Source organism: Leopardus geoffroyi, chromosome A3 (assembly GCF_018350155.1).
Source record: "Leopardus geoffroyi isolate Oge1 chromosome A3, O.geoffroyi_Oge1_pat1.0, whole genome shotgun sequence".
Taxonomy (NCBI): Eukaryota; Metazoa; Chordata; class Mammalia; order Carnivora; family Felidae; genus Leopardus; species Leopardus geoffroyi.
In genome coordinates, this window is record NC_059336.1 from 29,241,792 (window position 1) to 29,312,097 (window position 70,306).

Genomic DNA, 70,306 nt, shown 5'->3' on the forward strand with positions numbered 1-70,306 from the left:
CTCTCTCTCTCTCTCTCAAAAAATAAATAAATAAATAAATAAATAAATAAATAAATAAATAAACATTAAAAAAAAAAAATGCTGTTGCTCCCAGTCTAACTCCTCCGGGGCTGGGGGTCTCTTAGCACCGACGACCCACTTCACGCGAGCAGGCATTGGACGAGAAGAGCACACCATGAGTTACAAAGGACATTTACGCGTCCACTCTTCCTTCAAGATTTTAGTTTGTTTGGGCGGGAGGTGGCAAACTTGGGCAGAAACCTATGAAGGTCAAGGCTCTGAGATTCCTCTTGGGAATGGCCTCGCCCTTCTGTTCAGCCCGAGTTCCTGAGACCATCATCCCCGGTACCAGGAACAGTCTCCTGAATGACGGACGCAGGCTTCACTGAACCGGCTTCACTGACAGCCTCTGCTGTCGGACAAGCCTGGATTCGGATCCTGGCGCTGCTGCTGGTGAGCCGTGTGACCCTGATACGTTACGTAGCTTTTCCCAGCCTCTGGTTTCTTATCTGTGCAGTGGAATAGGACTGTCTCCCTCACAGGCTTGTCACGAGGCTTGGAAGTTAACTGCTGTGGAACCCCTTAGCTCGGGGCTCAGGACACGGCGGCTGGCTACGGGGACTGGTATACTCCCCTCCTAAAGAGGCATCACCGAGGCATCTAGATTGTGTTTTGTCAGTGCCCGCTGAACGGCACAGGCCAGGTCCGAGAGGCTCGGAGGTGGGGAAGTCGAGGCATCTTGTCATTTGCAGAGGGCTTTTAGTATGTCCTGTCACCATTCCTCTGACTGCTCTAAAGGGTGAGGGGGTGCAGGCCTCATTACATTTTTCAAAGGAGAAACCTCAGGCTCCGGGAATTTAAGCCATTTGCCCAAGGTCGGTGTGATTATAAAAATACGCGCTTGCGATGAGGGAAAACGGGTCTCAGACTTCGACGTAGATTTGCTTGTTTCATTGCAAACCCTCTTTCCACAACACGCTGGCTGGGTCAGGAGGAGGGGAGGGGCTCGCTACGGGCCTTGGTAATGATGAGACCTGGAGACAGAAGGAACGGGGAAGGTGTTCCAAGCAAGGGCGTTTTAGTATCGAGGCAGGGACAGTCAGGTTGGATTCGAGGAAACATGATGAGATGTGCTTTCTTAAAATTTTTTTTTTTTCAACGTTTATTTATTTTTGGGACAGAGAGAGACAGAGCAAGAACGGGGGAGGGGCAGAGAGAGAGAGGGAGACACAGAATCGGAAACAGGCTCCAGGCTCCGAGCCATCAGCCCAGAGCCAGACGCGGGGCTCGAACTCACGGACCGCGAGATCGTGACCTGGCTGAAGTCGGACGCTTAACCGACTGCGCCACCCAGGCGCCCCAGATGTGCTTTCTTGAATAGGAGGAAACAATGGAATTAAGGTTGAACATACACTGGAGGGCCTTGAATGCCAGACTAAGGAAAGTGGGCTGCGTTCCCTGGAAAGCCATTGAAGCTTTCAGAGGAGGGGACCCACGTGATCTCGCCAAGATGGGGAGGGGTCTTTCAATCATGACTCATGAGAAATGGTCGAAGGAATTGATGCCTAACCTGGAAAAGAGAAAACTCGTGGCGTGGCGGCGGGGGCGGTGGGGGGGGGGGGGTGGTCGTAAAAATCCGTTTGCCAGATTTGGAGGAGAACAGGGTCATTGCTGGGTGAAGGGAGAACAGACAGTTCACGTGGGTTCAATGAGGGATTGGAGGGGGACCGAAGCAGCAGGGTAGATGCTTTAGGGAGACCAATTCTCAGCTCAAAGGAGGGAGAACTTTCTGGTCCTTTCAGTGCTCTTGAACCCCAGTTTACCTACAGTTCATGGCACGCCCCTGGCCCCGGGGTGCGCTGGGGATGGGGCAGTGATGGATACGGACAGCTCCTGCCCTGTCCTGCCCTGCCTTCATGGAGCCCCTGTGAAGATACACCTTGAACAAAAGCGCCCCAGAAATGGATGTTACAGCCGGAGCTGCCTCGCGTGAGTTTAGGCTGCTTTGACAGGTGCAAGCCCCCCACCACCCCCGTCACGGGCGTTTTCAAGAGAAATTTGTCAGGAAAGGGGATGCTTGTGCTCAGAGAAAGCCTGGGCCACTGACCTCCCCATAAGACTCTATGCCTCTCTCCGCAGGTTGCAAAATCTCCGGCAACCCTAAATCCCATAATTGGAGGGAGAGAGACAAAAAAAAAAAAAAAAGGCAAATGATGAATTAACGTTGCCTTTTTTTACAAAGCCCAGACTCGCACATTCATCTTAACCGAGGCCACGGTGCGGAGTGTGGCCGAGCAGGAATTTCATCCTGCGTGTCGCTGGGTGACTCCACCTACGAGCTGAAAGTCATTTAGCTAGAATTGTGACATAAACATGCAAATTATGGCCTGCCTGCAGGTCGGGGCTGTGTCTAGAACCGTGGTGCAATCTCCCAGCACCTGACATTAAGCCGACTCCGGGCAGACTCTGGTGGCACCGGCAGAGCCCTGCCCCTGGCTAGCAGGCTGCAGGGGAGCGGGCTGGGGCGGCAGGGAGGGGAGGAAGGAAGCCAGCCTGATGTCTGCACCACCCCACCCTGTCTACGGAGGAGCGTCGTATGTCATATCCACGATTGCATCGCGTTGAGCCTGGCTACAACCCTGGGAAGTGTGTAGGTAGGCCAACGAGGAAACTGAGGCTCCGAGAAGTCAAAGAATCCTACCAAGGTCACACGGTGGGCCAGCCACAGAGCCCGGCTTTCCGTCAGGGTCTTCTGGGTCTGACCTGGGCGTCTTTCTACCACACCCGGGTTAAGACTGATCAGCCACAGACCCTTCCAAGGGAAGACCAAGCAGGCGTGGCTGTCCATGCTTGGTGGGTCCCAGTGAAGTATCTGCACCACTCAGGACTGGGGGTTCTGTAAGGATAATCAGAATACTAATAACGTCGATACTAACGGATGGCATTGGGCTATGCCAGACAGACATGGGCTAAGTGCTTCATTTCCTATTTGCTTTGATTCTCGCTCTATTTCAACCTGTCAACTTCACTAACGAGGAGACCGAGGCTCGGAGAGGTGAGGTGACTTGGCAGAAACAGAATTTGGGCCCCTGTCTCTGTTACCTCCGGGTTCCTCTCCAAGGGCAGCACCGCCTCCCGGTCACCTCTGCAGGTGGCCCTGCTAGGTCACTGAAAGGGTGGGGGAAGAAAAATGTCCTCTGCCCCTCGACGTTCATTCTGGCTGGTCTATGAATGAAGCCGATAGGAGCCAGATTAGCAGGAGGAGATCGAATTTAATTACGTACATGCGGGGAATCCACATAAACGTGAGCGATTCCCGAGACCGTCAGGCAAGATGAGGTATCTGTGCCATCTTGGACTAAGGGGCATGGGGTAGGGGTCTGGGGCCTCCGAGCGAAGGAAGGCAGTGCCCCCCTGGAAGAACGGGAAGGGCCAAGGTTTGTTGGGTCACCGAGGAACAATGGGACAAAGGGAGGATTTGGATCAGACAGGCCTTGCTGGGCTCCTCCCTATCCACCAAGCCAAGTTCATGTCACGCTGCTATTATCTATGGTGATGGCACCCTTCCTGGAGCCGTTCCTTTGTAAAAAAACCATTTTAGGCCACTGGGGAGGCGGGAGGCCAACGTTTCTCCCTGACCTTGATTGTTTTCAGCTTGAAAAAAATCCACGTGCCCAGAGTAGCGCATCTTAGGGCGACTCACGCTGAACCCCTACGGTTCCGGCCTCGGAAACTTCCCCGGAAGTTTCCCATATTAAAAGATGAGCCCGGGACTGTGGAGCGAGAAAAACGGGCTAGTAGCGGAGTGGCGAGGGAGCTGCAAAGGGAGGGAAGACACAGATTCTAAGGAGGACAAGCCGGAAAGAACAAGGGGAAACACGTGTGCCCGCAGCCTCTTAAAGCGGCTCCCAGTCCCAGGAGTGGGGCTGTCCATAGTGGGGACAGGTGTGGCCACCTGGCCCAGGGGATGGGCGGTCTGCACTCCACCTGTTGACAGAGAGAAGCTGATAGAGGACACAGACTGAAAAGGCGCCCATGGAGGAAACTGGGAGACAGGACGTAGAACCGGTAGAGACACGTGCTCTCCAGCCGGCTCTCCGATTCATAAATGCGGGAAAGTATGAACAAGGAGAATTTGGTTTTGTCGTTGCTGTCGGGTCGCGGCGTGAATGTAGGGTGCTTTTTGGTTGCTTGCCGGCTGGTTTAGAGGGGGGGATAAGCTGTCTGCTTCGTGATGCTGCTGGCTTCTGGCGCCTGGGAATTGGCCCTGGAAATCCTCACTTTAAGGTCAGCTGTAGGGCTTGTCGCCGATGGTCTTGAGAGCAATGAGCTGGGTCTGCTTTGGTGTGGTTTGCATGAATCCAGGAGGATTTGTTCTTTTATTTTGATCACGGTGTAGGTGGTTAGCTTTACCTCGTAAGGTCTTCCCCAGCGAGGTGACAGCTCATGTTTTTTTCTAAAGACCTTCTTCTAGGGGCGCCTGGGTGGCTCTGTCGGTTGAGCGTCCGACTTCGGCTCAGGTCATGATCTCACGGTCCGTGTGTTCGAGCCCCGCGTCGGGCTCTGTGCTGACAGCTCAGAGCCTGGAGCCTGTTTCAGATTCTGTGTCTCCATCCCTCTCTGAACCTCCCCCGTTCATGCTCTCTCTCTCTGTCTCAAAAATCAATAAAAGTTAAAAAAAAATTAAAAAAATAAAAAATAAAGACCTTCTTCTAAAGGCCAGGAGACTGGGATGGTAGGGCTTGTCCAATATTCTGGACCTTTATAAGACGCAAGGGCACTGCTTCTGGACATCAAAGCCCCGTTTCTTGACAGAGTTTTCCTACACTCCATTTTCTGTCTAGACTGCTACTGTCCCCTTGCCCTGATGATCGAGGGTGATGCAGGGTATGGAATTTTAATGAGTACCCCCGAGTTTTTGCAAGTCAGTGGTTCATCTCTGCCGTAAAATGAGTTTCCCGGTCCGATTCAATCCATAAAGGGATGCCAAAATGAGAAAAAAAAAAAAAATCTCAGTTATTAATGTCCTTGCCACTGCTGTGGCATGGGCTCATCTAGTTGGATAGCATCAATCCATCCACCAAACATGCAGACAATAACCAGTGAGAACAGCCCGAGGCCAAGGGCAAATGTACAAAATCCATCTGAAGTACAGGAAAGGGCAGGGTGGGCCTAGGAGGACTTCCTGGGATGGGGGTGGGGTGCATCACTTCCTTCCAGAAATTTGGTGAGATTCACAAGGAGTACACAGGGAAATCATTTGCTCAGAAATGTTGTCGATATCAGGGCAATACCAATTGACTCTTAGTTCCTTCACGATCCCCTGTCTGCACATATGTCCCATTTGGTGCAAGAAAAGTACAAGCCAAAGGATTAAAAAAAAAAAAAAAAAAGGTAGGGGGCTCTAGGAGGTCCGTTTGGCCTGACAAATATACAATTCATCTGGTAATTGTTTGGCACTCTTTGTACACGACTGTCTTTTTCAGATGGTGGGGCCTCTGCCTGAGAGTTAATAACATCCGTCAAGGATAAAGGCAGGTTTAAAAATTGGGTGGAGAGAGGTGTCTGAGAGATCCTCTTGTGGCCTCGAGACCATTTTGATACTCGTAAGGCAATCAAGGGGAAGAGAGTGGGCTCTCCGTGATCGGGGGATAGTAAGGTAGCTGGATTTCAAGTGTTAACAACCATGTAAGATGATGGAAGCGTTGGTCAAGAGCTTGTTCACAAGTGGTCTGTCGCTGTGTAGAGGGGTGCTGGGTCTTATGAACTTGGAAGAGAGCAGACACCGCGTGGGGAACACGGAGGGGAATGTGGGAGCCTAACGTAAGAGCGTTGGCTTTGTCGATCCGAACGCTGCCGCTGATGTAGACGTGGGGCCACACCTGATGCCACAAGGTCTAACTGGCATGAGCAACATACTACGAAATGTATCTGAGAGGCAAAAGATCGTCCTAAAATGCCTGCAGCAATCCCATGATTTTTATGGCAGTATAGATAAAAAGGTTGGTTAAATTCGGTAAGCCAAGAGCTGGGGGTGCTGACGATGTTAATTTCAAGGCCTCAGAGGAGGTTAATGTCTCTGAGGGCCAGGGAACGTGCTCTGAGGGAACACGTCTGGGAAAAGGGGACACAAGATTAGCAAGGGTTGCAAAATTAGGGATGCATGGGTAGCCTTAGCCAGCTGCCTCTAAAAAATTACTCTTTCGTTTGGGGAAGAATTTTGGACAAAATTGACTCAAGGCATTTTAGGGTGAGCTTTTAAATGCCCTGGGATCATCTCATGTCCTAAGCAGATAATAGTTGTTTGCCCCCATTGAAGTTGGAGCTGGACGCCCTCTGGCCTCATTCAGCTAGTGCCTTTAGGAGAATGAGGGTCTGTAAGAGCTTAGTTTGATTACGAAGCAAAAGATCCGTCAACATATTGAACCAGCGGTGGAGCCTCTGGTAAAGGTCACAGAAGCTAAGTCTGCTTTAAGTACGCGGAAGACATTGAGGGAGACTCCCAGTGTTCCTGAAGTTCACGAGTCAGTACTAAATTGTGTCCCTCTGTGAGTGTGGAAAGAAATTGTGAGTCGGGGTGCAATGAGATCGAAAGGAAAGCTGAGCAGCGATCAGTCACTATAAACCAGGTGGCCTCAGCATCAGCGGGAATCGAGGTAAGAATAATAGCCGGACTGGGGACTGAAGGTGCAGAAGTACAAAGGCTTATGGCCCTTCGATCTTGCACCAAAAGACAGATCTGGTTCCAGTCTGCATCAGATGTACCTTCTTTCTTTACGGGCAAGCCTGGAGTGTTACAGGGTGAAGGTAAAGAAAAGCATGCCCTCCTGCAAGAGAAAGTCTAGCAGAGATTCAACTCCTCACTCGGCGTGGTCGGAGAGAGCATTCAGGCGTCCCTTGCTTTTCCAAAAATTCGCATCACACTACTTGGCTTTTACGAAAGACCCACACTGGTCCCTGTTTTCGCTAACTGCAAGAAATCCCAAGAGGATTTTTGTTTTTTACGGGAAAAGGCAAAAAGCGTTTGTCTCGTAGTGAGCCCTTATAGAGAGAGGCTGCACACACCCCGAGCACCCTGAGTGCCCACCCCCCCAAGCTCCTTCCCCGGGAACTACCCTCAGCATCTCAGCGTCAAAACACCAAGAGCTTCCACGTGTCTGTGAGCATCTGTGCTTTGTCTTGATGTATTTTGTGCATCGGTTAGCAAGATGTGTCTTGAGGTATCCGCAGAGCCTAAGAGAGGTTAATTTTGAATCTTGGCTGATGCGAGATTTCATAGGGGTGCTCTGCCTATGTATAGGGAGGGAAACCCGTACTCAGCTACTGCTAGAACCTGTTTATTCCTTCCCCAAATTAATGCCATGCATGCAGGCTCAGCACTCAATCCAACCCCGTGTGCATGTGTAGCCCAGGAACCAATTGGGACATCTTAAAAAAAAATTTTTTTTTAATGTTTACTTATTTTTGAGAGAGACAGAGACAGAATGTGAGCAGGGGAAGGGCAGAGAGAAAGGGAGACAGAATCCGGAGCAGGCTCCAGGCTCCGAGCTGTCAGCAGAGAGCCCCACGCGGGGCTCGAACTCACAAACCGTGAGATCATGACCTGAGTCGAAGTTGGATGCTTAACCGACTGAGGCACTCAGGTGCCCCTAACTGGAACATCTTTTAAAGACATCTTCTTCAAAGGTGCCTGGGTGGCTCAGTCATTTAAGTGTCTGACTTTTAATCTTGGCTCAGGTCTTAATCTCAGGGTGGTGAGTTCGAGCCCTGCATTGGGCTGCACTCCGGGCGTGGAACCTACTTTAAAAAAAAAAAAAATTAAATAAATAAAGACTTCCTCTTCAGAGGAATTAAAACCAAAATGAGTTTCTAGCAAGGGAAGTAAGAGATTTGGGGCTAGGCCTGAAGGAAGGGAGATAAAAATGCCCTTTTCACTGCATTTTATAGTGGCATTAAATCTACATAACATATTTCTACCTAAAAGACTTGCTGGTGAGCAGTTTGAAACTAGAAAGGTGTTGGGCACCTGGGTGGCTCAGTTAAGCATCTGACTTTGGCTCAGGTCATGACCTCATGGTTCACGAGTTTGAGCCCTGCTTTGGGTGAGCCCCGCTTTTCTCTTTCTCTCTCTCTCTCTCTCTGTGTGCATTGTGGGATTCTCTTCCTCTCTTCTCTCTCTCTCTCTGCCCCTCGCTCACTTGCGCCCTCTCTCTCTCAAAAAAGAAAAGAAAAGAAAACTAAAGAAAAGACAAGAGAAGAGAAGGAAAAAAAAGAAAAAGATATTGGGGAGGGCTGGGACGTGTGCAGTGAAAGGCTGCCCAGACTCTCCGACAGCCTGAATGGGATCCGAGGGGACAGGTGGGGAAAATTCTTTGAGCCGATAGTGGAGAAAATCACACAGTGTCATTTAAGAAATGTTCCCCATCCTCTATTTTCGGCTTAATAGTGGGTTCTGGGGTGTGGCTAGGTTCAGCTGACCCGTCATTTGAGGGGGAACTGTCCCTCAAGAGGAGATAAATGAACTTTCTGACGGTGATGGGGTTTAGGGAAATTGCTTCTTAAACTTTTCTTTTTCTTTTTTCTTTCTTAAATGTTTATTTAGTTACTTTGAAAGCGAGAGCAGGGGGAGGGGCAGAGAGAGAGGGAGGGAGAGAGAATCCCAAGCAGGCTCTGTGCTGTCGGCCCAGAGCCTGACACGGGGCTCGATCTCACGAACCATGACATCATGACCTGAGCCAAAATCACGAATCAGATGCTTCACCGACTGAGCCACCCAGGTGCCCCAAGCTTTCCTTTTTCTGAACCACGGCACAATTTTTCTTTTAACGTTCTAGATTCTTACAGTATCTGCAATTGCCTGGAGGCAAACAGGGAACGGGTTTTGCATTCTGTCAGAGTCACGCTCTTGCCTTTCCAAAGATTCAGACTCAAAGATTCTTGCAAAAGCAAGAATCGTTGCTTTAAAGTCTTTTTTTTTTTTTTTTTTCCTTGCCCCCTGGAAGCCGGCTCGGTTGGGCAAAAAGGAGGTCTTGGAACCCCAGTCTCTTGCACTTCTGGTTAGCGCACCTCCAGATGGCAGGGACCGAAGAGAGTACCCTCCCTGGGCTTAAAGTTAAGCTCTCAGTTAAGAACACAGAACAAGATGAAAGCAAATCCTTCCCCAGTTTTTTATATATGCACATTCACAGCTTTAGCTAAGCCCTGGTTCTCTCCGAACCATACTGATACCTCAGAGGGGTGGGGGACAGTGTGTTGTCCAGCGTGCCTGGTTGGACAGAAGTTTCCTTGAGGTCAGCAGGGGATCTAGTGCCCATCTGGCCTATTCTGTGGCCCACTTATTCTAACCCGGGAGTCTCTGGGCAAGGGGGCTAGTGCTCTAACAGCTCTCAAGTGCCCCACCCACGCCCACCAATTTTGTGACTTTTGGCTTCCAAGATGTCCCTTGGCGACAGCTTTTTTTTTTTAATTTAAATTTAAATTTTATTTTACATTTTATTTTATTTTTGAAAGAGAGAGAGAGAGAGAGAGACAGAGTGTGAGCAGGGGAAGGCCAGAGAGAGAGGGAGAGAGAGGGAGACACAGAATCCGAAGCAGGCTCCAGGTTCCGAGCTGTCAGCACAGAGCCCGACGCGGGGCTCGAACCCACGAACTGTGAGATCACAACCTGAGCTGAAGTCGGGCGCTTAACTGGCTGAGCCACCCAGGCGCCCCTTAGCAACAGCTTTTGCCTCGTGGGCATAGTGACCCACAGCAAGCTTGTCTAAACAGACACTGGTCTGGGAGAACCATGAACTCAGCAGTCTGTGAGGCCGACTCCATCAGTAGGCCTATAGGACCTATAGGACCTACGCTTGTGTTCGTACCCTTCTTATGACAAATGACACAGAAGACACAGAAAAACGGTGACTATCTCTGAGAGGAAGTGGGTCAGTAAAACCCAAGAGCGCTCTATGAAATTTACCAGAGTCATTAAAACCGAGGAACGACTTCTTCATGTTGTTTCCCTGCTCATTTCAATTTAGAGACAGAGAGAAAGGACTCCCCACTTTTGCTCCACCAGACGCCGCAGAGAGAGATTTCGGGCTGCTGCCCTGGTAAGAATTCTTACCTCTGCTGGCTGTTTGTCCTAGGATCTCTCCTCTGTAGCGTCTCCAGCCAGGACAGTCTACCCTGCTAGCCGCGCCAACTATTGAGGAGGAAAAGTCTTCCTCTACTCCTCAAGGTTCTTCTGGCCGGTCTAAGAATTAACTTGATATGTGGGGCGCCTGGGTGGCTCCGTCGGTTAAGCGTCCGGCTTCGGCTCAGGTCATGATCTCACGGTCTGTGAGTTCGAGCCCCGCGTCGGGCTCTCTGCTGACAGCTCGGAGCCTGGAACCTGTTTCGGATTCTGTGTCTCCCTCTCTCTCTGCCCCTCCCCCGTTCATGCTCTGTCTCTCTCTGTCTCAAAAATAAATAAACGTTAAAAAAAAAGTTAAAGAAAAAAAAGAATTAACTTGATACGAGACAGATTAGCAGGAGGAGATCGAATTTAATTGCATACATGCGGGGAATCCACATAAACGTGAGCGATTCCCGAGACCGTCAGGCAAGATGAGGTATCTGTGCCATCTTGGACTAAGGGGCATGGGGTAGGGGTCCGGGGCCTCCGAGCGAAGGAAGGCAGTGCCCCCCTGGAGGAACGGGAAGGGCCAAGGTTTGGTGAGCAGGTCGCTGCTGGGCCACCCAGGAACAACGGGACAAAGGGAGGATTTGGATCAGACAGGCCTTGCTGGGCTCCTCCCTATCCACCAAGCCAAGTTCATGTCACTCTGCCATTATCTGTGGTGACGGCTCCCTTCCTGGAGGAGGTCCTCTATAAAAAACCATTTTAGGCAACTGGGGAGGCGGGAGGTCAACGTTTCTTCCTGAGTCTTGTGGGCCTTGACTGCTGTCAGCTCGAAAAAAATCCACATGCCCAAAGTAGCGCATCTTAGGGCATCAGACCCATTCAGCCGAAATGATGCACGAAGTTCTTAGGGTCTCGAGTCACAGCCAGTGGGGGCCAAGACCCCCACTCAAACCTCCTCGTCAGGGTCCAGCACTCTTTGTCATCCACCCCTCTGTTCTCTTCTTGGTCATTTGCCAGAGCCAAGGGGGGGGGGGGTCACATTCTGCCTGTCATGGGTGTGATGGCACCTCGCTTGGCCAGCGGACTTCAAACAGGCTCTGGAGTTGTTCACATATGGGTGTGAATCTCCCGGTTTGCAGAGACTCAAGTTAACCCCGTTTCTCCCGCTGTGAGATAGCAATGATAGTACCTATGTCATAGGATTGCTATCAAGATGAGAAAAGGTAACAGATATGAGATGTTTGATCTGCCCACGGCGAGCACTAATTTGACGGTGGTTAATATTTCCATGTTTGGGGCCCCTGGGTGGCTCAGCCGGTTACGATCTGACTCCCGATTTCGACTCAGGTCGCGATCTCAAAGTTCATGAGCTCGAGCCCTGAGTCGGGCTCTGCGCTGACAGCACGGATCCTGCTTGGGATTCTGTCTCCCTCTCTCTCTGCCCCTACCCGCCCCCCTCCAAAATAAGTAAATAAACTTTCAACACTTCCGCGTTTACGGTGATTGATTGATTCACTTATCCAAAAATACGCGTGCCAAGCCCGACGCTAGGCTCTGAGAAGATGCGAGTAACACACAGCCTGTGTTTCCCAGAGCTCAGTCTAGGGATGGGGGCAGACGTAAACAGGTGATCTGGCGTGGTGACATGCATCGGTAAACGAGGTCCCAAAGTGTGCACGGCGCGAAATGCCCGTGGGAGCTGAGAGGATGGACAGAGGATTCTGAGTTCTCTTTTCCAACCCACGTGTCTATTCCGTCTCAGCTTTCTCAAGGCCCAGCCTGCCCACCTTGTCCCTAGAGACTGAATCTTGTCTTTGTGGTGCTAGGTCTCCATTCCCCCTCCACCTCTGGGGGAGGCCTTGAATCGTCTCTGCTCTGTCATGAATCTTTGAAGCATTATGCTACGTTTTTTTTTTTTTTTTTTTTTTTAGCGTTTATTTGGTTGTTTATTTATTCAGTTCGTTGTTTTTGAGAGAGAGAGAGCAAGCCGGAGGAGGGCAGACAGAGAGAGGGAGAGAGAGAATCGCAAGCAGGCTCCTCGCTCTCGGCGCAGGGCCCGAAGCCGAGCTCGAACCCACGAACTGTGAGGTCGTGACCTGAGCCCAAAATCACGTGTCGGATGCTTCACGGACTAAGCCACCCCAGCGCTCTGGCATTATGATGTTTTTAAACTCCTTTGTCGATCACAGGAAACCTTGGTGCTTGTAAATACCCACAAGAGGGGTTTTGGGGAAAATACGTAAATGACAAACAAGCACACACAAAAGGTAGACTGAGTCCCCCCCACCCCCATGCCCCCCTCCACCTTTTTTAAACCGGTGTGGAGCCTGGGCCCAGAGACAGACCATGCAGGACCTACCCTCCCTCTTTTTTTTTTTTTAATTTTTTTTTTTTCAACGTTTATTTATTTTTGGGACAGAGAGAGACAGAGCATGAACGGGGGAGGGGCAGAGAGAGAGGGAGACACAGAATCGGAAACAGGCTCCAGGCTCCGAGCCATCAGCCCAGAGCCCGACGCGGGGCTCGAACTCACGGGCCGCGAGATCGTGACCCGGACTGAAGTTGGACGCTTAACCGACTGAGCCACCCAGGCGCCCCCCCCTTTTTTTTTCTTTTTTTTTTATGATGTTTTAAAACTCCTTTGTCGATCACAGGAAACCTTCGTGCTTGTAAATTCCCACAAGAGGGGTTTTGGGGAAAATACGTAAATGACAAACAAGCACACACAAAAGGTAGACTGTCTGAGTCCCTCCGACCCCCATGCCCCCCTCCACCTTTTTTAAACCGGTGTGGAGCCTGGGCCCAGAGACAGACCATGCAGGACCTACCCTCCCTCTTACAGAGAGCACGCGGCAGAAGTGGCATGAAACCGTGTCACGACTACGCGTTCTGTCGCTGTCCCTGCTGCTTCCTTAGAAAGAGCAGTTTCCAGGGCGCCCGGGTGGCTCTGTCGGTTAAGCGTCCGACTTTGGCTCAGGTCACGATCTCACGGTCCGTGAGTTCGAGCCCCGCGTCGGGCTCTGGGCTGACCGCTCAGAGCCTGGAGCCTGTTTCCGATTCTGTGTCTCCCTCTCTCTCTGCCCCTCCCCCGTTCATGCTCTGTCTCTCTCTGTCTCAAAAATAAATAAGCGTTAAAAAAAATTTTTTTTTAAAAGAAAGAGCAGTTTCCCTTCAAGTTGGTTTCGTCCATTACGGTCCACGTCCATGCAGTTCACATTGCACCACCTCATTTGATTGTTTCCACCACTTAGGGAGCAGAGAAGGGTGCACACGATCACCCCCTGGCCGCGGATGGTGGGGCTTCCGGGGCTTTGAGGTTCCGTGATGGCCCCGGGGCCCTGCCGGCCTCAGAACCTACCGCGTCGAGCTCCAAATCAAAGCTCTTTCTGCTGCAACTCTGAGCAAGCAGGCTGTGACGAGCGTCTCCTGCCTCTTGTGCAAGGAGAAGACACCAGCACCGTGTACCCTGAGAAGGACCAAGCCGTTTTCTGCTTCTGGGTTCTGTAGAAACATTTCTTTGACCTCCCGGAGGACTTCTTAGCACCAACTCTGGACAAGGTACCTGGAGAAAAGCATGACATCATTTCCTAAACCCTACAATCCAGGAAGTTTGTCTTAGGGGGAAAAAAAAATCATAAAAGTGAACGCCTGGTGTTTCTTATCTCCCCTCTTCTCCCTAAGCTGGTCTTGCACAAGCAGGATGACCTTCCATTGGGTGACAAGTATGTCGTAAGTGAAACGTTTACACGCACGACAGGAATGACCTGGTGCCTCGCCCACCTCATTAGAATTCTAATTGGATGTGTAGGAGAGGCTGCTATAAATGGTAAGGAGATCCCCAGCTGTCTCCCCACACCTTCTGTCCGTCTGTCCGCGCCATTCCCAGAGAAGAGGCAGAGGAAGGCGAACATGACGGGTGAGTGCATGGCATCTACTCTACAGGTCCTTGCTGGAAGCTTCTCCTGGACCAGGCTGAGAGGCCAGTGTTCAGCTCGGGACAGCTGCCCCAGGGGCTCTGAAGGCTAGATCTTAGTATTTAAGGAGGGCATTCAAAGGCGCCTCTTTCTCAGCGGCTGCCTAGTCCCTCCAGCGTGGTTCCAGGGGTAGAACATGCTTGGAATGTAGTCCAGAGTAATGGGCCGTGTATCCAACCCAGCTGGACCTCACATCCCTCGGACAGATGGACGAGTCTCGCCCCTTTCAAGCCGGCTGAGACCTGCTTCCCGTATTTCTCAGTGCGGTTTTCCCAGCTGTCAGTCATGTCGGCAAAGAAAAGCACATCTCAGAGCTCCAAGGGAGAGAGAGAGAGAGAGAGTGATGGCGTGTAAGTTGATTTAAAAAAAAAAAAAAAAAAAATCATTAGCGCGGCTGGAATGTTCCTAAGTAAACCACACATCCGGAAGCACCGCAGGCTCTTTTTAGAAAGGGACTTGATGAGCTGAAACTTCCCCGGGGCGGAAGGAGCAGGTGTACCACAGGCCGTCCCTGCGAGCAGCACCGGGGAAGGAGGTGAAAAGGAGCTCCAGAAAGTACAGGTTTTTTAGTTCTGCGGTCGCCGGTCGCCGGTGGAGGCTCTGGGCTCTTGTGAGCACCCCTGCCAGGCAGCGTGCTAATTATGGCCTGTCATGGGTGCTCAGCCTAGTGGGTTGCCAGAGACGCCAAACCCAAACAGGCATGAGTCAAACCTGTAAAATATCGCGAGTGGGGGTTAGGACCTGGGGAAGGTTTGCCAAAGAAATCGCTCAGCACGATGCAAACGGCGAAGGCCGGTTACTTCGGAATCCCAAAGAGCAGGACGGCGGTGGGGGGCTGCAAACGCGAACCCCCCCTGTCCCCCACGGTCCCCCGTTTCCTCCTGTGCACGTGCAGCATTGCTGGGTTGCCGAGAAGAGCCCTGGATCCTGTAGATGTTAGCACGAGGGGATGTCAGGGTCCCCTGGGCCGACTCCCTCCCTCTAGGCGGACTGTCGGGGCCGCACAGAAAGTTGGTAGCAGAAGCCAGACTGCCCTTTCCACTCTGTCCTGTTACCAGAGCTGAGCTCCTAGATGAGCCGTGTGTGACCTCTGTGACGTGGAAAAGCGGTACCGAACTTGAACTCTCCTCCCCAGCTGCTTTTGTGTTCCTTAACGTCACCGAGCCTCAGGTTTCCGTTTGCAAGAGGAAAGGCCTGGAGTAAATAGACTCCAGGCTCCTTCTAGTAGGAAATGCTGTGCCATGAGAGGAAAACCAGGGGCGGGGAGCACGGGCCCCAGGGCCTAGTGTACCCCCCCCAATAGCTCTGCAGGTCCTGCAAGCCCCGTCCCTCCAAACCTGCCCGCCGTGAGGCCGCTCCACACGTGTGGGCCCAGCGTGTCAGTGCCTGTGACTCGTGGAGACGCTGAGCTCTAAGAGCTCAGCATCTAAATCGACCAGAGATGTGCTAAGGTCACAACAGAAGGGAGACAATAGCCGGTTGGGGCGGGGGGGGAAATCAATTTTTTAAAAAGGCAGGGGAGAGACAGGTGAATTATCTTCACTCCCTTCGACGTGTCACATTGTCACACAGGCAGTTCCTAGCTCAGCGTTTAGTCCCCTAGCCAGGCGGTGCTCAGAAAGTGTTTTCCGAATGAATGAATTTTACCTGTTGGGCACCTCGGGAAAGGAGCCAAGCGGAGGTGCAGACGGGGACAAAGACAAATGAACTGTGGTCTCTGCCTTCCGTGAGCTCTCAGCCTGACAGCGCTTGGAAACACCAGTTGGTAGGCAAGTGACCCGCAAGGTGGACTGTCACGAGGCTGCATTGCGAATCGGACCCCCGTGCTGTGGGGGCCGAGGAGGGGAGGAGATTAACTCAGCCAGGGATGGCGCCGGGGGAGCGAAGCAGACGGCATTTGGTCACAAGGAGTCGGGCACGGCGAGGAGTTTCGCGGGGTGAGGAGTGTTCTGGGCACAGGGAACAGGAAAAGAAATGTGGGTGGGCCGGCAGGCGTGACCCAGGGGACCGGCAGGGTCCCACGTGTGCTGGTTTGAAAGGACTCTGTGTCCCGTTCCTAACTTAAGGTTCTAGTTGGAATCTGCAGGGGCTCAGAGAGAGCAGCCTGGGCTGCGGTGGGGGCCACGGTGGCAGAGGAAGGCGTGGCTGGCAGCGGTGGGGGGGGTGTCCTGGGCCTGCTGCCCACTGGGGACATTGGGCCCACCTGGAGGGGAAGCCTTGTTCCCTCTCCCCCAGAGCCACTTGGGGGCCCGGGGTCAGAGGCAGAGTCCTCAGGGTACAAGCCTGTGGGAGGCCAGGACCGACCTTCTGGGGACTAAACCCTCCGTCCCCCTGGGGCCGTCAGCTTTCTTGCCAAGTGCTTTACTGGGCAGACCACTACCTTCCGGGCCTCGTTCCCGATGTGCAAAGGACCCGTGCCATTCTGGGCTGTGGGTCTGCCGCAAAGCATTTTTCCCCGGAGCTGGGACACCGGCGGCTCTTTCTGCTGTAGACGCAGTCGGGCATTCCTGCTGGGGTCCTGCCTCCGTCTGCAGACCCGGAAGCGTCCAGGACTCTCCTCGCAGGGGCTCTCGCTTTGTGTTTCAGCCCCTGGGACCAGAGCAACATCTAGGCTCTCTCTGCAGGCCGAGCCGCCCTGTAAGGCTCAGGGGCTCAGGGTTGCAGCCCTCAGGCTCAGCTTGTGGAGGAGGACAGCTGCCCCCTGCCTGCCTCAGGCCCAGCGGCTTCCTCTCACCTGGGGTCGCCGCTGCTGTCCCCCTGCCCTCGTGGGACCCAGACCTGCCAGCGGCTGTATCCCCTTGCAACGCAGGCTGCCCGTTTCCACTTTTGCTACCCAAGATTGTACGGGGAGGTCGAATCGCCGAAGGGTGACAGGCTCACATCCAGACAGGGGCCCTGGGTTGCGTCTCAGCTCTGTCTCTGCCAGCTGAGTGACCTTGGGCAGCTGACTTAACCGTGTATCTCAGCTGTCTCCTCTCTGAAATGGGGCTCTTTCAGGGGTGCCTGGGTGGCTCAGTTGGCTAAACGTCTAACTCCAGCTCGGGTCATGATCTCGTGGTTTGTGGGTTCGAGCCCCGCGTGGGGCTCTGTGCTGACAGCTCAGAGCCTGGAGCCTGTTTCAGGTTCTGTGTCTCCCTCTCTCTCTGCCCCTCCCCCACTCGTGCTCAATGTCTCTCTCTCTCTCTCTCTCTCTCTCTCAAAAATAAACACTAAAAAAATTTTTTTAATGGGTCTCTTTTAATATCCCCTTTCTAGATGCTCAGGCCGCATGGCTCATTATTAGTTGGGAACTTTTTTTCCTGAGACTAGTTCCTCCTTGCCTTAGGGTCTGAAGACAGACGCTATGAGATGAAGTCCCTTTTTTTAATCGAGGAGTTTTTCCAAGGAACCTCTCCCACTAAGACCCCCATCCCCGACCCCCTCACCAGCCCCTTCTCAAGTCCCCAGTTCTTGTCTTTGTGTCGTTTTTATTCACCTCATATAACTTCTCAGTCTGTCTCCACCCTGCTGGGCTGTGCTCCACGGATGGGGCAATCCCTCTCCCCAGGGCCCACATGCCGGCCTGGGGTGTGAGCTGAAGGCAGGAAATTCTTTTCCCTATCACCTCGGAGCGGAGGGAACAAGGCCCCAGGGTTTTTGGTAGGGGCTGAGGGATGGGTTCAGAAGGTGTCTGGCCTTCCCTGCTCTTAGCCTTAGCTTCCTCCCCCTGTAAAAAGGAGGCAGCGATTTCCCCCCTCCTGCTTCCCAGAGCTGACGTGTGGCTCCGGTGAGGCACTTGGTTGTGAGAGTCCTCCGATGGACGTCCAATGACGCACAGGCCTACGGGAGTGATTCTCAGTCCTGCTGGCGTGTTAGAATCACCAGCAGGGTTTAATACAGCAAAAAACAACCAACAAAACCCACCAAGGCTGACCCTAACCGTGAGATCCTAATTTAGTTGGTCTAGGAAGGGGCTCAGGCCAATAAGACTCTCCAGGCCATTTTTATGTGCGGCCAGGCCGGAGACCCACGGGGCCAAGGGGTTCTCACCTGTCTTTGGAAGTGAAGGGGCCAAGGAGTCCTTCCTCCTCCCCATGCCCCTGACCATGTAATGTCAAGGCAGGGAGTAGGCCAAGGGGGGGCCCCTTCTCTCTGGCAGCTTCCTGACACCGTGCCGAAGTTGTTGGTGGCAGCTAGGAGTCATGTGTGGTCAGGCAGAACTTGGCTTCCAGTCTGGGCTTGGGTCCAGGAGCTGCCTGAGCACGTGCTACTTGGCAGATGACGTCAGCCAACTGGATTTTCAAATCTCTCATCCGCGAGATGGGCATAACGACATCGTAGGGGTTTTGTAACTATCGAAGGACGTAACGCAGGTAAAAAATGCACGGTGCCTGGTGCATCCAAGGCCCTCGATGGCAGCCCATGAGAAAGCTCAAGCCCTCTTCTATCCTGTGTTGCTATTGCCATTATGTGTGGGAAGGAGCCCAAGGGATTTGTCCCTCTGCCCCGCCCCCGCTGGGGCCCAGGTGTTAGTGAAGGGCACACGTTAGATCCCAATAATAACCCTACAAGGGAGGATGTTCAGGTGTCACTGTCCCTTCTACAGATGGAGATGTAGGGAGCTTGCCCAAGGCCCTCCAGACTGCCAGTGCAGGGCTCATGCCCCAGCACCCCAGGGAGCTTCACCAGCCCCTTGTTCAGCTGCCTGCAGAACCCCGTCTTCCCCACCAGCTGGGTGCCAAGGGACAGTACCCACCCCCCACCCATGCTGCACGGGGATTGAACTTGTCCGAACGTGGTGGGGGTGGGGGAGAACGAAGGGAAATGGGCCAGGCTCAAGAGACCTGAGATCTGAGAGGAAAGCCCTGTGTGCCCAGGGCCAGTGGGAGACTGGCCAGGAACTAGGGGGTGTTCCAGGTGCCCAGAGGGGAGTGACAGGGAGAAGAGGGAGAACTGGGAGTGGTTCACAGCCCCTCAGTGACCAGGATTATTTCAGACCTGGTTTCTGAGCCAAGCTCTGCTTCTAAACTACCCTATAACCCTCTGGGGGCCTCAGTGTTCTTCCTGTAAGACGGGAATATGGGATTACATCACTGTTTTTCAAGCTGCCTGTTGTCACTCATTAGAAGACTGTAAAATCAGCTTAGTGGATTATGACCAGCCATCCAAAAAAAAAAAAAGAAAAAAAGGAAGAAGTAGAAGAGAAAATATTGGTACATTGTACATAGTAAAGGTTAGTATTGTTTTGTGAAACTTAGTTGTAGACCCATGTATCTAAACACTCTAAAATTTGCTTTCTTTGTCTCTCTCTCTTTCTTTCTTTCTTCCTTCCTTTCTTTCTTTTGTTTCTTCCTTTCTTTCTTCCTTTCTTTTCTTTCTTATTTCCTTCTTTCTTTTCTTTTCTTCTTTCCTTCCTTCCTTTTCTTTCTTTCTTTTCTTTTCTTTCTTCCTTCCTTTCTTTTCTTTCTTTTTCTTCCTTCCTTCCTTTCTTTTCTTTTCTTTCTTTCTTCCTTCCTTTTTTTCTTTCTTTCTTTTCTTCCTTCCTTCCTTTTCTTTCTTTTCTTTCTTTCTTCCTTCCTTCCTTTTCTTTTCTTTCTTTCTTCCTTCCTTCCTTTCTTTCTTTCTTCCTTCCTTTCTTTTCTTTCTTTCTTTTCTTCCTTCCTTCCTTTTCTTTCTTTTCTTTCTTTCTTCCTTCATTCCTTCCTTTCTTTTCTTTTCTTCCTTCCTTCCTTCCTTTCTTTCTTTCTTCCTTCCTTTCTTTTCTTTCTTTCTTTTCTTCCTTCCTTCCTTTTCTTTCTTTTCTTTCTTTCTTCCTTCATTCCTTCCTTTCTTTTCTTTTCTTCCTTCCTTCCTTCCTTTCTTTCTTTCTTCCTTCCTTTCTTTTCTTTCTTTCTTTTCTTCCTTCCTTCCTTTTCTTTTCTTTCTTTCTTCCTTCATTCCTTCCTTTCTTTTCTTTTCTTTTCTTTCTTCCTTCCTTCCTTTCTTTTCTTTCTTTCTTTTCTTCCTTCCTTCCTTTTCTTTCTTTCTTCCTTTCTTTCTTTCTTTCTTTCTTTCTTCCTTTCTTTCTTTTCTTTCTTCCTTTCTTTTCTTTCTTATTTCCTTCCTTCGTTTATTTTCTTTCTTTCTTTCTTTCTTTCTTTCTTTCTTTCTTTCTTTCTTCTTTTCTTTCTTTTCTTCCTTCCTTTCTTTCTTTTCTTTTCTTTCTTCCTTCCTTCCTTTCTTTCTTTCTTTCTTTTCTTTCTTCCTTCTTTTCTTTTCTTTCTTTCTTTTTTTCCTCCTTCCTTTCTGTTCTTTCTTTCTTCCTTCCTTCCTTCCTTTCTTTTCTTTCTTTCTTCCTTCCTTCCTTTTCCTTCATTCCTTCCTTCCTACCTTCCTTCCTTCCTTTGAGAGAGAGAGAGAGAGAGAGAGAGAGCATGAGTGAGTGGGGTAGGAGCAGAGAGAGAGAGAATCCCAACCAGGCTCCACTCGGCTCAGAGCCCGACTCAGGGCTCAAACTCATGAACTGTGAGATCATGACCTGCGCCAAAATCAAGAGGTGAACACTTAACCAACTGAGCCACCCAGGCACCCCACACTCTGGAAAATGTACTTCTTAATGTGGTCTCTAACAAAATGCTTGAAGACACTCAGCTAGACGGTGTTTAGTTTATCTATCAACCTAATTAGGTCTAGAAATCTGTATGATAAAAATCTGTCTTGTCTAGAGACGGGACCTGGGCAGGTGGGGAAGACCTAACCACTTGAGTATCAATTATGTCCTGTTGGATCACTTACCAGCAACTGCGTGGTGTGGCCCCCCCAGGAATAGGAAGTAAGAACCCCAGCCACAGAGCTGGCAACCTCTGCTGCTGTCCTGTCTGCGGTGGGTGATTCAATTACAGAGCCAGGCTGATCGAGACGGAGACAGCTGACTGGTGGCACAGTCTGGAATCTGTTCTGTGCGTCTCATGCTATCCCTGCCAAAGGTAGACCACAGAATGAGTGGGTGGGAGTCACATTTCAGGTGCATGCGATTAGGTTTGGTAATGAGTAACACCGAGTTCCCAAAGAGCAATGGCTTAGAGACACAAGACAGGAGTTTACTTCTTCCTTCAACAATTGGTCTTGATGTAGGCAGTTCTGGGTGCGGAAGGCAGGCGCACAGATCCCCAGGGGCCCGGGGCTCTGGAGGTAAGCAGATTAAGGGCATTTGTCAACTATTTTTATTTGTTTTCATTTTTTTGGTTGATTTCTTTATTTTGAGAGAGAGAGAGAGAGAGAGAGAGAGCATGCAAGTGAGGAAGGGGCAGAGAGAGAGAGAAGGAGGGAGAGAGAGAGAGGATCCCAAGCGGGCTCCACACCACCAGTGCAGAGCCCGACGCGGGGCTCCAACTCACGAACTGCGAGATCCTGACCTGAGCCAGAATCAGACGTTTCACCGACTGAGCCACCCGGGGTTGCCCCTGCCAACTGCTTTTAAAAAGAGGTTTCCTCAAAGGAACTGAAAACAGGTATTCAAACAAATGCTTGCATATGAACGTGCATAGCAGCACTATCCAGAAGAGCCAAAAGGCAGAAAGAACCCAAGTGTCCCTCAACTGATGAGCGGCTGAACGAAATATGGTATAGCCGTAGCATGCAGCCAGAGGCAGGAATGAACTCCCCCAAAACGCCATCACATGGATGAACCTTGAAAACGTAACGCTAAGCGAAAGAAACCCACCCTAAAGACCACCCCTCTGTGTGGTTCCTTTTATACGAAATGTCCAGAAGAGGCCGGTCCATGGGGAACGGAAAGCAGGTTAGTGGTCGCCAAGGGGGAATGGGGATTGATGAGCGGTTCTGAAACCGGATAGTGGTGATGGTTTCACAACATGGCAAACATACCCAACGCCTCCAAAGTGTCCACTTTAAAACGGCCAAAGTGGTCAATTTCATGTTCTGTGAATTTTAGCTCAATGAAAAAAAAAAAAAAAAAAAAAAAAAAGAGGTGTCCTGGCAGTTAACCTATAGAACTTCTGCCTACGGGTCATTGGCCAGAATTCATTCACGTGACTACTCTTCCCCATCCCCGCCCCCGCCCCCGGCTGCAGGGGGGCCCAGGAAATGTAGTGCCCAGTTATATGGGGGACTTAATTACCAAGAAAGAAGGGGCGAGGAAATATCGGGAGGGACACTTAGTAATCTCTGCCCCATTGAGACTGCTGGTGGCAATGCTATTCTCAGGAGAAAGAGCTGGAGACGTGGCCCCAGGCCTGACACGAGAGGCGACCAGAACTCAGGGAGGTGGCATGGGCCCAGGAGAACACGGGAATGAGAATCCGGAGTGTCCCATTGCGGGCATGCCACCTTCCGGGCCTCCCTGTGCTCGCATCCGGAATAAGGACGTGAGCACATGATCCGTCTCCAAGGTTCCTTTCCCTCTGATGTTTTTTTAAGAGTGTGTGTTAATGAGTCCACTGTCGGAGTCACATCACACAACTCTCCCTTCCACCCTTTGTTCTGTCCAGACTGGTGCAGAAAACTGCCCTGAGGCTTGTAAACCTGAGAAGAACTTTACGCGGTTGTGTCCCTCCCCCACTCCCTGCCCTTCCCCTCCCTTCCCCTCCCTTCCCCTCCGGCAGAGGGGGCTGTGATTAGGGGGACATGACGGGGTGGAGGGGGGAGGGAAATGAGGAAATCCACAGTCAGGATGACCAGATCCTCGATTTGGGGGCTGGCAGAGCCAGTCCTAGGGTTCAGAGGCAGGACAATTTCTGAAGGTGGCAGCCAGTGGAAAGAGAAAGGTTCCAGAAACCACACCGGAGGCTTCACGAGCAGGCACTCGAGCTGCCCTGTCCACTCCAGCTGCCCTGTCCACTCCGGGCAGCAGGGACAGGCTGCTCCCGTTTTATGCACCTACCCCCCCATCCCCCCCACCCCCCCCACCCCTCCCCCCCACCTCCCCGTGCAGAGCGAATGCTGTTTGGGAACACATTTCCCTTCCCTGCCCTGCTCACTCTCCCTTCTTTGTCGGAATGAACATGCCCACGGAGAGGAAAATGCATGGTGAGGTCCACTCACCCCCTGGGTAACTTCTGGACTGAAGGTCCTGCACGGGTCCCCCTTCCAGGCAGGGACCCGGGGGCTGCCGGCAACAGGACGGTGCCAGGAAGACCTGAGTTCAGAACCTGGCTTTGCCAGTTACTAGGCCTACAGACCCCAACTCAGAAGTTTATCCCCCTGAGCGTCAGTTTCCAACGCGTATGAGGATTCCACCCACGATGTCGGCCATGTGCTCTGTGTATTGTTAACAGCAGTTGGCGTATGCAGGAGACCGAGGCCACATGTGAGCCCCGCTCTCCTCACCTCCCCGCTCAGAGAGGCCCCGGTGCATCCCGTAGGCACCCTGCTGCGGAGTTTGGCTCCTTTGTGCCGGAGCTCACGCTTGGTGTCGGGAGATGCAGAGAAGGACATGGGGGTTTAAACCCTGAGCTGGTGGGAAGATCCCTCCCTGGACCCGCTGTCTTCGGCTCACACCAGCCCGGACAGCCTGCATTTCACTTGGGAGTGTCTTTGATGAGCCTGTACCCACCTCCCCAGCTGCTTGGGCCGGAGCCCCTGGCCCCAGGCCTGCCTTGGAGGCCCACCCTCTCCCGCCTCCCCTTCCTCTTGTGCGCAGCGCCTCTGCGCTAGCCAAACGACACCCCTGCTTGCCCTGCCTTCGGATTCCCTTCCCGTGCTTAATGTAATGTCCTGCAAATACTAGGTACTCTAGATGTGTTTGGTGAGTGGATGCCCCCTACGCACCTTTCCTTATGGACTAAATTTTGAGCTGTAGTCATCATGGCCACTGCGTGACTAGTTTTTTTATTTGTTCAGTTATTCCTTCATCCATTGGTTTATCTACTCGTCCTAACACCACCAAGCAAGGCGCCAGGCATCAGAACGGGAAGACCAAGAAGGCACATTCTGGGTGGCTCAGCTGGTCAAGCATCTGACTTCAGCACAGGTCACGATCTCACGGGTTCTTGGGTTCGAGCCCCGAGTCAGGCTCTGCGCCGACAGCTCGGAGCCGGGAGCCTGCTTCGGATGGGTCTCCCTCTCTCTCTGCCTCTCCCCTGCTCACGAGCTCTCTCTCTCTCAACAATAAATAAACATTTAAAAAAAAAAAAAAAGAAGGCATATTCTGATGGAGAGAGACAGACACATATAAAAAAAAATAGTTGTGCCCGGCACGTCTATGGGAATGCGTCACCACACTCCCATCATAAAGCCAGAAAAACGGTTTGGTTTGCAGAGGAATGGATCACAAAACATCTCAAGTTCTTGCTTGAAGGAATAAACTTTCTCAGAAGGTTTATGCAGGTGACACTCCTTGTACATCATGGCGTGGGTCATAAACCCTCCTCAGTTTAGTTCCACAATCACATAAGAAGGGGTTAGAGGGCGCCTGGGTGGCTCAGTCGGTTGGGCATCCGACCTCGGCTCAGGTCATGATCTCGCGGTCCGTGGGTTCGAGCTCCGCATCGGGCTCTGTGCTGACAGCTCAGAGCCTGGAGCCGGCTTCGGATTCTGTGTCCCCCCTCTCTCTCTGCCCCTCCCCTGCTCATCCGCTCTGTCTCGTTCTCTCTCTCAAAGATAAGTAAACATTAAAAACAATTTTTTTTAAAAAAGAAGGCGTCCGAGATGTTTGTCCTCAGCATCTTATCCAGAGAACTCCTGGAGCTTTGACTTGTTGCTATCTATCACTGTTTCCGGTGAGCATTTGAAAGTCCCCTCCGGACCAGTGATCACCCCATCTCTAGGCCTAGAAGTGCTCCTTAGAGCACGAAGGAGTCCTGCTGTCCTCCTCAGCCAGCAGCAGAGACCCAGGCCGACATCTGGGTGCTGCACATCTAGGGAAAGCAAGAAATACACGGGTCAGTATCTGCTGGATGTTGGAGAGCGAAAAGGCACTTGGTATCTGGGACGGCGCGAAGGGGAAAAAAAGCAAAGCAAGGCAAACCAGCGTGACGGATTTGAGAGACAGCGCCCCCTCCCGGTCCTGCGTGAGCCCCCCCACCCCCAAAGCAATGACGCTCCCGCGACAGAGTGTGATTACCCAGGGCTGGTTACCTGGTTCTCCTGGCTGGTTGGGTGAAGCTATGCTGAACGCGTGGCCTGTTCTTTCAGGGTCGAGTGACGGTTGGTCGAGTGGAAGGGAGGATATTCTCAAGCCTTGTGGGTAGCGTGTGCAGAGAGGCTCAGCTGCCTGAAGGGACAGAAGAGGGAAAAGGGTGTGAAGGGCTCACCTCCCTCCATCAAGGTCTTTGAATTTTAATGGGGTGCTTCCTAGAAGTTGGACTCTTCCCCAACCGGCCCCACCCAAAAGCTTGTCCTTGTGGTAACGTACGCCTTTCCCCACGCCACCTTCCCTCGCCTTCCAGGACCTTAGGTCCCCTCTTCTGTCTTCCAGCTTTAGAACCCCAGAGTATCAACTGGCAGGTGACCTCCAACCGGCAGGCGCATCGCACAGACAGGTTCTCCGGCCAGCAGCTCACCGTGCGCAGAGGCCAACCCTTCAGCTTCTCCATGATCTTGAACCGAAGTCTTGACAGTGGAGACAGTCTGGGCTTCATAGCCTCCACAGGTACCTGCTCCCCGCTCCCACACGCCCTTGGGGCTGTGTTTCCAAGGGTTCGGTGGTGTCACACTGGGCCACTAGGCTCTGGGTCCTAACCCTGCTCTGCCATTGATACTTGGTGTGACCTTGGGCAAGCCTCTGCCGGTCTTCGAGCCCAAGAGTCCTATTCTTCAAATCAAGAGAGATTTGGCCTCCCTGCTCTCTGTCGTTGCTTTCGGCGCTCTTCTGTGGTGCTTCAGGGGATGACGTCCCCCTCCAAAGCGCCCCTGTGGTTAGGTTGGAATCTGATCGCTCCCCACTGTCTGGCCAGCACTCTTTGGTTTTCATTGCCCTCTGTCTTCTTCTACAGGGCCCTACCCCTCAGAGTCGGCCAGGACAAAGGCTGTGTTTCCGCTCTCCAGTGGGATAAGCCGTGGTGGCTGGAGCGCACAGCTCGTGTCCAACAAGGACGATGTTCTGACCATCTCCATCTCCAGTCCTGCCAACGCGCCCATCGGATGGTACACGCTGAGCACCCAGATCTCCTCGCAGGGCAGTGACTTCGTTCAGAAACTTGGGACGTTCATACTGCTCTTTAACCCCTGGGTGCAAGGTAGGCATCCAACGAGCCACACGCCTAGCCATCAGCTAAGCAACACCGAAGGAAAGGAGATGGGGGGATGATTTTTATAGGCTCAAGTTTGAGTAGCAGGAGTGCGTGGGATATGGAAATAGCATAGAAGCCAGAAGTCAGAAGTCACGGATTTTCATCCCAGCTCCGCCACCTAATCAGCTCTGTAAGTCTGGGCAGTGGCTTTATCCTTCTGAGCCTCAAATTCCTTACCATTACGTGGAAATCCTGCTGTCGCCTCCGGGGCTACTGTGGGGACCCCATGAGCTTTTACAAAGCGCGTCACGTGGTGTAACTATAAAAAACAATGGCCACAGTATAATTCTACTCATTTCCTGCCTTCCAGGTCATTTCAGGTTCTCTTACAAGTTTATAGTTCCCACAATATGAGTTGGAAACATTAGAGCTCACAGGCTTCGTTCCTCGGTGGAGGTTGGGGGACGGGCTGCAGGTGTGGCCTGCTCCAGCCACCAGACCGGCCCTCAGGAATGGGAGAACGGGTCTCCATAGTCCTCTGTAGGAGTCTAGTTCCTGGGATGTGACTTTTGTATCAAACAGAGGATGGTGTCTTTATGAGCAACCACGCGGAGAGAGAGGAGTACGTTCAGGAAGATGCCGGCATCATCTATGTGGGGAGCACAAATCGAATTGGCATGGTCGGCTGGAACTTCGGGCAGGTAAAAGGGTCTTAAGAAGCTCTGTGGCAGTCCCAGCGGAGAGGCGGAAGTTCCCAAACCCGCCTACCTGCCTGCCCTGCTAGTCATACAGGTACTCGTTCAGAAGACATTTATTGACCAGCCGCTGTGTGCCAGGCCCCAGCCGCACACTCGAGACACGGAAGGTGGAGAAAAGCACATTTTCTGTCTCTCTGAGGGGGACACAGTCTAGGGGGGCAAAACGAATATACAGCTAAATCAATACCTTGAGGAATTATTGGTGTCATGACAGACGAATGAGGATAAGACCTAGTAGGGATGCTCGGGTTAACCACAGACTTTCTGTTGATCGTAATTCCGCGTAAGAATATGACGAAACTTCCCTCGTGTGAGCATTTGGCCTCTCAAAGCCGTAGCCTCTTGGTCCTTCGTTACTGTGACCCCCCCCCAACCCCCCCCCAATCTGAGTCCACAGAGTTCTCAGCTGTGCTCAGCCTAGTTAGATGTTGGCCCTTTGGGTCGAATTGCATCGGAAGGAAGACAAAAGGGGGAAAAAATGTATAAGGGCATACAGCGTACCCAGGGGTGGAAGGCAGGCTGATTTTGACGGCATGGTCTGGAAAAACCTCTCTGAGGAAGGAACTTTTAATGAGAAACCCGAGAAAGGGAAGGGAGCGAGATAGATATCTTGGAGAAACACATTAGAGGCGAAAGAACAGCACACACAAAGCGCCTAAGGCAGGAGAGAGCGTGGCCTTCTCTGTTTGAGAAGCAGTGACAACAAATAAGTCTTATTTGGGGAACACGGCTTCAAAATCTTTTAGTGAGATATTTTATCTTGATAACTAGTTCCCCGGAGTCTAAAGACTATGCTCAAAATCATCGTCAGGGCCAGATGGAAACTTTGGGATGGGCTTGGCCCGATCCCCTGTCGTACAGATGGGGAAATCGAGGCCCAGGCAGGCTAAGTGATTTGCTCCCCGGGCCATGACAGTGAGGGGTCTCGTCCCCTCTCGGGACCTCGGCACGGGACCTCGTGCATGGCGAGGGCTCCGGACGAGTTTGCAGGTTAGAGGCTGGGCGAGGTGGCTGCTCCTAGAGAGCTCCGTGTCCCAGAGGCCACGGAGTGAAAGGGCCCGAGTCATTCGTGTGGTTCCCACCGGTATGTAGCTCCCGTACCCTTCAATAGTGAACGCTGCTTGTCATTTGTCTCATCGTAACGGGTGGTCCCCTTTGGAACAGTTTGAAGAAGGCATCCTGGACATTTGCCTCTCAATCCTGGATCACAGCCTGAATTTCCGTCGGGACCCTGCTACCGATGTGGCCCGCAGAAGCGACCCCAAATACGTCGGCCGAGTGCTGAGTGCCATGGTGAGTGACAGGAGAACCGTAATAACTCGTGGCTCCCATAGATCAAACCCAACTATGGGTTAGGCACCTGCGTCCTTTACACCTGTCATCTTATTGAAGACTCACAAAATCTAGTTGGTGGCTATAACCATCCCATTTGGCACATATGGAGGTGAGGCTCCTCTAAATTAAAGATACGTGGTGAGTGGATGGCCGAGGCAGAAACTGGCCGGGCCCCAAGGCCCTTTCCGTTGTATCCTGAGGCCTTTCTCCGATGATAAGGGCACTTGCCTTTTTGCTGTCCCCCACGCTAAGTAGGGTGCACAACTGAATCTTTGCTCCATCACCGGGCCCCCTAGGGGGGAAAAGGTGAGTTCCCAAGTGAGTCCGGGGTATCAACCCGCCTCTGCTGTGCTCCATCCCGTGCAGCAGAGTGCTCAAATGTCAGACTGGAAAGGCAGCAGGCCCACCCGCTCTTTATCTAGATGGGGAAACCCAAGTGGGAACCGCAGTGGGAACCCATGGGGGAACCGAAGTGACTTGCTCACAGCACACAGCCTGAGTCAAACCAGAGCAAGTCTGCAAGCTGCCTGCCCATGGCCTCTGGCATTCACTCAGTTCTTGCACGTGGAAGACCTGTGCCCCCTCCCCAAACACACACACACACACACACACACACACACACAGGCTGGATCCTGGAGGGCTCGCTCTCTCTCAGGTACTGGCTGTGTAGAGAAAGCCTCCATTAGAAAGGGTCCAAACATGGTGTCATGTTGCCAGTTAAAAAGCTGAAAGTTGGGGGGCGCCTGGGTGGCGCAGTCGGTTAAGCGTCCGACTTCAGCCAGGTCACGATCTCGCGGTCCGTGAGTTCGAGCCCCGCGTTGGGCTCTGGGCTGATGGCTCAGAGCCTGGAGCCTGTTTCCGATTCTGTGTCTCCCTCTCTCTCTGCCCCTCCCCCGTTCATGCTCTGTCTCTCTCTGTCCCAAAAATAAATAAACGTTGAAAAAAAAAAAATTAAAAAAAAAAAAAAAAAAAAAAGCTGAAAGTTGGGATGCCTGGGCGGCATCCGACTTCGGCTCAGGTCACGATCTCACGGTCCGTGAGTTCGAGCCCCATGTCGGACGCAGTGCTCACAGCGCGGAGCCTGGAGCCTGCTTCAGATTCTGTGTCTCCCTCTCTCTCTCTCTCTCTTTCTCAAAAATAAACATTAAAAAAAATTTTTTTTTAAAAGCTGAAAGCTAAAGAGTTCTTGAACGTTAATCCTCTGAAACTAATTGCCCAGAAGGTGTCCCCCTTTCTGGTTGTTGTTAATGGACGAGGCATTCCTGGTCTCTACTTTTGAGTTGGAGCCTGAGTTAATGAGCTGGTTACGTCGTTAGAAATTGGAACCATCTCCTGACTGCTTACTAACCAAAGGGCTTCCTGCAAGGGCATGGAGTCTAAAACGGAGCCTTGCAGGAAAGGAGAGGGGAGGCCCAGGGAGTATGGAGGCGGTGGGCTAGAACCAGGGAAGTGGGGCCTGGGCTGAGCCTTGAAAAGGCCCGGGAGGGGTGGGATGGAGCTGAGGCCCAGGTTAAGGGAGGCTGATCCTCACAGGCCCAGGAGAGGGTGGGTGAGGCCAGCCGGCTCTGGCAGCTGCTGACTCACTCTGACCCTGGGGACAAAGCACCGTATCTCAGTGCCAAGTTCCTCAGCTACACCTCCCTGCTGCTCTCTCCAGACCTCCTGGTCGGGCTGGGCTTTGAGCTAATTATGGCCTGCGCAGTGCTTTGAGATGCTCTGCTTTCAGCTGGAGATGACCCTGCTGATTAGCACTCCGGTGGCTGTGGCGGGGGTACCTGTGACTCAGGAGATGGGCTGGGCCGTGCAATCTTCCATCTTGGAGGAGGCCCGTCTTGCCTGATTCCACGATTATAGCCCAGGCCTTCCCGGAAGCTGGGCAGAAAAGCACATCCCTCATACGGAGGGGCTGCGGGAGGCTGGGTGAAGATCCTTCTGGGTCCAGACTATCTGTTCTCACCGGTCTTGCCACTCGCGGAGCCCCACAAAGAGAGGGAGCAGGCCTCGCAGCCTCGATGGTTGGGTTAAATGCCTGTCAAAGTTTCGTAAACTTCGAACACTTGGGCCGCTAGAAGTCATTTGTTTCTAACTTTCCCTGTAGGGGAAGGAAGGTGAAGAACCAAGGCCCAGAGAGGTTGAATGGCCTGCCCATAGTCACCCAGCTGACAAGTGGCAAAGTTGGCCTTATAACTTGGTCTCTCCTTTCTTTCTTTTAACTTTTCTGTCACGGAAAAGCCCAGACCTTCGCAAAAGTAGAGGAAAGAGTAAACTGAACTCCCGTGGACCCACCCCCAGCTTCAGTAGTTACTCTACCCAAGGCCAGTCTTGTGTCATCTCTGACCCCCTCCTTTGCAGATTGTTTGATCATTTCATTCGTAAAGACTTGAATATGTGTCTCTAAAAGACAATGGAACTCCGGTCTCTTGATTCCTAATCGGGTGCCCTGTTCACATTGTATCTTGCTTGTTACTTCCCCAAGAATCACGTCTTAAGTTGAATGAATGAATGAATGAATGAAGTGAATGAATGAAAAGCAATATTCCGTCTTTATGCGTTCCAAGAAGAAGTTGGCTGCTTCATAGACTTCCAAGTCAGACATCAACGACAGTCCCTGAGTTCTGGCAGGCTGGGGTACTGACTCTGCCTTGCCACTGAAAAGCCGTGGAGCCTCAGTTGGCCATGTGAGTCCGCTCACAGGATTGATAGATGGGTCATGGGCCATCGATCATGGCCCAAAGCACTTTTAAATTGCTAAACTGTTCCGTGCCCCTAGAGGATCGCTATTACAATGATCATCCCTAAATCAGCCAGAAAGACACAGAGAAACCACTAGACCATCTCCCCGGTTTCCTTCCTCATCTCCCCGCCTTGTCCCCTGAACTCTACGCTGATTCATGTGGGGTTTTTCCTGCCCAGGTCAACGGCAATGATGACAACGGTGTGATCTCTGGGAATTGGAGCGGCAGCTACACGGGTGGCCGGGACCCACGGAACTGGAATGGCAGTGTGGAGATCCTCAAGGAGTGGAAAAGGTCTGGCTTCAGGCCAGTCCGATATGGCCAGTGCTGGGTCTTTGCTGGGACCCTCAACACAGGTACTCTGCATCGGTGGGCCGCAGTAGGGGGCCCCAGGAGGGTCATTTCCACAGCAGCCTGGGTCCTCATACGGCCCCCTTGACTTGCAGTGCTGCGGTCTTTCGGGATTCCCTCCCGGGTGGTCACCAACTTCAACTCGGCTCATGACACAGACCGAAACCTCAGTGTGGACGTGTACTATGACGCCTATGGGAGACCCATGGACAAGGGCAGTGATAGCGTGTGGTGAGTAGTTGACCCTTTCTGAGCACCAGCCCTGAGCAGCTTCTGGGACCCAGCTCCCAACAGGAGCTGGGAGGCAAGTTAACGCATCGACACAAGCTTTAGAATGGAAACGTGGGCAGTGCTGATTAGACGTCTAGGAAGATCCAAAACACCCCTTCCCAGGGTCCTGGGAAGTCTGGCGGTCCACCCCCCTGCCTTCAGATGAAGGCTCTGCTACCAGCGAAAGCCAATGGCTCACGGGCTGTGCGCAATCGCCCTGAATTTACAGGGCCCATTATGCCCTCTGTACTTCAGAACGGTAAATGCTGAAACTATTGATTTTCCACTGATAAATATAAATTTACCTTATTTCAGGCGACCCGTATGACTTAGGGGCTTTCTTAAAGGAAAGCAACACATTTTCTCTTACGCATATGTACTTTTCGTGTACCTAGATCGATACGATCAAAAGCTAGTTTATTCTGGATTCCAGCTGAACATAAGAAGTAATTGAACATATACATTTCTAACCGTATATATGGCCTGTGCACGTGTATCTATACATACACATACACATGTAATGTATAATAGATGACCCCCGGAGGCAGGCTATATAAAACTTATAGACATAGACCTATGACGTCATACGGCAATATATAGACATGCAATAAATATTATTACAGCTATCTGAGATTGTGCAGTAAGCCAAGTTATTACCAAATGGCAACTGAAAATAATTATGTCTATATCTGTACGTACACGTAGATATCTCTGTGCCGATATATGCAAAGAACTACAGGCCCATGTCAATAATCTACTGTTTTAATCCATTTCAAAGGCTATCCCCCCCCGCCCACACACACACACAATCACTCACACGCATACGTGTGGCTAGATAACCTGATGCCATCTATTTCCAGACGTTCAATTCTGAGACAGTCTTATTAAATATTCCCTGTTACTTAATATTCTCAAGAAGAGGGAGGTCCAGCTTTTCTGAAATGCGCTTAGTGTAACCGGTTGAATGAGTCAAAGGGGACTAAATACTAATGGGAAAAGTTGTTCAGACAAATCAACAACAACCCCCACACCAACAATGGAACCGGGTAATATCAATATCCCCTCGCCTCGGAAGGAGAGGAAGGCTTATGTAGCTCACCCAAGGTCACGTGGATTCCAGGGAGTAATGAGGGAGAGAAAGCTCATTTCAGGATGTTCTTTCTTGATCTGGGCACGTACAACTTCCTCTCTAATGGCATTGCTGCTTTAGCAAGATTCTGTTTTCCAGCTTCTCGTAAGTGGGTACCTTTTCTTCTCCCTGGTTTCTTCTCCCTGGTTTTCTTCTCCTTTTTGTTGTTGTGTCCAAAATCCCACTGCAACCTGTTTTCATCGCTGGGGCAATGTCATTCCTGGCCTTGGTTTCCTTCACAAGAGTTGATGCTCGGCCCAATACCATTTGGGAGGGGAGGTCCCATTGGGCACAACCCTTCTGTCATTGTCCTACATGCTAGGAACCTCAGAGGGACCAGAGAGCTCGAGACTCGGTCCCTCTGCTGCTGTCAGAAGACAGGGAAGGGGCAAGCCATTAGTCGAGACCGTTTAGCGACACAGGATGGTGTGTGGTATGCCAGGGAAACACATCAGACGGCAAGCACCGTGGGAGCTCGGGAAAGGAGGCCTCAAGGAAGGCTTCCTGAGAACAGAAATGTGGGGCCTTTAAGCTGAATTTGGAATTAGGATCCAGCTCTCTTGGTTACTGGTTCACACTACCACACCACATTAGCTTTATAATTCATTCCAAATGCGACCATCTTAGGACAAGCATGGGCCCCTGGAGGCATTCCAGGGTATCTCTGCTGTCTTTCTTTTGGCGGGGGGGGGCCTTGTTGGAGGGTGTCAGGCCCCAAAAGCTCTGATTCTTGCTGGGGGTCTCCTCACCCCTCACCCCTCACCCTCTCACCCCCCACCAGCTTCTTCTGAAGTGTCCTCAGAAAGCAGTGGCAACCAGGGGTCCCTCCCCACCCCACTCCCTACCGGTAGCAGGTGGGGAGGCAGCACTGGTTGATAGAAGGACAGGGAGGCCTGAGTCTTGGTTCCAGCCCCACCACCATCTTGCCCGAGGACTTTCGGTAAGCTACCTCATCTTTCTGGTTCCACGCTTATCCATCAGTGACATACGAGGGTTGGCCCCAGACTAACGCTCCCTTAAGACTCTCACCGGCTTTCGTGGTTTCGATTCCCTGCAACTGCGGCTCACCCCACTTTTTGTCTGAGAGCTCCCCTTCCCAAGGGACCCGTGCTGTCGCTTCTGTGCAGATGCCGGCGGTGGGGGGGCGGGGCGGGGGCAGAGAAAGCACAAGGCGTCCTCCGCCTGGAGGGACTTCGCTAACCTCTTAGTAGAAGGATAGTCTGGGTTTGGACAGAATAAACCTTGATCCGAATCTCTGCGGGTTGCAAATGTTGAAAGCCTGGAGAACCTTGCCCAGATCTGCCTCGGGTAATAAATAGAAGGTAGGGATCAAGTGAGGTGAAATGGCCAATAGTGCCTAATAATGACAGCAGCGACGAATAGCCTGTTGAGCAATCGCTGCTTACCGGACACTTCTCTTGGGGCCCACGCGGGGTCTTCAGGAACAATGAGGTAGGGCGGTATCGTCATCACCCCCATTCTGTAGTCAAGGAAACTCAGACACAGAGTCACACCCCCCCCCCCCCCCCCCAGGGCACACAACCAGCAAACGGTGGAGGTGGGATTCGGAACCCAGGCAACTTGGTACCAGAGACATGCCAGAGAACATTGTTATTATTCCTGATTAATGTTACCTTGAGCAATCGAACCCTGCTGACTCTGAGATTTTCCCGGTTTGGCTGGATGCCAAGCAGGGCTGCGGTGAGGTTGGGTGCCGTCCAACCCGTGCAGATGGAGGGGCCGGGTTCTTTGATTCACACTTAGGTGGCAGATGGCCCTTCTCTGGGAGACTGAACGCTCTCTCTCTCGGGGCACCTGGGTGACTCAGTCAGCTAAGTGTCTGACTCTCGATCTTGGCTCAGGTCAGGATCTCGCCGTTCGGTTGGTGAGATCGAGCCCTGAGTCGGGCTCGGCGCTGATAACCAGGGGCCTGCTTGAGATTCTTTCCCTCTCTCTCTGCCCCTCTCCCGCTGGTGCGCGCTCTCTCCCTCTCTCTCTCTGTCTCAAAATTAAAAAATAAACATCTTTTAAAAAGACTAAACGCTATCTCATGGGCTCAGTGAGGGGAAATGGCTTGCCCGAAGTCAAACTGTGAATTCGGGTCCAAGTGAGGGGTGGAACACAGATCCCTGTCAACCTGACTCTCCCGAGTCAGAGAACCTTAGGAGACTGGAAGGATCTTGGGGAGGGACCTGCTGATTCCGTACATGAGAAAACAAAGGCCCGGAGAGAAGTAAGAGAGACCTTCAGGCTCTCTAAATTAAAGTGTATGACTTTACATAGGTTCCTTAAGTTTTTTGTGCCTCAGTTTCCCATCTGCAAAACAAAGGGCTAGGCCGGGGGAACCTCAGCAATTTCTTCCAGATCTTTCTTCAAATCACATTAACTGCATCCAGTGGGGTAGGTTTTCTTCCAAGCCATGCTGCTCATGCCAGTGGTTCGGCTTAAGAGGGACAGGGTTCTGGAGTATTCGCTTCTCGAGAATCAGGCTCCTCTGGCGGTGGGGGCAGGGAGCTTAGTTTGAGACGCTTCTTTCATTCGGTTCCTTTCCGAGCCACTGCAGAGGAGGCCTGTGGGGCCTTGTTCTGTCACTGAACGCTAAGCAAAAGATTTGGAACAAGTACGGCCAAGGTTATCGTTCCCTTGACATCTCTGGCCTGTTTTCTTAATTCGCCTGACTCGATTCCCCAATTTCTGGAGTCACAGACCTGACTCTGCTTGCAGACTTTATATAGCTCTGAGATAGAAGGCACGTGGGGCCCGCCCTGCCCGGTCACAGGGAGGTAGAGTTGCCCAGTTCTGGGGCAGAGCTGTTGGCAACCACACCTCAGCCTGTTCGCTGGCTCGTGATGCAATCTCTCCATGGCTACCGGCCTCCACTAACACGCGGCCGCCCCAACGCGCCTCGCTCACACTTGCGGCGAGGCAACCAAGGCTCCCAGAATGGCCCGGGCCCCAGAAAACACGATGAAGTGCGTACCCCGTGCCAGGCCCTGCCCGGGGCCCAGGGCCCCAAGAGGAGCGAGACGCAGGCACTGGGCCAGAGGAGCTCGCGGCTGCGTAAGGAGACTGGCAGGTGTGGAGGAGAAAAGGCCAAAAAACCGAATCCTGCGGGAGATTCAGAGATAGCCCAGACGTGCGGCCGGCACTGGCTCCCCGCATCAGGAAAAGACTTTTTGGAGGAGGTTGTGTCTGGACTGCTTTGAGGACAAATGGGAGTCTACCAGGGGAAGGGAGAGGGCTTTGGGGGTTCCTTTCTAGATGGGGTCTCCTGACCCCATGAATTCAGCAGAGGGCAGATGCCGTCTCTAAGGCAATGGTTTACAAACTTCCAAGATTATATTAGAACCGACTTAGGTGGGGGGTGGGGGTAGATAGGGGAATTCGCATCTTTTCGTAAATGCCTCAGGTGGTTCTAACACCTGCAGTGTGTCCTTTTCTTGAGCACCCCCCCCCATCCTCCTCCTGAAACCCCTCGAGAGACAGGCACATGCATCCCAAATAATCGTGCGTAAAGTCCTGGCTTCCAAATGAGGGAGAGACCAGGATGTAATCTGTTATCTGCTCTTAAATTCCCGCCCTGCAAATAAATATTAAAATCCAGCGACTTATCAATTTTTGATACAAACCCGCCCTTCCCCTAGGGTTCTCTGCCAGGAAGTAGACGAACGAGAAACTTGGTGTTCCTACTGCTTTCCTATCCCTGTCCCGTCCCTTGATCACCTCACACCCCCTGCTTTCTCCCGGGCGAACTCTCACTGATCTTGGAGGCCCCATTCCAAAAGACTTGTGGATCTTCCTAGCAATCCTTTCTATGATGACCCTTTCCCCGCCCCCAGTTACAGGCAGTTTCAGAATAAAGAAATGCGAGCCATCTGTAGTCCCATTGTTCACATACTTTGAGTAGTTGATCGTTTTCCAGCCAATCTTTCCTCCATCAGTTGTTTATGGAATTGGGATTACACGTTTTACGAGGCAGGGTACAAGACAGAGCGTATCACAGATGCATCCTCCTTTTTTCCGCACCTGGAAACGAACCTCGCTGTTTTGTTTGTTTTCTATTTTATTTTATTGGTTTACATTTATTTACTTTTGATAGGAAGAGAGAGACAGAGCACTAGTGGGGGAGGGGCAGAGAGAGAGGGAGACACAGAATCCGAAGCAGGCTCCAGGCTCTGAGCTGTCAGCACAGAGCCCGACGCGGGGCTCGAACTCACGAACCGTGAGATCATGACCTGAGCCGAAGTCGGATGCTCAACCGCCGGAGCCACCCAGACGCCCCCTGTTTGTTTGTTTTAAAGTCCTGTGCTTTCGCCCAAACATTATATGATGAGCATTTTCCCTATGTCTTTAAATAATCTCCAAAAATAAGGTTTTGAGTGTGTCAAATTCCACTGTATGGTTGAACCATTATTTCTTTTCCTACCTTTGTTATTACTATCATCCCTATTCCCTAGGTTACCTATCTATTTCCCTGTTATAAATAACACAGTAATGGACGTTCTCAGATATAAATCTTGAGCACAATCTGTGATTAGTCCTGTAAGAAAGATTCCTAGACATGGCATGTCCTGGATTAAAGGGAAGGAACATTTTTAAGGCTTCTGACGTCTACTACTGTTGCCTTCCAGAAAGATTGTGATGACCTATGGTCACTGCAGTCGTGAATAAGAGTGTTGTTTTTCTTCACTCGTATCCTTGCTTCGTATTATTCTTACTCATCTGTTTATTCACCTCTTATGGCCTTATCCCCTTCTGCCTTGTGTTGGAGCTGACTTTTATATCTCCCCTTGTTCCTTGCAGGACTAGCACGGTCAGGTGGCACCCCGTAAGTACTGACGGGGTGCTTCTAACTCCTCCGGTAGCTGCCTAGCATACACAGATTCCCGTCTGGCCCCACAGGAAGCCTCTTCCAAACATGCAACATGAAAACAAATTTTTCCTGATTATAAAATAACAAAGAAGTAAATAAGTAATGCGCAAAATTAGTTCCCAAAGAAAAACACTAATAACATTTTGAGATGGATTCTCCCAGACCCTTCGTCCTGTTTCTATTCACACACATTAGATGGATGTGTGGTGGTTTTCATGACCCAAATAGGATCAAGTTAAACTGTCTATTTTATAATTTTTTACATCTTTCTATGTCAATCAATAAAAATTTAAATTTGTTTATGTTTCATTTTATATTTGAGAGAGAGAGAGCTGGGGAGAGGCAGAGAGAGAGGGAGACGCAGAATCCAAAGCAGGGTCGAGGCTCTGAGCTGTCAGCACAGAGCCTGAAGCGGGGCTCGAACCCACGGACCATGAGATCGTGACCTGAGCTGAAGTCAGGCACTAAACCGACTGAGCCACTCAGGTGCCCCTTTTTCTTTTCTCTTGGCTTTTCTTTTCTTCTCTTCTCTTTTCTTTTCTCTTTCTTTTCTTTTTGTTGCATTTTCTTTTCTTAAAATTTTTTAACAAGTAAAAATTTAGAGAGACAGATAGGATCGTGTGGTGGTTAAAAATCAGGGACCATGCACCATTTCTTACTTGATATATTTGAGACATCTTTCCACGTAAATGCTAGCTTGATTTTGCTCATTCTTTTGGACGGTTTTCTGATATTCTGGTGCATGGCTGTGCCGCAACGTCTCTGGCAATTTCCCTCCTGACGAATTTCTCCTCCATTGTTTTTGCTATTGCAAACAATGCCACGGTGAGCGCCTTTCCACGTGTACCTATGTGAGCCCGTGTGAATTATTTTATAGAAGAAATCCCTAGAAGTGGAATTACCAGCTCAGTGGGTGTGTAGAGTTTTAAAGGTTTTTCGTACCCATTACCCAATGGCCCTCCATACATGTCACCCCAATTTAAACTCCCACCAGTGAGCCCTGACAGTGCCTGTGTTCCTACATCTGGAAACAAGCATCACACAACCACATGCATCATCCTGGGCCTTTGTCTTTTTCCTTGCATGGGTGTGATGGTATCTCTTTGTCACTTTAATTTTCTTTCCATGGTCATGGGATTAAACATACGCTAGGGTAATCATATGTTCAGTGATCGTTTGTATTTCTTTTTTTTAAATATGTTTACTTGACAGTTTTTGGTTTTTTTTTTTTAATTTTTAAGTTTTTATTTTTTTATTTTTGAGAGAGAGCACATGAGCAGGGTAAGGTCGGGGGTGGGGGAGGGGACAGAGGATCTGAAGCGGGCTCTTCGAGGACAGCAGAGGGCCCGATGTTGGGCTCAGACTCACGAACTGAGATCGTGTCCTGAGCTGAAACCAAGAGTTGGACGCTTAACCAACTGAGCCACCCAGGTGCCCTAATCGTTTGTATTTCTTACCAAAATTGCCTGCTCATTGTCTTTTCTTGGTGTGTTTGACCCGTCCTCTTGTGTTTTTCTTACTGATGTATAAGTACTTCATAATATTAATTATAGTAAATCTCTGTCTATGTATATGTTATATATTTTTTCCCTATTTTATTGATCTTTTTTCAACCACTTTTCTCTTTCTTCTTCAGCTTGGACAATCTCCACTGGTCCATCTTCCAGTTTACAGAACTTTCCCTCTGTCCTCTCAATTCCACAAATAAGCTCATCCATTGAATGGTTTAATTTAAGATATTCGTCTTTTTTCCGTTGAGAATTTCCATTTGGTTCTTTTTTTTTTTTTTTTTTTTTCTTTCAAATAGTTTCTCTTGCTCGGCTAAAAGTTCTCTTTTCACTTGCTATTGCCGTATTTCCCCGTATTTCACTGAGCCTCGTCCCGAGAGCTGCTTTAAAGTCCTTGTCCAATAATTCCCACATCTATATTGGTTTAAGGTTACTCTCTGTTGTTGCCTTTTCCCTTGAAGAATGGGTCATGTTTTTCTGGTTCTTCCTATGTTGAGTCATCTGGGACTGCATCCCGGGCATTGAGTATGTCTGGATTCTGTTATTTTATTTCAGCAGCCTGCCTGGGCTGGGTCCAAACTGCAAACCTCGTCTCACCCTATGGCAGGAAACAACTCGAATCTCGGCTCACTTCTTTTATCTTTAGCCGACTGCTTGCTGTCTGCTGTATACATGCATGGGTCAGAGTCGCCCAGAGGCTTGGGCAGAGTTTACATACAAATCTGGGATTTTCTTTCTCTGACTCCTTCCCTCCAGGGCTTCCCCCTCACTGTCTAGTGGCCCTGGTTGACCCAGGCTGCTTCTTGGCTCCTCGGGTCAGAAACATGTGGGCTACCCGTTGAAGTTTTTACTGCCCCGCACCTCGCCCCAGATGTGGTTTTAGGGCAAAGTCACCAAACGTGCAATTTGCCCCATGCTGGTTCTTTCCTCCAAGTTCAAACTCCTTTCCAAAATCCTTCTGTTTTGTTCACGCTCAGGTAGTTGTCTAGTTTTTTTGGTTTTTATTGTCTTTTTGGTTTTTTTTTGGGGGGGGGGGGCTTGTTTTGTTTTGCTTTCCTTTTCCGAGTTTATTGTTACCTGCGGAAGGGACCACGTACAAGGAGCTTCCTCTTCCATACGGGAAATGGAACTACACTTTGCTTGCTTGGCTGGTATATGCAAGTTTAATATCTTTGCCTAGTCAAAGGTATCGATCTTTCTCCTTTATGGTTTCTGAGTGGGCACTCGGCTTTAAACTCTCTCCACCTCACGAGTATAAAACGCTGTGTTTCCAAGTCGAATGGAAGTTGGATTCGTGTCCGACGTGCAGTTTCTTCTAGTTGGATCAAAGCTGCCAAAGCCAAGGCTAATGTAGTTGCAGTGGGCGTAGAGAGGACAGGAGAGGGCAGAACCACCAGGTGGGATGACGGAGACATCGGCTAATTGGCCATCCCTGGAGACGCGACTGAGCCCCGCAGATTGGGAGACGAGGCGACGCGGTTGACGAAGAACATCTTTGCGCTGGCGTGTGTCATTCTTCAGCCAGACCTCAGCCCAGAAGCACGTGGCTCTTAGCCAGACCTGTCACTCTTGCTGTAGCCCCATTTATTTTCAGCTGGCGTGAGATACAGACGTGTTTCCCAGCAGGACGCGCGGGAAAAAAGCTGTGTGGGTTTCCCTGCTTGGATGCTCGCTCCCACCGGGGGCCATTCTGCTCCTCAGAAAGGCAGTAGAGCATCGTGGTCGAGGACCCAGGTTTGGGGGTTAGGGGTGCCTGGATCCAAACTCTGACCGTACCGTTGGAAGCTGCTTAACTTCCCCGAGCCTCAGTTTCTCCTTCTTATGAGATCGGCATCAAGGCACTGTTTCCTAGCGCTGTGAGGACTTAGGTGCTCGGCGAGGTTTAGCACAGTAGCCGGCGCAGGGGAAACTCGCTCGGTGACTAAGGGGCGCCACACTGTCAGGCAGAGGCGTGGTATTTTGCCGCCTCCTGCTGCGTGGCCTTTGGCCAGCTCTGCAATCTGTGGTTCTGTCCGCAGGAATTTCCACGTCTGGAACGAAGGCTGGTTTGTGCGGACTGACCTGGGCCCCTCGTACAGTGGATGGCAGGTCCTGGACGCCACCCCCCAGGAGAGGAGCCAAGGTAACCCTCCAGCAGCCCTGCTTACCGCCCCCTCCTCTGGGTTTCGCCCTGTGTCCCGGCCTCTCAATTCTGCGCAGCGGTGGACGCGGCTCAGGAAAGTCACCCCAAGGCTCGATGGAAGGAAAGGAAGGCTTGATGGAACGAAGACAAAATATTTTCAGCATAGATTTCCCATCCTAATTTTCCTTGGCTCAGGCTGCTACTTGGACGAGTGGCTTCCCTGCGCCCACGCGACTGTTGTCACTGCTGTGGAGGCCCTGGCACGTGCCAGGCGACAAGGGGAAGACGCCACGCTCTGCCAACAGGGATTTCCCCACACTGCCTTGAGGAGCCTGTCCCTCCCAGCACAGAAACCTTCCGGTCCCCTGTTGCCCAGGGATTTCGCCCAGAGTCCCCCGCTCAGCTGGAGACCTCCGTGATCAGGGCCCCCAGAGCCTCTGTCCCCTCCACGGTGCCCCTCTGCCAAGCCAAGCTCTCCTCATGCAGGCTGGCCCCCTCCCTGTCCCGGTGCCCAGGGCTTCGGCTCCCACTTCCGGCCTCTCCCTTTGCGGCTTGGACCCCAGACTCTCCAGGAAGTTTTCTTCTTCCCGCTTGTGACCCGCGGGCCGTGTGTCGCGGGCTACGTTCATGTTGAGTGTCACATGACACTGTATCCTGTGTATCCACATCTACACCAGTCTCTACCTATCTGATCCACCTCGGCCAAGTGCGGGAGGAGCAAGGGGACAGGCAGGGCTTGGGAGCTCAGAGGAGCAAGACCCCTGCGGGCTGGGTTTAGGGTATTCTTCTGGGAATAGGGGGTGAGGATTTGGGAAGGTAGAAAAAGGCACAAGACGGCAAGATTTTCCTCTTTAGGAGACAGCCCCCGGGGCGGCCAGCGGGTTGCGGGACTGGCCAGTCTTCCGGAGAAGTGCCGTCTGAGCGGGGTGTCACCGCGGCAGATAACACCACCCCCGGGAGGGCCCGTGCCGAGGGCCAAAGGAGTGGGGCAGGCAGCCGGGGCCGAAGGAGTCTCAGGGGGTAGAGGCAGAGAAGCTGCGTCGCCGTGGGCGGCCTCCCCGGGGTGGGCTCTCGCCCGCCTGGCCTGGCTTTGGCACGCATCCAATCTCTACGCCTGGGCCACCAGGGGTGTTCCAGTGCGGCCCCGCTTCGGTGACCGCCGTACGAGAGGGTGACGTGAACCTGGACTTCGACATGCCCTTCGTCTTCGCGGAGGTGAACGCCGACCGCATCACCTGGATCCACGACGCCCGCAACAACACCCAGAAGCAGAATTCCACGGACGCCCGCAGCATCGGCAGGTACATCAGCACCAAGGCCGTGGGCAGCAACTCTCGCATGGACATCACGGAGAAGTACAAGTATCCAGAAGGTAGGAAGGGGGCACGGCCCCTGGGGGCGGCGGCGCCCAGGGCTGGGCGGTGGGAAGACGGCTTTGAGGGCGGAGGAGGGAGAGAATTCCTCCTCCTCCTCCTCCTCCTCCTCCTCCTGTGCTCTCAGCCCGTTCGGCCTGAATGGGAGGACTGCTCCCTGGCGCCTAACGCCCAGTTCCTCCGACTGTTTCCAGTGGGGACGGAACCATCACAGGCAGACGCGGCACCCGTGGAATGTTGCCGCGGGGCCTGGCAGCTGGCAGTGCGGCTCCTCTCCGGCCGCGTCCCTTTCCCACAACTGGGGTGACAGCCCTGCGATGGGACATCACGGGGAGAAACACGACTCCCGTGGGAGGCTGCCCCGGGGGCTTTAGGAGAAATTGCTAGCCTCCAAGAAACACAGGCGGGAAACACTGTCCGGACTCCGAAATGGGCAAAGCCCCCGAAGATGTGGGTCCCTGCCTCGGGGCTCCCCTAAAGGGACCCAGAGCACGCCCTGGAGTGAAGCCCAAACCCTCACAAATGCTGGCTGTTGGTGTCGGCTGCAACTGACAAAAGAGGAAAGCTGAGCACGGGAGACGGGGTCTGACTCCCAAGTCTGGTGGTGGAAGGTGGGGAACCTGCCCGAGTAGTGGTATTTATGGGCATTTGGAAGCATGGGCCTAGGGTAATGAGATCGGTAGCCTCAGTTTGGTCCCCAAGCTGCCTCTGCAGGCCATCCCCAGGGCTGGGACCAGACAGCCCTTCTCTCAGTCAATAAACATGGACTGAGACCCAGCTGGTGCCTGCTGCGTGATCAGCTCCGGGGAGGCAATGAGCGACACAGCGGACGGGGGCCCTGCCCTCCCTGAGCTCACAGGCCAGGGGGAAGGGAGATGCCGAAGCATTTTCTTTTTCTTTTTTTTTTTTTTTTTAATTTTTTTTTTTTCAACGTTTATTGATTTCTGGGACAGAGAGAGACAGAGCATGAACGGGGGAGGGGCAGAGAGAGAGGGAGACACAGAATCGGAAACAGGCTCCAGGCTCTGAGCCATCAGCCCAGAGCCCGATGCGGGGCTTGAACTCACGGACCGCGAGATAGTGACCTGGCTGAAGTCGGACGCTTAACCGACTGCGCCACCCAGGCGCCCCTGCCGAAGCATTTTCAACACTGTCATGACATAGAAACAAGGGTAGGGGCCGGGGGGCAGGAGGTCGGTTCCCGTCATACATCTATAACCAGGAGACCTCACGCAGGAGTCTTAGGATCTCTGATCCCCGGCTCCCTCCCCGGTAACATGAGAACAGCAATGCCTGTCTTCAGTAGGATTTCAATGAGCTTGTGCAGGGGCGCCCGGGTGGCTCCGTCGGTTGAGCGTCCGACTTCGGCTCAGGTCACGATCTCGCGGTTTGTGAGTCCGAGCCCCGCGTCGGGCTCTGGGCTGACGGCTCGGAGCCTGGAGCCTGCTTCGGATTCTGTGTCTCCTCCTCTCTCTGCCCCTCCCCTGCTCATGCTCTGTCTCTCTGTCTCCCAATAATAAATAAACGTTAAAAAATAAATAAATGAGTAAATGAGCTTGTGCACAGGAAGGGCCAAGAGCAGTGCCTGGCACAGTGAGGATGTATTAAATAGTGGTGATTTTTATCAACTTGGACTTCCGTCGCTGCACTGAAATGACGACCTCCCAAGGTGCCTTTTGAAGGGTACTGCTCCCTTGGACACATGTCCCGTGGATTTCCTTACCTTGCTATCACACCTTGGTTCTGCTTACTGAGGGGCTCTGCCTGTCCCAGCCAAACCTCCTCACCAATGGAGAAGGGCTGGGCCGTGGCCAGGTTGGGGTGAGTCCATGCAGGACAGTGCCCCAGCCTCTGCGTGACAGCAGAGCTGATGACTGTTGTCCCCGGTTCTCCTTACCTAATGATGCCGGCCGGCCTGTCTCCGAGGGCCCCAGGGAGGAAAAGCTCATAAAATGGGTTGCTAGGCATTTGCGCAACGTCAACACGAAGGGAGAAGACAGTAGCAGGAAGCTGAGTCTTGAGTAAGCTCAGCAGGTGACCTATATAGGTATCTGGGCTCTGCGCCTCGTTGCGCAAACACACCTGCTTTGAGGTCCTGGGGACAGAAGGCTCAGCTCCCTGCACAGACACCAGCCCTGGGTGTGGACTTACAACTCTGCTAGAAGATGGGAAGGCACCACAAAGAACCCAGCCCACCAGGAGCTTTCAGCTTGGGTAATCTGGCTGCCTGTCTCTTTTTCAGTAGGATGTTCGGGGGGAACCTCGGACTACGGGTATAGACACGTGGGGACTGGCCCTCTTCTCTGCTTCTAACCCCGTGATTAGACCAGTTGCTTGGATCGGTCGCGTCTTCTCTTAAGGCCTTCCTTTTAACACGATGGCCTTGGATGGGTTGGCCTCTGAGGTCTCAGCCAGTTGTTACATGTAACTTACGGGAAAGGCCTCGCTAAGTTGTAAAGTGCTTACGATAAGTCATCTGGTGTCTTAAAAATGTCACAAGTTGGTTGGGGAAGACGGGGGCCGTTAAGTGTGGTCTGCAGATACAAACATGGGAATCCTTCCTTGTGTATGTCTGTCCACATTCCTGGAGGGTCAGTGCACCTTCCCCTTGATCTTGGGTCTATCTTCAGGTCAAGGCAGGGAGCCTTATGTGAACTGCATGGCCACCACTGGCCCAGAGGCGTGGAGGTGGCTACTCACCTTAATGCCCAAGAGCCACGACCTTGAGGGTCACCATGGCCATTCTCCAGGGGCCATCTCTACCGTCACATTTAGCAGTGTTCACAATCTGAGTCAGAGTCAGAAAATCCACCCTTGGGGTTTTAAAACCTGGACTCTCTCGACAATTTAAACTAGTCATAACGCGGAACCAAACCAACCACGGGAAGTTCTTCTTTGACATGGACAGAAGTGCCACTCTTTGACCCCAGAGTACCTCTAGAAACGAAGCAGAATAACACGGTGAAGTGGTTTGGAGAAAAAAAAAAAAAAAATTTTTTTAATGAAGCCAATTCTAAATCATAACCTTTTTTCCCCTCTTTTTGCTTATGAACTCACTCTAACCTTTTTTGACTCCGTTTTTCTTACTTTTTCTGTTTTAAAAGCTCCTTTCTTCATTTCGAGTGAGAGAGCGCGAGAGCGAGCGTGAGAGGGGAAGGGGCAGAGAGAGAGGATCCCGAGCAGGCTCTGTGCTGTCCTTGCAGAGCCTGGCGTGTGGCTCGAACTCACGAGCCTTGAGATCATGACCTGAGCCAAAATCAAGAGTCGGACGCTTAACCAACTGAGCCACACGAGTGTCCCCGTCACTTATTTTTAAAGTACCTGCTTGTTCTCGCCAGGGACGTTTTATCCAAACGTAAATAAATAAAACAAAGAAAAGGGGCACGAAATCTACACTGATTAAGCTGAACAAACTATCAAGCCAGATGGTAACTTGGTGCAAGTGTTGCTAAAGCTTTCCTCACTGGAAGGTAAAGCACCACAGACTGGTGGGTCTGTGAGCCTCGCGTTAAGGAGGATGAAATGGAGGCCCCGAGAGCGTGGCCACTTGCTTCGATGAGAATCGTGGCTCAGTGGGCAAAGCCAATTAGTCCCAGGCTGCCTTTCCAGGTAGAGCGCTGTCCTTTGTCCAGGCTCCACCCCCTCCCTGAGATGTTTCCCGCTTTTCCAACCACACAGGTTCCAGCCAGGAAAGACAAGTGTTTGAGAAGGCTTTGGGGAAACTTAAACCCCGAATGGCTTTTGGTGCCACGTCTGCGAGACGCTTGGAAAGAGAGGGGAGGGAGCCCAGCATCTCTGGGAAGTTCAAGGTCACTGGCATCCTGGAGGTGGGCAAAGAAGTCAACATGGCCCTGATACTCAAAAACCTGACGAGCGACATGAAGACGGTGACCGTGAACATGACGGCCTGGACCATCGTCTACAACGGCACACTGGTACACGAAGTGTGGAAGGACTCTGTCACAATATCCCTGGATCCCGAAGAAGGTAACTCGCCCTGTGGTTTGTGGGGACGCCATGCATCCAAGGCGGCTCGTGTTCTTTTGGGGTTGGAGGGTTCCTGTTGGAACGGATTCAGCTGACTAAGAGAGGAGCAGCCCATGGTCGCTGTGGTTAAGCCTTGGGTTTTGAAGTTTTGAAAGCTGTGACAGTGAGAACAGTGCAGGTCAGGGCGGTGCCGACCCAAATCCTTCTACACCCCGGGGTGGGGGGGGGGGGAAGGAAGGAGGCTTTGGCAGTTAATAGCCACACCGCGACGTCCCTCGCAGGTACACGCACTTCGCTCAGCGTGCAGAGAGCTTCTTCACATCCTCTCTCATTTGAACTTCTGAAACGGGCAGATTTCAGTGTCCCCTTTTCCAGAGGCAGAAACTGAGGCTTGGAGACATCGTGACCTTGCTTTAAGAGCTCACGTGTCACAGCTAGCGGCAGTACGGGGGGGCTCAGCCCTGGGCGTCCTGATGCTAAATCCAGGCCCACCCCCCATTTTCTAGATTATATGTCTGCCTACCCCTCCCACATGCCTCACCCCCACCCCGACCCCACAACGAACCACTTTTCAGATTTGCCCCCGGACGGGTCGCAATACAGAGCAGGGTCTTAAACCCTCGTCCAATGTTCCTTCCCACACCGCAGCCACGGGGGAAGCTTCCCGATTTCCCTCGGCAGTGATGGGTGTTCTTGGAGGCCAGAGAATCTGGGAGGAGCAGAAACTCCCCGGTCCTGGGTAGCGCAGATGGGAAAGGAGCGAGGCAGAGCAGAAAAAGGCCCGGCGCTCTGAGAGGATTAGAATGCAGGCGTGCCCACGTTGGCAAAATCCGCCAAGCTGTTATGAAAAGTTGGGACTTACAAAGCAGATTAACAAGGGTGGGGTGGCTATTTGCTTCCCATAATAAAAACTGATTAATTATACAGCCCATCTTGAAAGAAGAGCTCTGTCTGTAGGGGCACTGAGATGTGTTACACCTGTCAGGAGGCTGCAGCCCTAGCAACCTGTCTTCTGGCAGAATTTCAGCAGAAATCTTCCCCCCTCCAGAAGCAACTGCCGGGCTGCTGTCTCCCTTCAAAGCTCTAGGGGAGAGCTATTTTTGTGGACCAGAAAGAATTCACGTGAAAGGGCTGAAACAACAACCACTCACTCTCCACATCCATCTGTACAGTCGAGGCAGGCCTCGTACATTCCTCCAGTGTGAACAGCCGAGGCAGCTTCCCTCTCAAAGAGCATAGGGGTGCCGGGGCACTCCGGGCCACCCAGCATGACCCCTGGGAGAGAGGCGGGAATGGCCTGGACCACAGAGGAGGGAGAGGGGCCCTGAGACTTGGGAAAAGCCAGGTGAATGGACAGAAGCTGGGGGAGGCATTTCTACCCGAAGGAACCTTGTGGTTTGGCCACCATGAGTCTGTGTTGTCAAAGGGACAATGAGAATCACTGAGGGCTGTTTCAAGGGGGGAGGTGAGTTGGGCTCAGTGATGCAGGGCCAGACTGACGCATCAGAACGTTATTTCTTTTCTTTTCTTTTCTGTTTAATTTATCGTCAAGTTAGCTAACATGCAGTGTATGCAGTGTGCCCTTGGCTTTGGGAGTGGATTCCCATGATTCATCACTTCCATACAATACCCAGTGCCCATCCCAACAAGCGCCCTCCTCAATGCCCATCCCCCATTTCCCCCCCCCATATCAACCCTCACTTTGTTCTGTGTTTGAGAGTCTCTTATGGTTTGCCTTCCTCTCTGTTTTTACCTCATTTTTCCTATTCTTTCCCCCTTATGATCATCTGTTCGTTTCTGAGCCAGCAAGGAGCTTTTTGAAGTGGCATGGGAGAGGAGGAACATGATTTTGGAGGGGGAGGGTGGGGGGAGCGCTTCCGAAGCCGCGTCCGCCTGGTGTGTGGGGGGGGACTCGGAAGCAGGAGAGACCAGCGGTGGCGAGGTGGCTCGGGGGGGCCTGTCGCCATAGAATCCCAGGCTATTCGATTTCTTCAGCCGATCCCTGGCTTCCCTTCCTAGTTAAGATTTTGTTGTCATCGCCATTGTCGTCATCGTTAGGCAATCGGCTAACATTTGTATTCTTCCCTGCCCTCTGACATGTTCCAGGAAGGGAAGTGTCTCCAGCCCATCCAACCCATCCTCCTGGGAAGCTGCCCAGCCAGCCGGAGTCCTGGTCCCTCCCCAGCCTCGGCTCTAGAGGCTGCACAGAACAGGGGCCTGTTTCCCACCGGGCCCAGCAGGGAGGGCTCAGTCAAGCCCCGGGCTGCAGACATTTCCGGCCGGCTCCCGCAGCCTTGGCTTGGTAGCATCAGCTCTGAAGGTTCCAGAAGTCCACCCCACTCTCTCTCACTCTGTCCTCCCCGGCTTCTCCTTCCAGAAATACAGCATCCCGTGAAGATTACATATGCTCAGTACGAGAAGTACCTGAAGGCAGACAACATGATCCGGACCACCGCTGTGTGCCAGGTCTCCGACGAGGCAGAGGTGGTGGTAGAAAGGGACATCATCCTGGACAACCCCAGCCTGACCCTGGAGGTAAGGGGGGCGGCGGTGAATGGGCACCTCCCCAGCCAGCCCAGCCCTACCAATACCCCCAAACCGCAAAGCAGCTCCTTCCCCGCTGAGAGGGTCAGGGACCTAGGTCCAGCCTCCGCCAAGTGGATGGCCCAGAGCTCCCGCTCAGACCGGAATCCTTGTTTCTGGTAATAAACAAGCACCTTTGCCCCCTGGGCTTCTTCGGATCAGGTTCCAGATGCACTGGGGGCATCAGCTGAGAAGCCGCTGGAGGGGTTCCTCAGCTCTGAGCACCTGCCGTGTTCCAGGCGGGGCCAGGCTCGAGAATCACAGAGACTCACAAGGCGTAGGTCTAGCCCACAGTCTAGCCGCTGGCCACGTTTGCAGAGCATCGTCTAGACTGTGCTTCAGAGTGGGCAGTGGTCCCCCACCTCAGAAGGGCAGCCCGTGTCCTGGCCAGGGAGTTTAGGGGAAAGCAGAGAGGGGCAGCCGTTCAGCCCTTGGGCCTGACCTTGTATCCAGGCCCCACCATTTACCAGCAGCCACCCCGAGTTAAGTCCCTTGATCTCTGTGGCTCCATTGTTCTATGTCATCTCGATAATAAAATACCTCCCTTGCAGGGGCCATTTCCCCAGACAAGCATTTCCTGACGCGCCCCCTCCCTGCCCCGCCAAATAAGGCTCGGTCTCCAGTTATACGTCCCCGAGAGCCTTCTGTGCTCTTACTTTATGGCATCTGTTCTAGTTGAAGTTATACCTGTATTTGTGCACTTTGATCTTGGCTCCGTTCTCCTACCCGTCTGTAAACTCCACCCGGGGAGGCGCTGCCCCTGCTCTGGGCCCATCACTGGCTCCCCTGCTGCCACATCTTAGAAGCTAATCAGATTTTGTAAAATAATCATGAGCAGAGCAGGGCACTTGGCTTCCGGCTTGCCTTCTTCCCCACCCGCGCGTCCTCGTCGTCAGCCGGTGCTTGTCCCCTGTGTGCCAAAGCCTCTCCTGCTTCCCAAGGCATTTCCAAGAACCGTGCATCCTCTCCGTGGACGTGATGGACAGCCGAAGCTGGGAGGGGACGCTGGGTAGCAGCTGGTTCAGTTATGAAAACATTGTGTTAAAATGATCAGTGTTTAAGTGAAGGTAATTTTCCCCCCATTATACTCCTTTATCCAGTATCGTCAAATATTCTTATAGCTTTATCTTTTTTTAAATTTTTTAATGTTTATTTATTTTTTTCATTTTTAAAGCTCATTTATTTTTGAGAGACAGAGAGGCAGAGCATGAGCAGGGGAGAGGCAGACAGAGAAAGAGAGAGAAACAGAATCGGAAGCAGGCGCCAGAGCCTGGGCCGTCAGCACAGAGCCCAACGTGGGGCTCGAACTTAAGAACCGTGAGATCATGACCTGAGCCAAAGTCAGACACTCAACCACCGGAGCCACCCAGGCGCCCCTGTAGCTTTATCCTTTCTCTTTTATTCAACACTGTTGTGCAACACTGTTGCTTTTGGATTTCCATATCGAGTGGCCTTTGTCTTTGAAGAGACTATAATATCTTTAGAAAGGAGGTCAGAATACAAATAGGCTGGAAATGTGCCACCAAGAACTCTCTTACTTAATCTTTCAAAAGGGCATCTGCTCTCTCTTCTTTCGGACATCTCTGTGCGAATTTGCTCCTAACAATCTCACCTTGACATCAACCTGCAGAGCACCACGCATTCTTACCTTGATTTGAAAGAATCCGTGCACAGCTCACTCAGAGCAGGGTGCGGATTTTTAAACCCGTGAGGGTAATCTGTATGAAAAGGTAACCATTCGGATGAAGTCCCGTTCTCTAATCCAGCACGGATTCGCAGCAAGCATTGAGGACGTTATACTGTGGAATCAGACCACGAAATCTGAACTTTGTCCCAAAGGGTGATGATGTCCCTCACATTGGCCCGTGAACCACTGATAATCAGATTCAGATTTCTGGGGGCTCTTATCCTCCCTTTTGGGTGCACATACAGATTTGGGTCAACGGGATGGGGTGGTAAGCAGCAATAAGGCAAGAAGAACAAATGACATGAAAACCAAATATCAGTGCGAACACGACGTCAGTGTTTACGTATCGTATCCATGAGCTCATCAGGCTCCTTCTTTGGAAGGCAGGGAGGCACAGAAGCACAGCTCTCTCTTCGACAGCAAACAAATAGTCCAGGTTGCTTTCCTGATGGGAACCCGAGGCTTCTCTGGCCAAGGACAGTGCGGGGCGGGAGCCCCGTCCAGACCACACATGACACACAGGGAAAACTTGGGCTCCAGAAGTTTCAGAGGACATCGATAGGCCGGGGTGTCATCAGAGAGTGGCCTGAATTGAGGGGCCCAATGCCATGTCCTGTGGAGAGGAGCATGAGGCTCTGAGTGGGGGTCTGAGTGGGCTCGGGCCTCCCAGGGAGGGGGCTTCCAGGCTGGAAGGGAAGAAAAAGACCGATGAGTGGGAGCCTCAAAGAAAATACTGCTTTTCTTTATCTTTTCTTTTTTTTTTAATTTTTTTAATGTTTATTTATTTTTTGAGAGGGAGAGAGAGAGACAGAGTGTGAGAGGGGGAGGGGCACAGAGAGAGAGGGAGACACAGAATCCAAGGCAGCCTCCAGGCTCTGAGCTGGAGCTCAGCACAGAGCCCCACGCGGGGCTCGAACTCACGCACAAGTCGGGGAGGGGCAGAGAGCGCGGGGGAGAGAAGCCCAAGCAGGCTCCATACCGTCAGCGCGGAACCCGACGTGGGGCTTGAACTCACGAACTGTGAGATCGCGACCGGAGCTGAAGCCAAGACTGGGGGACGCTTAACCGACCGAGTCACCCAGGCGCCCCAGGAAAGTTCTAGGTTCAGAATGAAACAGTCCCCCGCCCTCTGAGCTGCCCACGTGGAACGGGGCCGTCCTGGGAAGCAGGGCTGCCCTTCCCAGCGCGACCAGGAAGAGGAGCAGAGAAGACAAGTGCTCTCAGTCACTACAATGTGCCGCCTCTCCCTCTGAGCCTGGGGTCCCGTCAGAAGCACGGGGCCTGGCAGCAGTCTCCCAGGAAACCCCTGCAGGGGTGTCTGCCCATCACTGAGCTGTCCACCCAGCCTGCGTGGGCTCTCACCAAGTGGCAGGTGAGGCTAGCAGCCCATGTCCTGACTCCGGCAACCCTTCTCCTCGTAGGTGCTGGACCAGGCCCGGGTGCAGCAGCCCGTGAACGTCCAGATGCTCTTCTCCAACCCGCTGGATGAGCCCGTGAAGGACTGCGTGCTGATGGTGGAGGGCAGCGGCCTGCTGCTGGGAAGCCTCAGGATTGAGTGAGTCCCGGACCTGAGGGGCCAGTGTGGGGCGGTGGGAGGGGGTCGGAGGCGGCCTCCCCGCAGCCCCTGGGAGAGTCCGCACGCGGGCACGCACGTTTGCATCTGGTGTGGGGGTTGACCAGACTTGAACTCCCGGGAAGTCCAGATCACCGGCGCTTGGAGCCGGTCCTCAGGGCTTTCTGTATGTGGGAGATCATGGGGCTCCCTCCCTCCCCGGCTGAGGGGCCCCAAGCTAGCAGGGGGTGGGGCATGACTCAGGGAGGGAGCCAGAGGGAGCCCCACCAGCGCAGGACTTGAGGCTGCAGGGGGCCCCTCTAGCCCGAGGTCCGAGAACCTCGCCATCAACCGTGACGGTGCACTTCCCCACCAGCGTGCCGACCCTGCGCCCCAAGGAGCGGTCCCGGGTGCGTTTTGAGATCCTGCCCACCCGGAGTGGCACCAAGCAGCTGCTCGCTGACTTCTCCTGCAACAAATTCCCTGCGATCAAGGCCATGCTGTCCATCGACGTGGCCGAATGAAGGGCGCGAGGGGGCCCCATACAAACTTGGGTAACACGGGGCAGGCGGCGCTCGCCTGTGGAGTGAGCCCTCCCGCCCATGATGTCCAGCCTGGGAAATCCACAACGTCCCCCGAGCCGGCCCGGACGGGACCCCCAGCCTCCGGCACACGCACGCCCCCGCGCCCCCCCCCCCCCCCTTTCCCGGGCTGGGCTGACTACCTCCCGCCCTGAGACGCATTCACTTTTGCACGTTCCCATGAGCCCCGTGGCCCTGCTCGGCCCTCAAGGCCAGCAATGCTGCAGGACAGAGTGGCATCTGACCCAGCGACTCTGAATGGCTGTGGGAGAAGAGACGGTGCGGACGGTTTGCTGATTCCAAGCCTATGCAGTTGGGACATTCCCGCTCCTCCCTCGCGCCACCGCGGGAGGCACTGTCCCGCACTCACACTGTCGTGGCACTCACATCTTTACACTCAAAATAAAAGTTAAAAAGAACACAATCAGCACGGGCTGTACTAGACTGCTGCTTTGCCTAAGGTGGTGGAGGAGGAAGGGGGGCGGCGGCCATGTTCTTTTGGAGAAGGGATGACCCAAGGACATCTTGTTCCCCACATGCCAGTGTCCAAAGGGAGTGTGGGCTTGTGTGGGACAGATCACTGTTTATTCACTGTTCAGTGAATAAACTTTCTAATAGGATGTCCAAAAATAGACGAGGTTGCCCGGAGAGGGAGCCCCTTGTCCCAGGCAGGCTTTGCGCTGGGCCGAGTGGGAAGGGACCTCAAAGTCCTCCCTGGAACCCTTTTGCAGAGGAGACTCCCGGAGAGGCCCAGCCTCTGCTCACACCGGGCTCTTCCCTCCTCAAAGCCGCACCTCTCCTCCTGCAGCCAGGAGGCCACAGCACTGCTAACTCAGCCGGAACCTTCTCTGCCTTCGCACATGCTTTGGTGGTTCCTCGGTCTCCCTGCCCCTCGAAACGACCCCAAGCAGAGCCCATAGCTTCCCGGTCCCTTGTGCTGACAGATTCCGTTTTGGCAATCGTACCGTGCTCTCTTGAGTCGGCCAGTCCGGGCTAAACAGAAGCTTCTGCCTCAACGTCCAGCTCAAAGCGTCTGCCTTCTGCTCAGCAGGCCCGACCTACTCCTCCTTCCTTCCCCCTTCCCCTCGGATGGCTTGATCCACTGATGTCGGCCAGCGTGTGAAGGCAGGCTTTCGCCACTACTTGTTCCATAATGGGGGCAACATGGCCCTTAGTTTCAGCCCCCAGAGATTCACCCCACTACCTCTAACTGTACCGGAAGGTCCTGTGCTTTTTCCTGAGCCCACTTGCCCTTAGTGGGGTCCCCTGGCCCATGGGACGCTCGCAACCTCCTTGATCCACCAAAAGGGGTGAGCTGGCTGGCCCCAGCTGCCTCTCTCCTCCTCCTGCCACTCAAGCCGCTCCGGGCTCAGCTTCCCACCTCCACGGTTTTCTGGAGGCAGCTGGCACCAGCACTTGGGCCCAACTCTGCTCCCAACATCAAGGAACCATCACCAGACCCCGGCTCCCGTGTCTAAACGCAGCAGAGGCTTCCCCTGCGGAGCGAGGGGCTTGTCTCTCTTCCCGAAAGTTCTGCCACCCTCTCCAAGCGTTCTGGGGGCCTTGGCCCTGCACTAGGCCTGAAGATGGGGTGTTCCGTTCCTCCTCAGAAATTCTGCAGCAGTCCCCAGTGAGGTAGGAGAGGGTGAAATCAACAGACACCTACTCCGGTCTCTGAGAGAAAGAAGGAAATCCGTATCTTGCCATCCCTGGGAGGCCTGCCCCAGACCTTACTTTCCACTAACAGCCATCTTATCAGCAAGCATTTCCGGAGGGACTTTGTGCCAGGCTTTCTGCTGGGGATGGGGTCAAGAGAGCTTAAAAATCAACCACAGCATGATCCCTATCCTTGGGTTTCTCCTGGAGTGACACTCCTAAGGTGTGACATTAAAAATCCATCTGGAGGGGCGCCTGGGTGGCTCAGTCGGTTAAGCACTGACTTCAGCTCAGGTCATGATCTCACGGTTCGTGAGTTCGAGCCCCGCGTCGGGCTCTGTGCTGACAGCTCAGAGCCTGGAGCCTGCTTTGCATTCTGTGTCTCCCTCTCTCTGCCCCTCCCCTGCTCATGCTCTGTCTCTCTCTCTGCCAAAAATAAATAAACATTAAAAAAAAATTTTTTTTAAACAGGGAGGGGGACAAAACACAAGAGACTCATAAATTTGGAGAACAAACTGAGGGTTTCAGGAGGGGTTGTAGGAGGGGGGATGGGCTACATGGGTAAGGGGCACTAAGGCATCTACTCCCAAAATCATTGTTGCACTAGATGCTAACTAATTTGGATGTACATTTAAAAAAATAAAAAATAAAATAAAATAAAAACAAAAAAAAGAAAAAAATATAAGTTTTTATTTACCTTCACCTATTCCTTCTCCAGTGCTTTTCCTTTCTTTATGTAGAGCTGAGTGCTTGAACTAGATCATTTTTTCCTCTCTCCAACGAGCTGCTTTTAGCATTTCTTGCAAGGTAACAAATTCCCTCATTTCTGTTTGTCTGAGAAAGTCGTTATTTCTCCTCACTTTTGAAGGATAATTTCACAGTTCTAGGTTGATGGATTTTTTTTTCTCTTGACACTTTAAATATTTAGCTCCACTCTCTTCTTGTTTGCACGTTTTCTGAGAAATCAGACGTAATTTTTATGTTTGCTCCTATATAGAGAAGGTGGATTTTTTTTGTTTTGTTTTGTTTTGTTTTGTTTTGTTTTGTTTTGTTTTTGTTTTTCTGCCCCACCTCTGGCTTTTTTCAGGATTTTTTTCTCTCTCTTTGATTTTCTGCAGTTTGAGAATGATATATGTAGATGTAGGGTTGGGGGGGGGGTTGTTTGTTTTTGTTTTTGTTTTTTTGTGGGTTTTTTTTTTTTTTTTTTTTTGGCATTTATCCTATCTGGTGTTCTCCATGCTTCCTGGCTCATAGTTTGGGGTCTGACATTAATTTGGGGGAAATTCTCAGTCATTATTGTTTCAAGTATCTCTTCTATTCCATTCTCTCTTTCTTTTCCTTCTGGTGTTCCCATTACATGGATGTTACATCATATATAGTTGTCCCCGAGTTCTGGCATATTCTGTTCTTCTTTTTTTCTTTTTTCTTTTTTTTTTTTTCCAGCCCTTCTTTCTTTCTGCTTTTTCTCTTTGCTTTTCAGTTTTGGAGGTTTCTATTGAGAGATATCAAGCTCAGAAGTTGTCTCCTCAGCAGTGTCCAGTCTACTAATAAGCCCATCAGAGACATTTTTTTAAAGTTTATTTTAGCTATTTTTTGAGAGAAAGAGAGAGAGAGAGGAGGAGGAGCGAGCAGGGGAGGGGCAGAGAGAGAGGGAGACAGAATCCAAAGCAGGCTCCAGGCTCTGAGCTGTCAGCACAGAGCCTGATGTGGGGCTTGAACCCACAAACCGTGAGATCATGATCAAAGCCAAAGTCAGATGCTTAACTGACTGAGCCACCCAGGGGCCCCCCATCAAAGACATTCTTAATTTCTGTTATAGTGTTTCTGATCTCTTGCATTTCTCTTTTTATTTTTTCTTAGGATTTCCAGCTCTCTGCTTACATTGTTCGTCCGTTCCTACATGCTGTCTACTTTATCCATTAGTGCTCTGAGAGTATTAACAGTTGTCTTAAATTCTTGGTCTGATCATGCCAACATCCCTGCTATATCTAAGTCTGGTTTTGATGCTTGCACTGTCTCTTTAAACTGTGTTTTTGCCTTTTAGTATGCCTTGTAAATTTGTTTCTTGAGAGCAAGACAGGATGCACTGGGTAAGATGAACTACTGTAAATAAGCTTTAGTGATGTGGTCATCAGGTGTGGGAGGAGGGGAAGCATTCTATAGTTCTATGGTCAGGTCTGTTTTGTAGTGTGTCTGTGCCTCTGACCTGTGAAATTTACAGAGGCTTCTCAGTCCCTGCCCCTCCTCCATAGGGGGTTGGGACTGAAAGGCGGGGGTGTGTTCGAGTTGTGTATTTCCCTTCTCCCACATGGAAGGCTAGAAGAGGCTGAAATTGGGTATTTCCTTTCCTCGGGGTCAGTTAGGCATTGACAAAAGCCCAGCTCTGGTTAGTTTCTCCTGGGGGCCGACCTTGCTAAGAAGAACAGAATGTTCTGGCATATTTCAAAATAGTTTCTTTTCCCTTCCCCCTCCTGAAGCCTGAGGAGATTTTTCTCTGATCTTCACTGTGAGAGTCTGGTAGCTTCCTGGGGGGTAAAGCTCACAGAGGTGTTGAGTGCCCTCTAGGATGGGGCCCCTAGGGGATTTTAACTCTCAGACTTGTCCACACCGAGCCTCTAGCCATTCATCAATAACCATTCAGGTTTCCCTACCCCGGCACTGGCCTCTACAGAAGATGCTATTCGTGGGTTTCTGCTCCTGTAAATTATGATTCTCTATTCGCCTGTCAGTGTCTCCAATTTCGGGGAGTGGTTTGCACCGTGAAAGATTGGTTTGTTCAGCTTTTTACTCGTTAGGATGGAGTGGCGACTTTGAAGCTTCGTTTGTGCCAGACCAGAAGCTGGAAGCCGGAAGCCTGTTCTAAGCGTCTCATAGGTATTTGTTGATCTACTCTTTCCAATAATCCTTTGAGGAAAGGGCTAATAATATTGCCGTCACTTTACAGATCTGAGAACCGAGACTTAGCCAGTGAATTGGGTCACCGGAGAGTTAGCAAAGGCAGCGCTGGTACCCAGGCAGGCTGGCTCCAGTGCCTTGCCTCGGTGTTATGCACAAATTCTAAAAAGGTATCCAGTGATGAATTCTATCCCAGGTTTGCAAAGAGATGGGGCTAAAGGATGCAGAAACTTAAGGACGTGTGTCTGTGCAGTGGCACCCAGCCCCAGAGAGCCACTCTTGGATGCCTCCTCCCAGCCTACTTTCCTGTGACTGCTTGGCTCCTGGCTCTCGCATTCCCAACCTAAGGAGGTGCCATAAGCAAGGGACCTTAGAGTCCTTCTTCCCAGAAGCAGCCTCCTCATCTGCCCTGCTTCTGGCTCTCGACCCCTCCTCCTCCCAATCTTGATCATACGTGCCTCAGAAGCCAGCCTCAAACACCTGGATTCCACCAGCATCTCCCGGAGCCTGCCCAGTGGGAGAGGTTCCCTCGTTATGTTGTTTTTCCCCCTGGCAACCTTCAAAAAGGGGACTGTATTTACCCACTGTTGGACCAACGGGGAAGCAGAGGCTTAGAGCAAGAGCTCCCCATTCTTCGCTCTCATTCTAGCCTTCACATGCCTTTATGATCACCTACAATATTTTATGGCAACCATTTATCTGCCAATGGTTGCCGATCTACAGGGTGTAAACATTGGCAAACATGCATAAACACGATTTATTGATATCACATTAGAATATATGATACATTCGGTGACATTGCATGATAAATTCAACGCGTTTGAATTATTGCACGGCATAATTTGTTGTGCTGTGCAAAACTGCGACAAAATTGGAGTGTTAACACGGCGATTCCATTAATCCTGCACGCTGCCTTGGATGATCTATGTCTCTGATTTCCATCGAGTAAGCCCACACTTTTAGCATGCCTCGGAAAGTGTATTCGAGGGGGTTCAATCTGGAACAAAATAAAATAATATTACTTACGTATTTTGAGTTTATGGCCACTCCGTAGTAAATTAGCTTTCTCTCTTGTGAAATAAAAAATTTTAAATATACACACACATTTATTAAAATATTTTTATGCAAATATGTTTGCAATATAAAAATTGCTTAAATACAAAAGCATGCAAGAGTGAAAAGATAGACGGTTCCCTTTCCCCACTTCTCTTCCACTTTTTCCCCCAGAGGACACCCGAGTTTTGAGATTGGAGTGTGCGCCCTTCCTGATTTTTCTGAGTCCTTGAGGGATGAGTGGGGTGCCTCCCACTGGTCCACTGTGGGAATTGCAGGCTTTTCTAAAAGCATCTGATGGCCAATGCTTCAGACTGAAGGCCTAGCCTTCTATTTAAACTTGAAATGCCCTTGGGGGCTGGGGGCACCACTCTACAGAGTGATTTTGGTATTTTTGTATATGACACCGGCAGTCTGACTCACCTGATCGTGGAAGTTGTGACCTCCCAGGGTCACCAAGCCATTAAAAATTCCATGGCCAAGATCTCACTGAATCACAGATGATTCATGGGCCCCAACCGTGAGCAGGTTCCAGGGATTCAGCACGGATGATCTGTGCTTTCTGGAAGTTTGTCATCGCGGGGAGGCAGAGGTACAGGGGTGGGTGTGGGGAGATAGGTAATAAAAGGAGTAATCGAATAAACACGAACTATAATGGATGAACAAAATCCAGGCTGTGGGTATGTGTTGGGGAAGCCCTCTGACGGGTGGTATCTGGGTAGAAACCCGGTGTGGACTATGAGGGAGAGTGAAGATCTAAAGGAATGGGTTCCAGGAACAGTGGGGACAAAGCCCCGAGGCAGGAGTAACAGGGGACACAGAGGAAGCACCACTCTTGCTGTGAGCAACGGAGAGCGGGAGGAGCGGTGGGGGAGGGGGTAGGAGCAGAGAATCTGACTTGTGTTTTGTTTTGTTTTTTTTTTTAATTTTTTTTTAACGTTTATTTATTTTTGAGACAGAGAGAGACAGAGCATGAACAGGGGAGGGTCAGAGAGAGGGAGACACAGAATCCAAAGCAGGCTCCAGGCTCTGAGCTGTCAGCACAGAGCCCGACGCGGGGCTCAAACTCACGAACCGTGAGATCATGACCTGAGCTGAAGTCAGTGCTTAACTGACTGAGCCACCCAGGCGCCCCTCTGACTCGTGTTTTTAAAGAAACCCTCCGGCTGTTGCCAGGGGTCCAGTGAGGAAGCGATCGTAACCAACCGTCCGGGGCAGGGGTGCCGGTGGCTCTGACCAGGGTGGCAGCAATGTGGCGTGAGACGTGGTGGAGAAGGCAGAACCCACCAGCTGTCCCAAGGGATTGGATGTGGGGCGTGAAGGAAGGAGGCCGGAAAGACATCGTCTGATAGTCCGAGCCGTTCGATGATTCCAGACAGACCTCAAGCAGCGCGGCTGCTTTGCTCTTCCTTCACCAATGTGAGCCGTGGGAAACGGTAAAGTGGGAGGCTCTTTACCTCCCCCTCCAGGCTCCCTCCTGCGCCCCCATCGGCCGCCTTTCTGTGTCCAGCCCCCTTAGCCACTGTGCCGGGACCCTGGCCTAAGCTCACAAAGCATCTTCTTCAGCCAAGTTCCCAGGTGCTGAGAGCTCAACGCTAGTCCTGGAAGGAGGAGCAGGGTCCAGCGGGGAAGAAAGCTTGAGGTCCAGCTGGGAGGCTGGGGCAATCAGGGCGGACTTCTCAGAGGAGCTGGCCTGCAAAGGATGTTAGCGCTCCCTCACCCTGGCAGGGGGAGACAAGAGAAGGAAGCCATGTTGGCTCAGTGTCAGAATGTGAGGCTGGAGAGGCGGGTGGCCAAGGACCAGAGGAAGCCTGACCCTGACTGGCCAGAGTCCACTACAGTTTGGCGGGGCGGAGCAGGGGGAGGAGCCCTGCAGCGGATGATGTTTTCCATTTTTCCGGAAAGGGCCACAGCGCTCGTGAGAATTCCATCCATGCTCTTCCAGACTCCATCAGAAAGTGGAGTCTAACTTCCTCCCTAAGAGTTGCCATTTGAGACGGCCTTCACAAATGGGGTGCAGTAGAACATATGAACCATTAATGGATGTTTTATACCGCTAAGCCTGGGGGTAGTTTGTTATGCATCGTTAGCAACTGGAACCATCCCAACACACGTCAGAGTGGTGGATGATTTCCTAGTGCCATTCATGTCTCCATATTATTTCCAGGGTTATCAATGTCTGAGTAGGCGTTATGCACAGGCGGTAAGGCTAATTATGGCCTTTTATCTAAATATTATTTTACTTTTGTTCCCCATCGTGCTTGGCTGGTGCCTGTGCGTTGGGGAGGCAGTCACCCTCCCCACCCAAGGCAGGGACAACCCTTGTGATCCTGTTTAAGAGCAGGGTTTTCTCTTCATGATGCTTTCTCGTAATATGACCTGCCTGCTCTTTGTGAAGGAGGAGACTGGCGGGGGGAGGGAGTGGAGAGATGGGACCCGAGATCGGGGGGCTTATCTGCCCATCGGGTGCCTCCCACGTCAGCCCCGTCCCAAACACGCCATCCACCAGTCATGTCTGTATCGCAACCACCTGGAGCACCTGCTGTGTGTCCAGAACTGCACCCCACACACGAAAACACGATGGTCTGTGGCTTCCTGGAGCCTATACCGTAATGCGGAGCCAAACAGAACAAGCGAACAAATAAAATACAAACCGTTTGCGATCAGCGCGGTGAAGGAAAGCCAGGGGGGTTGTCCTGGGGAATAACAGGCCACCTTCCCTCCATGGCCAACGAATGTCTCTCTGAGGAGTCGTCTTTCAGCTCAGACCTGAAGGGGCCACACTTGGTAGGTCTGTCCGAAATCCACGGAAGCCGACACTGGCTGGACCCAGGAGAGGAGGCAATCTCAAAGGGACCCCAGGAAACTCCCAGACCGGGTGGAGAAGACAGAGGACAAGGCTTAGAAAGCGGCAGGAGCAAAGGGTGACCACACAGGCAGCATCGCAGCGAGAATTGCATCACAAAACCCACGGAGTGAGCACGTGATTGCTGACCTAAGAATAAGATATAGAAGAACCCATCTGGGCCCCCAGAGCCATCACCATCGTCCCCCAGAATGGAGTCCTCACTGTCCCCAGTCTTGCCGCCACCTCCCAATTAACAATTCCAGGTGAGGGGCGCCTGGGTGGCTCAGGCGGTTAAGCGTCCGACTTCGGCTCAGGTCATAATCTCAAAGTCCGTGAGTTCGAGCCCCGCATCAGGCTCTGTGCTGACAGCTCAGAGCCTGGAGCCTGCTTTGGATTCTGTGTCTCCCTCTCACTCTGCCCCTTCCCTGCTCATGCTCTGTCTCTGTCTCAAAAATAAATAAAAACATTAAAAAATTAAAAAAAAAAATTCCAGGTGAGCACATGTGCTTGGTTGAGCCTAAGTCACATAATGATGATCTTGCTGCATCCAAGTCTGGGGACTTTGGACAAGATATCTGGATCTGCAGCAGCCACCTACGAAACAAGTGTGGGGGACACCTGGGGGGCACCGCCAGTTAAGCATCTGATTTCGGTTCAGATCATGATCTCACGCTTCGTGAGTTTGAGCCCCGCGTCGGGCTCTGTGCTGACAGCCCAGAGCCTGGAGCCCGCTTTGGATTCTGTGTCTCCCTCTCTCTCTGCCCCTCCTCCGCTCACGCTCTGTCTCTCTCTCTCTCTCTCTCTCTCAAGACTAAATAAAACATTTGAAAAAAAGAAACCACAAGCGTGAAGAAGAAAAGCCAACAGCCAAGGAGAGCGTGACGGAAAGCCGAAAAGAACGAGGCCCTTGATGACACTGCCGAACTGCTACACCCGCCTTGAGACTGTCTCATTCTGGCCATTTTATTAAGCCGACAATAAAGCCCTTCAGAACTTAAGCCACTGTTGTCAGAGGTCCTATCACTGGCAGCAAAAGCACTTTTGTTAACTGCGATCGAGGGAAAGCGACGCGTGCTCAAGTAACTCACGTCTAAGATGACTGATAGGATGTGCTCTGATGGGTGGAAAAAGCAGGGCAGTAAGGTTGCTCGCTTTTTTCTTTTCTTTTTCTTTTTATTTATTTATTTATTTATTTTTAATTTTTTTTTTCAACGTTTATTTATTTTTGGGACAGAGAGAGACAGAGCATGAACGGGGGAGGGGCAGAGAGAGAGGGAGACACAGAATCGGAAACAGGCTCCAGGCTCTGAGCCATCAGCCCAGAGCCCGACGCGGGGCTCGAACTCCCGGACCGCGAGATCGTGACCTGGCTGAAGTCGGACGCTTAACCGACTGCGCCACCCAGGCGCCCCTCTTTTTCTTTTTTTTTAAATAAATCGGGATCAACAGGGAGTTCTTGTTAAACGCACATTCTCACAGCCCATCATCCAAACTCACTGGCTCAGAATCGTGAGGCATATGCATTTTATGGCATCCAGATGTATCTGATGTAGGCGCGCGATGAGCATCGCCGATGAATTCTGCCAACCCAGGCGCCCTGGCTCAGAGGAGCTTCGGGACAGGTGAACCCAAGTCTACGCCATTTTCTGAGCCCTCCTCTCTGAATGCCGACTTCCCATCTGCAAAACTACATGTGGTCGTGACGATCAAGCACTTAGCGGTGCTTGGACACAGAAACGGTATCGTTAAAAAATTAATAGTAGGGGCGCCTGGGTGGAGCAGTCGGTTAAGCGTCCGACTTCAGCCAGGTCACGATCTCGCGGTCTGGGAGTTCAAGCCCCGCGTCGGGCTCTGGGCTGATGGCTCAGAGCCTGGAGCCTGTTTCCGATTCTGTGTCTCCCTCTCTCTCTGCCCCTCCCCCGTTCATGCTCTGTCTCTCTCTGTCCCAAAAATAAAAAAAATAAAAAAAATAAAATTAATAGTAAATTAATCATCAAACCAAGTATTTAAATTATTAAATTACATTGTTAAATGAATAATGGTTACATGAATTAAATTATTAAAATTATTTAAAATAATAAATAATATTATTTCTCGTACCAGACCGTCTGGGGGACCCCAGCTCTGCCTCTCAACTGGCCGTAGGACTTTGGCAAATTACTTAAACTCTCTGTGCCTCCGTTTCTTCATTTGTACGATGCAGATTAATACCTGTGCCTGCCTCACAGAGCCGAGTTAATCATGTTGAGCTCTTAGAACAGTGCCTGACAGAGGAAGTGTTTGGTAAAGGGCAACTTTAAATATTATTGCCAGGCCCAAGCACTGGTCCAAGCATCGCCCTGGCCAGAGGCTCCCCACCCCGATCTGAGGGCTAGGGTTCGAGAGTATTAGGGAGGAGGGAGGACTCGATCGTTCTGCCTGGAGGTAACTGGGAGGGGAGATTTGATCTCCCCTTTGGTCAGGGTGGTCTTGATTAGACTGGCAGCACTGGGGAAAGACCCAGGCTGAGGCTCAGCTCACAGCTCTGAGGGTTTGCCTGGAGTAGAGAGGAGGTCCTCTCCTCCGGAGACTCACAGATGTAGACGCTGAGAGATGTGGCCTGGATATTAAGGAAAGACTCCAGGGTGACGAAGGCTGGGGACGGCCTGCTGCAATCTTAAGGACAACCAACAGAGGGAGACCTAGCCTGCAACCAGCCTCCCTAAAATTCAGCAACAAGCAAAAAGACTGACCCAGGAAACCGGGTGATTTCGATGGGCACAACACAGAATCAGCACCATAGAAAGTGCATTCACAGCACTGGGAGCTTGTTAGAGCTGCATGTATTAATATGGTATGGATTTTTAAAAAAGAAAACAGGGGGCGCCTGGGTGGCGCAGTCGGTTAAGTGTCCGACTTCAGCCAGGTCACAATCTCACAGTCCGTGAGTTCAAGCCCCGCGTCAGGCTCTGGGCTGATGGCTCAGAGCCTGGAGCCTGTTTCCGATTCTGTGTCTCCCTCTCTCTCTGCCCCTCCCCCGTTCATGCTCTGTCTCTCTCTGTCCCAAAAATAAATAAACGTTGAAAAAAAATTAAAAAAAAATAATAATAAAAATAAAAAAAAAATAAAAAAGAAAACAGCATAAAACAATACCAGACAGCCTCGCATAAAGGAATAAGGGGGAAAAAATAGAATAAAGGACATAAGAGAAAGGGCAAAACAAAAACAAAAACAAAAACAAAAAAATGAAGCAGAAAACATTCAGTAGAAATGCTCAACAAAGCAAAACATTGATTTATTGAAAAAAATTAATAAAACCGACAAATGTATAAAAATGTATAATGTATACAATCTATAATGTATAAAAATGTCATTTGTATGACAATAATTACACGATGGATTGGGGAGGAGAGGGAGGTATCCTAAAGTTTCTTTTTTTTTTATTTTAATAAAAATTTTTTTTTATGTTCATTTATTTTTGAGACAGAGACAGAGCATGAGTGGGGGAGGGGGAGAAAGAGAGAGACACAGAATCCAAAGCAGGCTCCAGGCTCCAAGCTGTCAGCACAGAGCCTGACGCGGGGCTCGAACCCATGAACCATGAGATCGTGACCTGAGCCGAAGTCAGACGCTTAACCGACTGAACCACCCAGGCGTCCCTTTTTAAAAAAAACTTTTAATGTTTATTTTTGAGAGAGAGAGAGAGGAGCAGGGGCAGAGAGAGAGGGAGACAGAAGATCCAAAGCAGGCTCTGCACTGACAGCAGAAAGCCTACTGTGGGGCTTGAACTCACGAACCGTGAGATCATGACCTAAGCCTAAGTCTAACGCCCAACCGCCTGAGCCACCCAGGTGTCCCTGAAGTAAAGTTTCTACACGCAATTCACAGTAAGTCAATATTCATCCAAACGGGATTGTTTTAAGATACTAATTGTAAGCCCAGGGCAATCACTAAGAAAATAAGTTTAAAAATTACAGTGAAAGAAACAAGGCAATGAAAATGGTATACTGGAAAACACCTACTCAACACAAAAGAAATCAGTAATACAGGAAGGAAGACACAAAACAGAAAACAAATCGGCAGATATAAATTCTATCCTAACGGTAATTACCTTAAATGCTCTCAGTGTCTATCTCTGTGATTCCCGCCCCCCACCACCACCCCAAAAGGCAGAGGTTGGCAGAATGCATAAAGAAAATAAAAGGACGTGACCCAACTCTACGCTGTCTACATGAGACACACTTTAGATTCAAAGAGGCAAATGTGTTGAAGGTAAAAGGATACACAAAGACATACCACGCAAACAACAACCAAAAGAGCTGGGGAGTCCATTCTAACATTAGACAAAATAGACTTTAAGACAAACATTCTCATTAGAGACACAGTAATGGCTGTTCCTGGTGCAGGATCTGTGTGGACAAAGCCCAGAAATACACACGCTTCCCTTCACTCTGGAAGGTTCTCTTGAACACTGGTGTTTAAGGACCGTTGGTGTAGGAAGTAGGCCGATAAAAGATTTCCTTTGACCCGTACTTTGGAATCAGGCCTCCCATCTTTTGGAGGGATGGTCCTAAGGTGTATTCCAGACAGTTCTCAGAAAGTGGCCGGCAACTCCTCCCAGTTGCCCAGAAGAGGTGCCTTGGTCCATCCAGGCTGCGCTAACAAAGCCCCACGGACTGGCCGAAACTCCTTTCTCACACTTCAGAAGCCTGGAAGTTCGAGAGAAGGGCACCTGTGTGCTCAGGTTCCGGTCAGGGCCCTCTGTCGGGTTGCAGACTACTGACTTCTTGATGTGTCCTCATGTGGCAGGAGGGACAAGGGAGCTCTCTGGGGTCTCTTCTTTTTTTTTAAATTTTTTTTTTTTCAACGTTTATTTATTTTTGGGACAGAGAGAGACAGAGCATGAACGGGGGAGGGGCAGAGAGAGAGGGAGACACAGAATCCGAAACAGGCTCCAGGCTCTGAGCCATCAGCCCAGAGCCCGACGCGGGGCTCAAACTCGCGGACCGCGAGATGTGACCTGGCTGAAGTCGGACGCTTAACCGACTGCGCCACCCAGGCGCCCCTCTGGGGTCTCTTCTATAAGGGCACTAATTCTGTCCATGAAGTCTCAGTCCTCATGGCCTACTGACCTCCCAGAAGCCCCTCCTCTCAATACCATCACATTGGAGGGTGAGGATTTCAGCATATGAATTTCGGGTGGGACACTTACTAATACACGCTTGATTGACCTTCCTCACCTCCGTAACACCGGAATGCTCCTTCTGCTTCCTTGGATCATCTTCCAGATCAACTATGCGCACCCAAGCCCTTGTCTTAAGCTCTGCTTTCAGGGGAAGCCAAAGACACCACTCAACACTGCCCCCTGCAGGCCTCCCCAGACACTTGCTGGGGATCCTCCTGAGTGGGTGACAACCTTTGATTGCCCTAAGCATCCCTAGACCCCATGCTTCTGGACTGCTGTGGCCTAGCCCTCTTCACCTCCAAGAAGCCATCTGAACTCAGGAAAAAGTAGCCAAAAGAAAACGATCAAGGCCCTTGACTTCATACAACATTTAAAACACTTCATGTAAGATGAAAGTGTGATACACAGGCCAGGGTGACTGGAAGCAGCAGTCCAGGGGCCAAGAGGACCAGAGGAGAGAGCCCAGAGCTTCTGGCAGGGACAAAGGTGGAAATCAGAGCAGACTGGGGAGAGACAAAAAAATTGGTTTTCAATGGGTGTTTGTGGCGCCTGAGGGGTATCCTGGGGAAGGTTGGTTATCGGTCTCTGGAATTCAGGAGACAGATGTTCAAAAGATATCAAGCCTAAGCCTTTGATCAACTCAAAGTCCTGGCCCTGGATGAGGTCAGTGAAGGTGAATGGTTAGAGCAGAAGTTTCAGAATCACTGTTTTCCCATCTAACTAGTGATTTCTGAGGGGTGGGGTTCTTTTTTGTTAAGTTTATTTATTTACTTTGGAGGGGCGGAGAATGAGCAGGGGAGGGGCAGAGAGAGGGGGAGACAGAGGATCCTAAGTGCTCACAGAGCCGGATGTGGGGCTCGAACTCACGAACCGCGAGATCATGACCTGAGCCCAAGTCAGACACCTAACCGAATGAGCCACGCGGGCACCCCATGAAGGGTGGGGTTCTAACCATAATGAAGGAATTTCTGTCGAAGAGTACTTCTATTCTTTCTGAAGGAATGTCTGTTTTAACTTCAGACACCTCTCTTTTGCAGCTTTGTTGAGGTGAAATGGACAAATAAAATTGTAAGATATTTAAAATGGACACCCTGATGATTTGCTATACGTATACATTGTGAAAAGATCCTCTCCATCTAGTTAATTAAGACATCCATCCTTTCCCAGATTTATCTGTGTGTGTGTGTGTGTGTGTGTGTGTGTGTGTGAATATTTACATTCCCCTCTCTTAGCAGATTTCTTTTTTTTTTTTATTTAAAAAAAAATTTTTTTTTTAACATTTATTTATTTTTGAGACAGAGAGAGACAGAGCATGAACGGGGGAGGGGCAGAGAGAGGGAGACAGGGAGACAGGGAGAATCTGAAACAGGTTCCAGGCTCTGAGCCATCAGCCCAGAGCCCAACGCGGGGCTCGAACTCATGGACCGCGAGATCATGACCTGAGCTGAAGTCGGACACTTAACCGACTGAGCCACCCAGGCGCCCCTCTCTTAGCAGATTTCAATTACACAATCCAGTGTTATCAACTATAATCACCATTTTGTACCGTGGACCCTCAGACCCTCCTCGTCTTCTAGCTATAAGTTTGTGCCATTTTACCAACCTCTCCCTGTTTCCCCCAGCAGACCCCCGGCTCCTGGCAACCATCATTCTTTCTGTCCCTATGAGTTCACTTTTTTTCAAAAATACCCTTTCCATTTGTTATTTTAGGCAAATGTATCTGTAGCGGTCGAGAATGAGAGAACAGGACCAAAGACAGTGTCATGGTGACCCCCATGTTTTCACCTGTTGGATGTTCCTCTTGACCTCGGCTTCCCACCTGCAGGAGGGGGTCCAGCTCCCAACACACGCCCCAGCTCAGTGCGCAGGCTGGTTCCAGTCTCTTGTTAATGCTGCTGAGCCTGTCCGGTCCCCCAAACACCGCACGCCACGAGATTTGCTCAAGGGAGGCAAAGAGCGTTTATTTGTTGTGTATAGTTAATACCTGACAGGTGCCAAGTCCCCCTGGGCTGTTTCAGGGGGCGGTTCCCCAAGATAGGCCACCGGCCTGCTCCCCTGTAAAGAGTGCCACCTGTAAATTCAGGATGAGACACCAGCTCCATCAAAGGCCCAGTCCCTGGGGAGCAACCAAAGTCTGGGAAGAGAAAAGTCGGCCTTTCCAGTGCAGACAAGATGACGTAGACTTGATCTCCCTGCTTGTCCCCACTCAATACTGTTAGAAACCCTTGAAGTAATTCAAGAGGCAACCAAAAGAGAACCTTCCAGAGGGAAGGCGGTAAGATGAGGGTGATCTGGTTAGAGACCCAGGACTAGCGGAACGACACAACGGCAGGGCCTCTTACATCCGCCACCCTGCAGAAGAAGGCGACCCGCCCCCCCCCCTGACCCCAACATAGCAAGTGAAGGTGGCCCAACCAGGCTCATTCCTCCCCTGGATCAAACAGGAGTCCCCCCAACACCACCCAGCAGACCCCAGCACTGGCAAGCAAGTGGGCCCATCCTAATCCCACAGGCAGCTGGGGCTTCCCTCCCCACCCAGAGATGCCAGGTGCCCGGTGGCCTCAGCAAGGGACATCCCGCCACAACCATCACCAAGAAATCTCCAAGCCCAGACGGTTTCATCGGAGAATTCTACCAAACATTAAAGAAGAATCGACACGGATTTTTGTGCCGTCTCTTATAGAACATAGAAAAAAGAACACTTCTCAGGTTTTCTCGGCCCGCCTGTATCTGGCTTTGGCATCAGGGTGATATTGACTTCAAGTTGTCGTGCGTCTCAAGGTCTCGTTCCTCTTTATGGCTAAACATCTTTCATATTCTTAAAGCATCAACATGATAGACATGGAGAACAGATTACTGGTTTCCAGGGGTTACCGATGGGGAGGGGGCATGCGGGAGGGAGGTGGGTGTGGTTACAAAAGAGCGACATGTGACGTCCTTATGTAGATGACACTGTTCTGTATCTTGGCTGTGGTGGTGGATACACAAACCTACACGGGTGATAAAAATTTGCACGCAACTGGGGCGCCTGGGTGGCGCAGTCGGTTAAGCGTCCGACTTCAGCCAGGTCACGATCTCGCGGTCCGTGAGTTCGAGCCCCGCGTCGGGCTCTGGGCTGATGGCTCAGAGCCTGGAGCCTGTTTCTGATTCTGTGTCTCCCTCTCTCTCTGCCCCTCCCCCGTTCATGCTCTGTCTCTCTCTGTCCCCCCAAAATAAATTAACGTTGAAAAAAAAATTAAAAAAAAAAATTTGCACGCAACTAAATACACACACATTAATATGAGTAAAACGGGAAATCTAAATAAAGCCCATGAACCGTGTTAATGTCAGCATCTCGACGGTAATATTGTACTAGAGTTTTGTAAGATGTTACTCCTGGGAGAAACGGGACAAATGGTACCTGAGCTCTCTCTGTGTTATGTCTTACAACTGCATGTGATTCTGCAATTATCTCAGAATTAAAAGCTTCATTGCGCCATCTGCCAAGAGCCAGCCCTGGTCCTCTTTGTGGATCTAGGGGTTCACACAGCAGGTGTCTGGTCCACCAGCAAGAGGACCAGCCCGGGGGGAGAGATCTACTGGGGACGAGCGTGGGAAAAGAATCAGAGGCAGGCG

At 51.5% G+C, this 70,306-nt stretch overlaps 1 protein-coding gene across 1 annotated transcript; it reads left to right on the forward strand.

Annotated features, from left to right (window-relative positions):
* Positions 1-13,895: 13,895 nt before the first annotated feature.
* On the forward strand, positions 13,896-53,502 carry TGM3 (transglutaminase 3). The gene is made up of 13 exons (XM_045445085.1): positions 13,896-14,024; positions 25,478-25,651; positions 25,995-26,237; positions 26,814-26,932; positions 28,154-28,282; positions 31,238-31,415; positions 31,506-31,641; positions 41,209-41,312; positions 42,439-42,684; positions 46,364-46,672; positions 49,050-49,207; positions 52,364-52,497; positions 52,871-53,502. Exons 1-13 carry the CDS (start codon positions 14,018-14,020, stop codon positions 53,016-53,018), a joined length of 2,085 nt encoding a protein of 694 aa, XP_045301041.1. The 5' UTR covers positions 13,896-14,017; the 3' UTR covers positions 53,019-53,502.
* Positions 53,503-70,306: the final 16,804 nt, after the last annotated feature.

Bases quoted from the DNA above. Each gene is read 5' to 3' on its own strand.
- TGM3 (XM_045445085.1), top strand. The intron at 25,652-25,994 runs GTACCTGCTCCC...CTTCTTCTACAG, and splicing joins GGGCTTCATAGCCTCCACAG to GGCCCTACCCCTCAGAGTCG. The intron at 26,238-26,813 runs GTAGGCATCCAA...TGTATCAAACAG, and splicing joins CTTTAACCCCTGGGTGCAAG to AGGATGGTGTCTTTATGAGC.